Here is a 66170-nt window from a genome sequence, read left to right on the forward strand (position 1 = left end):
GTCCCTCCCCCCTGAACTTGGCTCTCAGGACCTCACTGGTCTGGAGCTGGACCATTTCCAGCTGGGATGCGCCCTCGACGATTGCAGGCAGCACAGCCTTTGCTTCTGCTGGTCAGCTCCGAGTAACAGCAACAACAAACGGGTTGCGTGCAAAGAGCAGCACTTGCCCGGGGATTTTAAAGTTGTTAACCGATGTGCTGAAGTTGTCTGTCAGGCTTTTCAGCAATGCAATCATTGGTGACAGCACAGTCTTGTTTGTAGGAGTATCACGCAGTGTAGGGAAGTGTAGTTTTCCCCCCCTTTTGGCCAGGAATAGGTCCAAGTCCACCTTTTCAAACAGCTCTCCCACATTCCCATCCCCACCTTGGAGTTGCAGGTTGAGTTGGTTCAGGTCATTGGTGATGTCACATAGAAACGCGACATGGGGGCGCTGGTTTAGCTCAGTCGGTAGAGGCGGCGCCCCATGTATAGAGGCTACAGTCCTCGTTGCACTGATCGCAGGTTCGACTCCCGGTCTGCCGATCCATTTGGTACATGTCAGCCCCCACTCTCTACTCCCCACATTTCCTGTCTCTCTTCAGCTGTCCTATAAATAAAAGCAAAAAGCCCAAAAAATAATGTTAAAAAAATAATAATAATGCGATATGGGCCATGGACTCGTGATCTTGCATGAACTTGTACAGCCCACACTTATTCGATTTATGAGTGTCAAGAAATTCTGCTACTTCTTTCTGCAGTACTTAGAATCGTTGTAGAACTCTTCCCCTACTCAACCACCGTACATCACTAGGTTTCAATAGGTCTGAGTATTGGGCCTCTTGCTCCTGTAGCAACATTTTGAAAAGCCGGTGCTGTAGGCTTGAGGTTGATCGAATGTGATTCACGATTTTGATGACTGTGTCCATTGTTGATTAAATTTCATCGGACAGTTTGGCACATAACAAAGTCAGATGAATGATGCAGTGTAGCGAGTTGACTGTCAGGTATCTCACAAATATCGATAACTGCGCAGTATCAGTTGCATCTGCTGACTCGGCGACAGTGATTGACATGTAATCCACCGGATTTCAGTTCAGAAAGTAAAGCTGAAAAACCGTCCTTGTACAAATTTCCCACCTCCGTGCTGCTGTATCACTGGTCTAGACTAAGGGCGGGTCGACAACAGCTTTGTTTAGTCCGACTGAACCGAACTCTGGAGCGTTTGTCCCCTCGGTGCGGCTCGTTTAGATGGTGTGAACGCCGGAATGAAACTCTGGTGCGGACCAAACAAACGGACCATGGGCCGCTAGAAAAGATGGGTCTCGGCCCGTTTCCAAACGAACCACGGTCCAGTTTGATTCTGGTGAGAACGTAAACGGACTTAAAGCAGGACCAAATACAGGAAACAAAATATGAAACTGTGCATAGTATGTTTACGGGTGCTGACATTTGCAGAGACACAATGAGCAATGAGGAAATAGAAATATGGGCGACCAAACACTTGTGGAAACGCAAGAGAACACGGAGGTGTTCAAACTGTTCAGTGAAAAACTAAAGGAGAATTGAACTGATCGATCTGTGGGACGGTGTCGGATAAAAGTAAAAAAAAACTCAGACAACAAAACATTGAGTCTGCGATCATGTGGAGTGTGACTGATCAGTGTGCTCTCTTGCTTTGTTTTACTTCAGGGAGTTTTCCCACGTGGAAATTCTGACCAATCAGAGAGCAGTTTCCTCGAGCATTAAAACATTTGGACTGCTGGTAAAAGCTGCCGTGTGAACGCAAACCAAACTGGGGGCAAAATGCAACTTTGTAATCTTTGATTCAGACCAAACAAGCAGACTTTAGGTGTGGACGCGCCCTAAGAGCAATTCACTAGCAATTCCCTCATGAATTGGTAGCTACATCAACTTAACACCTTAGCCTTGCCCTTGAGCCAAACTGGTGGGGCTGCTCAGAGAGAGGCTAGAATGTCTCTTATTCTAGCCTTGGTGTGGTTGACGCCTGGAAGACTTTTTTTCTAAATGGTGGAATATTAAAATAAATCCATCCTTGGAGCTTAATCTAAAAATGAATATTTTATATATTAATATTGGTTACAATAATCAGATGGACATTTGTGCTGAATTTCAGCTTCCAGCAGTCATTCGGCAGGAGAGGGAACAAATGATGGAACAGCAGGAAGTTCTGCAGGAGAGGGAACATACGATGGAACAGCAGGAAGTGCTGCAGGAGGAGGAACAAACGATGGAACAGTTGGAAGTTCTGCAGGAGGAGGAACATACGATGGAACAGCAGGAAGTACTGCAGGAGGAGGAACAAATGATGGAACAGTTGAAAGTTCTGCAGGAGGAGGAACATACGATGGAACAGCAGGAAGTACTGCAGGAGGAGGAACAAATGATGGAACAGCAGGAAGTTCTGCAGGTAAAAAAAACAAGATATGGATAATGCAGGTTTATCAACAAAAAACAACATGTAGTAAATCTGAAATAATTTTTACCTATAACACGGTATCATGCAAATTTAAGTTATCTGACGACTCTTCACAAGCAGAGCAGGTGTAGGCAGGTGTACTCTCTGTTATATTGTTTACTGAGCCAGCCATAAATATAAGATTTATCACAATAATGAATGAATGAGTAATGGATCAGATTATTGTTTATAGTTTATAGATTGTTTATTGATTTTTATTTGTGTGCGACTCAGGTAATGGACAGAAGCTGCTGAATGGAGGAGGGGGGGGGGGAGGTGGAGACGACAGTCAGACAGGTGAGCTGCAGGGGGCGGGGCTACAGGAAAAGACTCTCAGTCAGACTGGTGTGAGAGACTTTCTTTACATGTCTGTCTGTCTGTATACCTGTTTGTCTGTCTTTATCTCTCTGTTTGCTTACCTGTCTGTTTACCTGTGTCAAGGTGTGTAGTAGTATGATTGATAGTTCAATGTAATTTATTTAATTTGAAGTTGAGGTTGAAGAAGACGAGTTGATCTGGAGTAATGTTGGAGCGGGTGCAGCAGCGAGAGCAGAGAGATCCTGGCTGATGAATCACTGAGGCCAACTGAATAACCTGGCAAAGTCTGGTGTGTTGAGCCGGGGTACATATACTGCAGGAGCTTGATGAGTGGATGGGTCCCAGGTGTGCAGGTGGATTGGCAGCAGGAGGATTATTGACACACACACACACAGACACGCACACACACACACACACACACACACAAAACAAACAGGAGAAACAACAAGACACACAAGGGGATGAAAACAATTGAAACACAAGGAATGAGGGAGAGGCACAGACCATGACAACCCGTTTTTTGTTTACCCGTCTGCTTACCCTTCTGTCTGTTTACCTGTCTGTCTCTGTGTTTACCTATCTGACTGCTGATCTGTCTATCTGTTTTTATGGTTTACCTGGCTCTCTGTCTCTCTCTCAGGTGTGTTGGGTTCATTTGGGGGCAGAGTTTCCCACCTGGATTATACAGGTGAGTGTTCAGGTGAGGTCTGTCCGCCATATTTCTTCTTCTTTCTGATTATTGATTAGAATTCAGATGAATTTTACAGGAAGGAACCTTCAGCCCAAACTGAGGAGTTAAATTAACAGAGATAATGTTTCTATAACTGCTGTTTTTAAACCATTGTTTTACTGTTTTCACATTTTTTTTTATTGTTTTTGACTGTTTACAAAAACAATAATAATAATAATACATTTTATTTATATAGTGCTTTTCACGGTACTCAAAGTCACTTTACATTATTAAAAACAACTAAAGAAACAAAATAAGAACAGAAGAAACACAATAAGAGGAACTATTAAAACAATGAAAACATGAGCATCAGAGGTTAAAAGCAGTTCCAAAAAGGCGGGTCTTGAATAAAGATTTTTTTGTCTCTCTCTCTCCTTCAGGGAGTATTGATTCGTCCAGTCACGACTTCCTGCTAAGCCTGATGAGTATGTCTCCTTCAGTGTCTCCTTTCCTGTCTCCTTTATTGTTTCCTTCAGTGTCTCCTTTCCTTTCATCAGCAGGTAGACGAGACAGGACACAACAGGTTGTTTAGCTGTATCATTCTAAATATGATGTCATAAGTCTGCTAAATGTTGTGTTGGTTTCAGGTGGAGGTGACCCGTTCGAACCAGGTGTTCACATCAACATCCCAGGTGTGATTTCTTCTAAAGCACCTTTCTCACTAAATATGCAGGTAGATTAGTCCAGTCCATTGACAACTGCGAAGACACCTGTTAGTTAATTTTAAACGTGATTGACAGCTTTGTCGTCCAGTCAGATAACACCTGAGTCATGTCATGAACGTATTGTAACTCACGTAACTTATGTAACTTACATAACTTACATAACTATTGTAACTAACGTAAGTTACGTAACTTAAATAACTTACATAAGTATTGTAACTTACATAACTTATGTAACTTACATAAGTATTGTAATGACCGTAACTTATGTAACTTACATAACTTACAAAACTATTGTAACTTACGTAACTTACATAAGTATTTTAAGGACCATAACTTATGTAACTTACATAACTTACATAAGTATTGTAACTTATGTAACTTATGTAACTTACATACCTTGCATAAGTATTGTAACGACCGTAACTTACACTGAACAAAAATATAAACGCAACACTTTTGTTTTTGCTCCCATTTTTCATGAGCTGAACTCAAAGATCTAAGACTTTTTCTATGTACACAAAAGGCCTATTTCTCTCAAATATTGTTCACAAATTTGTCTAAATCTGTGTTAGTGAGCACTTCTTTATTGTGGCCAGCCTAAGGCACACCTGTGCAATTGTCATACTGTCTAATCAGCATCTTGATATGCCACACTTGTGAGGTGGATGGATTATCTCGGCAAAGGAAAAGTTTTTTTTAAAGACCGTAACTTATGTAACTTACATAACTTATGTAACTTGCATAACTTACATAAGTATTGTAACTTATGTAACTTATGTAACTTACATAACTTGTGTAACTAACATAACTTTCATAAGTATTGTAAGGACCGTAACTGAAGTAACTTCCAGAACTTACAAAAGTATTGTAATGACCATAACTTATGTGACCTACATAACTTACAAAAGTATTGTAACAACTTTAACTGAAGTAACTTACATAACTTACATAAGTATTGTAACGATCATAACTTATGTAACTTACATAACTTACACAAGTATTGTACTGACCATAACTTATGTAACTTACATAACTTACATAATTATTGTAATGACCAAAACTTATATAACTTGCATAACTTACATAACTTACGTAAGTATTGTAACGACCGTAACTTCTGTAACTTACATAACTTACATAACTTACGTAAGCATTGTAACGACCGTAACTTATGTAACTTACATAAGTATTGTAATGACCATAACTTATGTAACTTACATAACTTATCTAAGTATTGTAACTTTCGTAACTTATGTAACTTACATAAGTAATATAACGACCGTAACTTATGTAACTTACATAACTTACATAAGTATTGTAACTTATGTAACTTACATACCTTGCATAAGTATTGTAACGACCGTTACTTACACTGAACAAAAATATAAACGCAACACTTTTGTTTTTGCTCCCATTTTTCATGAGCTGAACTCAAAGATCTAAGACTTTTTCTATGTCCACAAAAGGCCTATTTCTCTCAAATATTGTTCACAAATTTGTCTAAATCTGTGTAAGTGAGGACTTCTTTATTGTGGCAAGCCTAAGGCCCAACTGTGTAATAATCATGCTGTCTAATCAGCATCTTGATATGCCACATCTGTGAGGTGGATGGATTATCTCGGCAAAGGAGAAGTATTTTAACAACCTTAACTTATGTAACTTACATAAGTATTGTAACGACCGTGACTTACGTAACTTACATAAGTATTGTAACTTACATAACTTGCATAAGTATTGTACTGACCATAACTTATGTAACTTACATAACTTATATAAGTATTGTATTGACCATAACTTATGTAACTTGCATAACTTATATAAGTATTGTAATGACCATAACTTATGTAACTTGCATAACTTCCATAACTTACAAAAGTATTGTAAGGACCGTAACTGAAGTAACTTACATAACGTACATAGGTATTGTAACGACCGTAACTTATGTAACTTACATAACTTACATTAATATTGTAATGACCGTAACTTTCGTAACTTATCTAAGTATTGTAACTTTCGTAACTTATGTAATTTACATAACTTACATAAGTATTGTAATGACCGTAACTTATGTAACTTACATAACTTACATAAGTATTGCAATGACTGTAACTTACGTAACTTACATAAGTATTGTAATGACTGTAACTTACATAACTTACATAACTTACATAAGTATTGTAATGACCGTAAGTTATGTAAATGGTAAATGGTAAATGGACTGTACTTTTATAGCGCTTTTCTAGTCTTTGCGACCACTCACAGCTGCTTTTACACTAAATACACATTCATACACTGATGGCAGAGGCTGCTACGTAAAGTGCCCAACTGTCAACCAGTTATCACATTCATGCCACCGGGAGCAATTTGGGGTTCAGTGTCTTGCCCAAGGACACTTCAACATGCAGCCTGATGGAGCTGAGGATCAAACCTCCGACCTTCCGATTGAAAGACGACCAACTCTACCACTGAGCCACAGCCGCCCCGACTTACTTAAGTATTGTAATAACCGTTAGTTACGTAACTTACATAACTGACATAAGTATTGTAACTTGCATTACTTATGTAACTTGCATAACTTACATAAGTAGTGTAACAACCGTAACTTAAGTAGCACAAACATATTTGAACAAAAATACACGTCCATGTGGCTCCAAGTTATCCCCGTCACTCACAGACATCACATTCACTAGATGCCTCTTCTCCACGCTACAGTTTCCATCTTTGTCCGTCTTCTCCTTCTTCATGTCTGTCCTGTGTGATATGACCTGATGGAGACACTGAGGAATCAACTTTTCTGTGTGAGATATATATGTCCCTCTGTTGATGCATCTGTTTTCTGTTTGTGTCCCAGTGATCAGTTCAGGTGTGACAGCTGCTTCGTCTGCTCATCAAAACAGTGGCTCCAGCCTGGACTCCCCTGCAGGTACTGGTCCTGTGACCTGCACACAGTTGTTTTTGTAAACATCTTATGTGTAAATAATAGAAATGTAAAAATCATCACATCGCAATAAGAACAACCTCTGTTATTTGGCTAAGGTCATCATGGCTAAATGCTAATATTTATAATTGAATACATGAAATAATTCATAATGATGAAAATAACAGACATGAACATTGAATATATGGACCCATTTACTGCCAACAACAAATAACATGTTCGTAAACAAATTCCACTTTTTGACCACAAAGCTTGAATTAAAGTTTTGACACTCTGTAGAGAACCTGAGGAATGACTCAACATGGATTCAATATGTCTGAACAGGAAGTGATGAACATTAAAAGATAAATTAATTCATGATGACTTTGTGTTGTGTATTAACTAACTATTTTCTCTGTTTACATTTCTGTTGTCATGGTTTCCTCTTGGGGTTGTAGATGTTGCTCATCAATCTGACATCAGCATCGACCAGTCAGGGCCAGGCCTTATACCTCTGATCTCAGAAGCTGACCAATCACTGTCCAGCTCTGTTTCTGGCTTCTCCCACTCTGTAGCCCAGGGAGGTTAGCATAAAAAAATACCTTTACTCTGAAATTAAAGAATGAATTTTACTGTGAAGCTCTCCTGCTGCATATTTCTGTATTTCTTCATCAGGTTTTGCAGCTTCATCATCTTCAACACTCAGTGACCCTCAAAGAGAACAGACAGGTAAACTTACACATCTGTATGATACGATACGATACACTTTATTGTCCCCTTAAGTAAATTTGTCTTGGACAATGCTGCGCACACCTCGCTCCCATTACAGTAGTATCATAGATTAAATTAAATAGAAACCAACACAATCCCCATGTAAACAAGAGTACTTGCCCATGAGAAGTCTACAAACATGTATTGCACGTAACCCATATTGTACAGATCCATATAAAAGACAGTCCGAAATAAGATAAAAATATAAGAATATAGGAATAAAAATATAGGAACACCATGATGCTATTGCATAATCCACAATCCATATAACCTCAGGAAGTATTTAGAATTTTGATCAACGTGGGCACAAACAAATTCTTCAAATTTTAGTTTGCACTTGGGAACTCTGTATCGTCTGCCAGTCAGACTGGGCCTGCCTGAGAACAGACTGTTCATATATTGACTGCAGGGAGGGGTTTTCAGTCCTCCCCACAACCTTCATGGCAGTCTGCACCAGGTGAGCCAGCCTAGATTTTGATTTAACCAACAGACCACCATACCATTATTTTCTGGTCCATTATCTTCTGGTCCATCCCAAACATGTACATGTGTTACATGAACCTCATTAACAGGTTTAAGAGAACTACAGTACAGTTACTACTTACTACAGTACAACAACTACAGCTACTACTGTTACTACAGTTACTACAGAGACTACATTTACTATTGTTACTAGAGTTGCTACAGAGACTACAGTTGTTACAGTGACTACAGAGACTACAGTTACTACAGAGACTACAGTTGCTACAGTTACTACTGTTACTACTGTTACTACAGTTACTATAGAGACTACAGTTACTACAGAGACTACATTTACTATTGTTACTACAGTTGCTACAGTTACTACTGTTACTACAGTTACTACAGAGACTACAGTTGCTACAGTTACTACTGTTACTACAGTTACTATAGAGACTGCAGTTACTACAGAGACTACATTTACTATTGTTACTACAGTTGCTACAGTTACTGCAGAGACTACAGTTGCTACAGTTACTACTGTTACTACAGTTACTAAATAGACTACAGTTACTACAGAGACTACATTTACTATTGTTGCTACAGTTACTACTGTTACTACAGTTACTACAGAGACTACATTTACTATTGTTACTAGAGTTGCTAAAGAGACTACAGTTACTACAGTTACTACAGAGACTACAGTTGTTACAGTGACTACAGAGACTACATTTACTACAGTAACTACAGAGACTACAGTTGTTACAGTGACTACAGTTACTACAGAGACTACATTTACTATTGTTACTACAGAGACTACAGTTGTTACAGTGACTACAGTTACTACTGTTACTACAGTTACTACAGAGACTACAGTTGCTACAGTTACTACTGTTACTACAGCTACTATAGAGACTACAGTTACTACAGAGACTACATTTACTATTGTTACTACAGTTGCTACAGTTACTGCAGAGACTACAGTTGCTACAGTTACTACTGTTCCTACAGTTACTAAATAGACTACAGTTACTACAGAGACTACATTTACTATTGTTACTACAGTTGCTACAGTTACTACTGTTACTACAGTTACTACAGAGACTACATTTACTATTGTTACTAGAGTTGCTACAGAGACTACAGTTAATACAGTTACTACAGAGACTACAGTTGTTACAGTGACTACAGAGACTACATTTACTACAGTAACTACAGTTGCTACAGTTACTAATACCACTACTACAGTTACTACAGTTGCTACTGTTACTACTGTTACTACAGTTACTACAGAGACTACAGTTACTACAGAGACTACAGTTGCTACAGTTACTAATACCACTACTACAGTTACTACAGTTACTACTGTTACCACATTTGCTACAGAGACTACAGTTACTTCACTGTGAAATATGTAGATTATTTTTATGTTACCTGGTTTAGAAATGTGTTCATTCATGAACTCAGTATTTAAGTGAACCTGATCTCCTGCGCTCTTTAATTTAAATAATTCACTTTCTACTCTGTTTCATAGACAGAGCCGACTCGTCTGATACTAACGGTGAGTCTGCTCTAAAGTTTAGTCTGTTATTGATCAGGTCATTGATCAGGTTGTTGATCGGATTATTGATCAGGATAGTGATCAGGTCATTTATAAGGTTATTGATCAGGTTAGTGATCAGCTTAGTGATCAAGTTAGTGATCAGATTATTAATCAAGTTAGTGATCAGATTATTTATGAGATTATTGACAAGGTGTTCTTGTGTTTTATGTTTCATTTACAAAAATAGTTTTGATCAATCACAAAGTAATGAAACAGAGACTATTGATTGTTGATTGGCTGACACTCTCAATTTATTTTCAGGAAATGATCGACAGACGCTGATGACAGACGCAAACAACGGTGAACTGTGATGTATTGATCGTCAGTGTGATGTATTGTTCAGTCTGATGTATTGATCATCATTCTAATGTGTTGATCATCAGTCTCATGTGTTGATCATCTGTCTGATTTGTGTTGATCATCTGTCTGATTTGTGTTGATCATCAGTCTCATGTATTGATCATCAGTCTGATGTGTTGATCATCAGTCTCATGTATTGATCATCAGTCTGATGTGTTGATCATCAGTCTGATGTGTTGATCAACAGTGTCATGTATTGATCATCAGTCTGATGTGTTGATCATCAGTCTCATGTATTGATCATCAGTCTGATGTGTTGATCATCAGTCTGATGTGTTGATCATCAGTCTCATGTATTGATCATCAGTCTCATGTATTGATCATCAGTCTGATGTGTTGATCATCAGTCTCATGTATTGATCATCAGTCTCATGTATTGATCATCAGTCTGATGTGTTGATCAACAGTGTCATGTATTGATCATCAGTCTGATGTGTTGATCATCAGTCTCATGTATTGATCATCAGTCTCATGTATTGATCATCAGTCTCATGTATTGATCATCAGTCTGATGTGTTGATCATCATTCTAATGTGTTGATCATCATTCTAATGTGTTGATCATCAGTCTCATGTATTGATCATCAGTCTGATGTATTGATCATCAGTCTGATGTGTTGATCAACAGTGTCATGTATTGATCATCAGTCTGATGTGTTGATCATCAGTCTCATGTATTGATCATCAGTCTGATGTGTTGATCATCAGTCTCATGTATTGATCATCAGTCTCATGTATTGATCATCAGTCTGATGTGTTGATCATCAGTCTCATGTATTGATCATCAGTCTGATGTGTTGATCATCAGTCTCATGTATTGATCATCAGTCTCACGTATTAATCATCAGTCTCATGTATTGATCATCAGTCTGATGTGTTGATCATCAGTCTCATGTATTGATCATCAGTCTCACGTATTAATCATCAGTCTCATGTGTTGATCATCAGTCTGATGTGTTGATCCTCAGTCTCATGTATTGATCATCAGTCTGATGTGTTGATCATCAGTCTCATGTATTGATCATCTGTCTGATTTGTGTTGATCATCAGTCTCATGTATTGATCATCAGTCTGATGTGTTGATCATCAGTCTCATGTGTTGATCATCAGTCTCATGTATTGATCATCAGTCTGATGTGTGGATCATCATTCTAATGTGTTGATCATCATTCTAATGTATTGATCATCAGTCTAATGTGTTGATCATCAGTCTCATGTATTGATCATCAGTCTGATGTGTTGATCATCAGTCTCATGTATTGATCATCAGTCTCATGTATTGATCATCAGTCTGATGTGTTGATCATCAGTCTCATGTATTGATCATCAGTCTGATGTGTTGATCATCAGTCTCATGTATTGATCGTCAGTCTCATGTATTGATCATCAGTCTCATGTATTGATCATCAGTCTCATGTGTTGATCATCAGTCTCGTGTTGATCATCAGTCTCATGTGTTGATCATCAGTCTCATGTGTTGATCATCAGTCTCATGTATTGATCATCTGTCTGATGTGTTGTGACATTAGTTTTAAATTATTTAACTATTAACAGTTTATTTGGTCATTAATGATTATTAAAATAACGATAACGCTGATGTCATCAGGTATGATGATGTCAGGTGCAGGTGCAGCACAGTCAGTGATTGGCCTCCACATCAACCTAACAGGTAAGAGAGAGGGGCTGTCTCTCTGTCTTTTGACCTGTCTGTCTGTTCACCTGTCAGTCTTCTGACCTGTCTGTCTGTTCACCTGTCTGTCTTTCACATGTGTTCTGTCGAGGTTCAGGGGTTGGACTCAGCCATGACGTCACAGGTAAGTGTTGTTGCCATGATGACCACAATTCAATCACCATATAATGAGTTTGTTAATTTTACCTGTTGGCCCTCATTTCCTGTCGCATGATCACCTACAGAGTCATCACCTGTCGCCAGCTTCACACACACAATGCAGCCAGGTACACCTGTCTGTCTGTCACCTGTCTGTCTGCCAGTTATGTGTCTATCTAACACCTGTCTCTGTTCACCTGTTTGTTCGCTTGTCTGTGGCTGCTTCCCAAGTCTCTTAAATTTCATCCATGCTTCTCTCACTTGCGTCTTAGTCCCTCCCACCAGAGATGCGGAGAGATGACTCGAAATAACAAAAACTTAATTGTCATAAACATTTTCATTAGCTGAAATAAAAATAAAAACGAGGCTTTACAAAAAAAAACGATAACTAACTCAAACTGTATTGTGAGTTTACAAAACGAACTAAAATGAAATAAAATTACAGCGAAACTGTCCTTAGTTTTCATCTTTGTCAATTAATTTTATACACATGCCCGTGATAGGCAATGGATCCCCCCCATGGTTCGGCACGCAGGTGATCCGCGGACCGACGTCAAGTTTAACATCATGGTGTAAAATACAGTTTGACTTCCTCTAAATCCCTGTGCAGAGTTACAGTGAAAGAGACAACACAACGTGATGTGTTTTACTCTGATGTACAGGTATTAGAGGTGTGGACTTCATGTAGCGGGATGTTGGAGGGGGGCGTTACCTTAACAACAGCTGCAGCGCTAGCTTCACCGCAGTGCTTCACATAGCGTGACAGCAGCGAGGAGAGGGGCTGCTAGTCAGACCACAGAGATCAGCTCTGTGACTGTAAAACTCGCCAGTCTTCTCTTAATAGTCCTACGTGAGGTGTGCATGTTTCACTGCACATCGGCTCCTTCACATCAAACAGAGCTTCCACGTTCCTCCTTTCAGTCTGACCGTGTTGGCCTTTATTTTGAGAGTAGCAGCTGTTGGATGCCTGTGATAACGATGGGTTGCTTTACGTTATAACAGACGTTGCAGTCTATGAATGTTAACTTACCGGTATTACACAAACTCCGTTTCATAGCGCAGTGCTGGGTCCAAAAACTGAAGAAATAATCCCAAAACAAAAGCTCACCGTTTGTTGTTTTGCTGTGACTCACACACACCTGTGCTGCAGGTGAAGCAGTGAAGCAAAGATACACACACATCCCCTCAATGACCGGTGCATGTGTGATGTGTTCACTGTAGACGTACTGCTGTGTGAAAAACCTTTTATAGATTACGATTTGATTTGATGACCTGCCTGTTTTATGTTTCTGCCTTTATGAAGCACTTTGTAGCTTTTATTTTGAAAAGTGCTCTATAAATACATTTGATTATTATTGTTATTATTGTTATGTAGCCTACTCTTGTAGTGCACTACAGAAGGATTCATGTTTAGTGTCTGTAATGTTTGTGTTCTGAGATGGTCAAAGATATAGGTGAATGAATGAACATCTTTTGTACTACAGGGGGCTGTACTCGTGATACTTTTAAAAAGCTCTTTAATAATATGGGAGTTCAACTCTACTTGATTATTGAAAAAGTAGCAATGTGAAGTGATAAGATTATTGAGGATCGATACATTGAGATGTTTGGAGATACATCCTGATTTGTTGTGTAGTTCAGATTTACAGTCATGGCAGGCTGAAGAGGGAAAAAGTTAATGTAAATGTTAACAATGATTTATGACTTCTTTTTTCACAACCCTTTTTGGGTCTCGCCCCTGACAAATATTCCATATTACAAAAAAAACTAAAACGAATAAAAACTAAACTAAACTAACAAACCAGCGTTCAAAACTTATTAAAACTAAATTGAACTTAATAACAAAAATTCAAAACTATTATAACCTTGGCTCTGAACCATATGGACATTTTTTATTGGCACATGCTTTTATAAAAGGGTATTATTTATTCATTATTTGAATTTATAGCCTACTGATAATCTGATTACAAGATAATTATTTAGTAAATACTTTTATGGAGTCATATAAACTATGGAAGTTATTTTAGACTAAAAGCTTCAGGACAAATACAAATTACGTTATGCTGATCAAAGGTATACTTTATTAATCCCCAGGGGGAAATTCAATCTTTTCACTCTGTTTTTACAAATACACACAAAGGCCCGAAATGCACACATGCAAAAACAGGATCTCATGGACATGCACTAATGGAGAGATGTCAGAGTGAGGGGGCTGCACATGGACATGCGTCCTGAGCAGTTGGAGATTCGGGGCCTTGCTCAAGGACACCTCAACGGAGCCCAGGAAAGGAACTGGCACCTCTCCAGCTACGCTACCAGCCCGACAGCCTCACATGTGACTGAATGGATAAAAAGTGTTAAAAGTGGAAATAACTGATCATGACCAGAGATATTTTTTTATGAAAATTAATTTCAAAATTAACTTATTTTCAGTTAGATGGCAAATCTGCAGTTATTCACTCAACTGCGTTTATTTTATGACTCAATATTTTGTTCGAAATACGATCTCAGGTAGTCAAATACCGACTCTTTATACGAACGTTGTTTATAGTCGGTTTCAAGGCGCCCTGTAAAGTCTGTTTTAAGGTCCGCTTCTTGGTGATGTTGTGAAGTTTCACATGAGTCTGATCAGCTGCAGCGTCCAATCAATAACTGATATGTAATAGGGGGCGTGTCAGCCAGTAAAAGTCTCCTGTGGAGGCTGCTCTCGTGTATCCTCGCTTATCACTCCTCAGAATTCCCTCCTCTCTCCTCGCTCCTCCGAGCAGCAATAAGAGCTTTCAGGTGGTCCTCAATATGGCGGTTCCGGAACTACTTCTGGTTCGAGCGAGGAGCTACCTGAGAAGCAGGGTGTCTGTCCCTTGTCTGTCTGTGACCTGTGTCTCTGTTCATCTGTCTGTCATTCAGTGTCAGGTGGTTACTCCCACACAGACCTTGTAACCGTGGTAACAGACTCGACAGGAACAGACACAGGTATGACTCTCCAACATGGTAGACAGGCAGGTCAGAGGTTAAAGGTCAAACATAAAAATAAACTGTGTGTGTTTCAAGTTTCAGCAGATCCAACAGGGACTCCACTTGACTTCAGTAAGTTACATTTTTAAATACAGAGAAGAAGAGTTTTCTTCTTCTATTGCAGAAATGTTTACATGTTTTTGTTTGTTTTTCAGGTCATCCAGCAGTGACGGATCAAACACAGACGGCTGGTGAGTTTTACATATGTTCAAAGTTTATCTCGAGTTAAAATGAGACACAAACCAGACTAGCTAACTAAACCAGTCTGATCTAATCTAAACCAGTCTGATCTGATCTAAACCAGACTGATCTAATATTAACCAGACTGCTCTAATCTAAACCAGTCTGATCTAATCTAAACCAGACTGATCTAATCTAAACCAGTTCAACTAATCTAAACCAGACTGAACTAATCTAAACAAGTCTGGACCAATCTAAACCAGACTGATCTAATCTTAACCAGACTGATCTAATCTAAACCAGACTGATCTTATCTAAACCAGTTAAACTAATCTAAACCAGACTGATCTAATCTAAACCAGTCTGAACTAATCTAAACCAGACTGCTCTAATCTAAACCAGTCTGATCTAATCTAAACCAGACTGATCTAATCTAAACCAGTCTGAACTAATCTAAACCAGACTGCTCTAATCTAAACCAGTCTGAACTAATCTAAACCAGACTGCTCTAATCTAAACCAGTCTGATCTAATCTAAACCAGACTGATCTAATCTAAACCAGTCTGAACTAATCTAAACCAGACTGCTCTAATCTAAACCAGTCTGATCTAATCTAAACCAGACTGATCTAATCTAAACCAGTTCAACTAATCTAAACCAGACTGATCTAATCTAAACCAGTTCAACTAATCTAAACCAGACTGATCTAATCTAAACCAGTCTGAACTAATCTAAATCAGTTCAACTCATCTAAACCAGTTCAACTAATCTAAACCAGACTGCTCTAATCTAAACCAGACTGCTCTAAACTAAATCAGTTCAACTCATCTAAACCAGTTCAACTAATCTAAACCAGACTGAACTAATCTAAACAAGACTGCTCTAATCTAAACCAGACTGAACTAATCTAAACCAGACTGCTCTAATCTAAATCAGTTCAACTCATCTAAACCAGACTGAACTAATCTAAACCAGACTGATCTCATCTAAACCAGTTATACTCATCTAAACCAGACTGCTCTAATCTAAACCAGACTGCTCTAATCTAAATCAGTTCAACTCACCTAAACCAGTTCAACTAATCTAAACCAGTTATACTCATCTAAACCAGACTGCTCTAATCTAAACCAGACTGCTCTAATCTAAATCAGTTCAACTCATCCAAACCAGTTCAACTCATCTAAACCAGACTGAACTAATCTAAACCAGACTGATCTCATCTAAACCAGTCTGAACTAATCTAAACAAGTCTGGACCAATCTAAACCAGTCTGATCTCATCTAAACCAGTTCAACTAATCTAAACCAGACTGAACTAATCTAAACCAGACTGCTCTAATCTAAACCAGACTGAACTAATCTAAACCAGTCTGAACTAATCTAAACCAGACTGCTCTAATCTAAACCAGTCTGATCTAATCTAAACCAGTCTGTCATCAGTGTGTACTGTGAGTAGGAGAATAACCTGAGTTAGGATAATATGGGTCAAACCAGTTCAGAAAGGCTATGTAACTAGTCAGGTGGATCTGGTTAAGGTTCTGGAGATGCACCAGCTAGGCATTGCCTGGGTGTAATGTTGTGTCCAACCTAGAGAGAGAGTTCAGAACATTTTTACGTCCTGCAAACAACTCAACAAACAATGATTTTTTTATTTCACTATTTGTATAATATTTTTTTCTTTTCTTTTCTTTTGTGTTATCAATATCTTTAAGTTAGAGAGTGGAGAAGTGTGTTGCTTGGCAACAGTTACCACTTGACACTGTGAGTGTTGACGTGGATGGCCATCATAAGACCGGGCGCAGCTCAACCGGTGTCAGTCAGACTTGGTGCACTCTAAATTTAAAGTCGGTCGTAGCTAAGTCAGGCATTTTCTTTTACAGCCAGCTGGTGAACTCGGCTCCAGGTGTTCTTGTTAACTCGTCTGGTTAAGGTTAAGCATTAACTAGTCCTGTTTGTTTGTATCTTACCTGAGATCAGATGCTGAAGTCATGTTCTTTCTCTTCTCCTGGTTCTGCTTGTTCTCTTCAGGTTCAGTCACTGAACAGTACAACCCATCTGGTCAGGGTCCTGAAGGTTCGTACAACACACTCGTGACCTCTGTATGAACTCTGACCTCTGTATGACCTCTGAGTTATCACATGACTGCTGGCTGCTGGTTTCATATTTATGTATTATGACTTCTTCTGTGTTCTGAACCAAACATCCGAAAACAGTATAATGAGAAATACAACTAATAAGAAGAAAATAATAATAATAATTATTATTATTACTATAACAAGTATCAATAATTAAAGTATTAATGACAAATTCACCTTGTAGATTTTAAATGTTCTGTACTGTTCTCTCAATCAATAAACAAAAGCGATAGAACATTTGTATTTTACTTCTTGAACATATATATACATTTATTTATCTCAGGATAAACCCCTTGAGATGTATCATTTTGTTTTCAAGGGGGTCCCCAACAAAAGTACAGGACATAATAATATATAACACAACAATGACAATGACAACAAACAAACCAGCAGACAATAACAGGACAAAAAAAGAAAAGTTACAACCTTAGATTAGACATAATCAACGAGAAAAAGAAAAATTATCAACCTATTAATAAATCAGTAGAGGAAGGAACAGTGATGGCACTTCTGAAAACAGGCAATTTGTTTTAAGAAGAGAAAACAAAACATTTTTAAGTAGGTGAAATTATGACTAAGAACAGATATTTCCAGGTAACTTATTCCAGTCAGAAGGAGCCCGAAACATAAAGCTTTACTGCTGCAAGAACTGTTCAGATCTTTACTTCAAAGTGAAAATACGACAATGTTAAGAATACTGAGGTACTCCAAAGAAAGTGCACTGCAAATATCAAAACTGAATCAGATTATTTTTATTTATGTGTTAAAATGTGAGCAGAGTTTAGAACACATCACTGTTCACATTAATCTGGAACGTGTTTAATCTGGTTTGTAGGTTCTGCAGACAGATCAGTCGATTAAGACAGACGAGGTCAAACATGTTCTTCACAACGTTCCTCATTCTCTATGATGTTCTTTATATTGTTACGACGTTCTTCATGTTATGATGTTCTTATGTTGTTATGACATCATCTATGATGTTTCCTTGTTGTTACGATGTCCTTTATGGCGTTCTTCATGTTATGACGTTCTTCATGGCGTTCTCTATGATGTTCTTTATATTATGTTCTTCATTACATTCTTTTTGTTATGATGATCTCTATGATGTTCGTTGTAATTATGACAATCTATGATGTTCTTTGTGTTTTTATGACGTTCTTCAAGATGTTTTTAAAGATGTTCTTTATGACGTTCCACATGACCTTTGTTTTTTAAGATGTTCTTCATGACATAATTTGACATTTGATGTTCTCTATGACGTTCTTTATGTTACGGGTCTCTTTATGACGTTATTTATGGCCTTTTCTATAATCTTTATATTCTTATGTTCTTCATGGTCTTCATTATGATGTTCTCTATGATGATTTTTTTTATGTTGTTTTGATGATCTCTATTATGTCCTTTATGTTGTTTTGATGTTCTCTATGTTTGTTATGTTGTTTTGACGTTCTCTATGATGTCCTTTATGTTGTTTGATGTTCTCCATGATGTTTGTTATGTTGTTTTAATTTTCTCTATGATGTCCTTCATGTTGTTTTAATGTTCTCTGTGATGTTTGTTTTGTTGTTTTAATTTTCTCCATGATGTTCGTTATGTTGTTTTAATTTTCTCCATGATGTGCGTTATGTTGTTTTGATGTTCTCCATGATGTCCTTTATGTTGTTTTGATGTTCTCTATGATGTCCTTTATGTTGTTTTGATGTTCTCCATGATGTCCTTCATGTTGTTTTAATGTTCTCTGTGATGTTTGTTTTGTTGTTTTAATTTTCTCCATGATGTTCGTTATGTTGTTTTAATTTTCTCCATGATGTGCGTTATGTTGTTTTGATGTTCTCCATGATGTCCTTTATGTTGTTTTGATGTTCTCTATGATGTTTGTTATGTTGTTTTGATGTTCTCCATGATGTCCTTCATGTTGTTTTAATGTTCTCTGTGATGTTTGTTTTGTTGTTTTAATTTTCTCCATGATGTGCGTTATGTTGTTTTAATTTTCTCCATGATGTGCGTTATGTTGTTTTGATGTTCTCTATGATGTCCTTTATGTTGTTTTGATGTTCTCCATGATGTCCTTTATGTTGTTTTGATGTTCTGTATGATGTCCTTTATGTTGTTTTGATGTTCTCCATGATGTCCTTTATGTTGTTTTGATTTTCTCATGATGTCCTTTATGTTGTTTTGATGTTCTCCATGATGTCCTTTATGTTGTTTTGATGTTCTCTATGATGTTTGTTATGTTGTTTTGATATTCTCCATGATGTCCTTTATGTTGTTTTGAGGTTCTCCATGATGTCCTTCATGTTGTTTTGATGTTCTCTATGTTCATTATGTTGTTTTGACGTTCTCCATGATGCCCTTTATGTTGCTTTGATGTTCTCTATGATGTTTGTTATGTTGTTTTGATGTTCTCTATGATGTCCTTTATGTTGTTTTGATATTCTCCATGATGTCCTTTATGTTGTTTTGATGTTCTCTATGATGTTTGTTATGTTGTTTTGATATTCTCCATGATGTCCTTCATGTTGTTTTAATGTTCTCTGTGATGTTTGCTATGTTGTTTTGATGTTCTCCATGATGTCCTTCATGTTGTTTTAATGTTCTCTGTGATGTTTGCTATGTTGTTTTGATGTTCTCTATGATGTTTGTTATGTTGTTTTGATGTTGTCTATGATGTCCTTTATGTTGTTTTGATGTTCTCTATGATGTCCTTTATGTTGTTTTGATGTTCTCCATGATGTCCTTTATGTTGATTTGATGTTCTCTATGATGTTTGTTATATTGTTTTGATGTTCTCTATGATGTCCTTTATGTTGTTTTGATGTTCTCTATGATGTTTGTTATATTGTTTTGATGTTCTCTATGATGTCCTTTATGTTGTTTTGATGTTCTCTATGATGTCCTTTATGTTGTTTTAATGTTCTCTATGATGTCCTTTATGTTGTTTTGATGTTCTCTATGATGTTTGTTATGTTGTTTTGATGTTCTCTATGATGTCCTTTATGTTGTTTTGATGTTCTCCATGATGTTTGTTATGTTGTTTTGATGTTCTCTATGATGTTTGTTATGTTGTTTTGATGTTCTCCATGATGTCCTTCATGTTGTTTTGATGTTCTCCATGATGTTTGTTATGTTGTTTTGATGTTCTCCACGATGTCCTTTATGTTGTTTTGACGTTCTCCACGATGTCCTTTATGTTGTTTTGATGTTCTCTTTGATGTTTGTTATGTTGTTTTGATGTTCTCCACGATGTCCTTTATGTTGTTTTGATGTTCTCCATTATGTCCTTTATGTTGTTTTGATGTTCTCAATGATGTTTATGTTGTTTTGATGTTCTCCATGATGTTTGTTATGTTGTTTTGATGTTCTCCACGCTGTCCTTTATGTTTTTTTGATGTTCTCCATTATGTCCTTTATGTTGTTTTGATGTTCTCTATGATGTTTGTTATGTTGTTTTGATGTTCTCCACGATGTCCTTTATGTTGTTTTGATGTTCTCCATTATGTCCTTTATGTTGTTTTGATGTTCTCAATGATGTTTATGTTGTTTTGATGTTCTCCATGATGTTTGTTATGTTGTTTTGATGTTCTCCACGCTGTCCTTTATGTTTTTTTGATGTTCTCCATTATGTCCTTTATGTTGTTTTGATGTTCTCTATGATGTTTGTTATGTTGTTTTGATGTTGTCTATGATGTCCTTTATGTTGTTTTGATGTTCTCTATGATGTCCTTTATGTTGTTTTGATGTTCTCCATGATGTCCTTTATGTTGATTTGATGTTCTCTATGATGTTTGTTATATTGTTTTGATGTTCTCTATGATGTCCTTTATGTTGTTTTGATGTTCTCTATGATGTTTGTTATATTGTTTTGATGTTCTCTATGATGTCCTTTATGTTGTTTTGATGTTCTCTATGATGTCCTTTATGTTGTTTTAATGTTCTCTATGATGTCCTTTATGTTGACTTGATGTTCTCTATGATGTCCTTTATGTTGATTTGATGTTCTCTATGATGTTTGTTATGTTGTTTTGATGTTCTCTATGATGTCCTTTATGTTGATTTGATGTTCTCTATGATGTCCTTCATGTTGTTTTGATGTTCTCTATGATGTCCTTTATGTTGTTTTAATGTTCTCTATGATGTCCTTTATGTTGATTTGATGTTCTCTCGTTATGTTATGACATTCTGTCTAATATTTGATATGTTATCTACTGTATGACATTCTTTATGTAATGACGTTCTTCAAGAAGTTCTTTATGTTATGACATTCTCTATGACTCTGTGTAGTTATGATGTTCTCTATGACGTTATTTATGTTTTGACGTTTTCTATGATGTCTTTTATGTTGCTTTGATGTTCTCTATGTTGTTCATTCCCTATGATGTTCTTTATGTCGTTTTGACGTTCTCTGTGATGTTCTTTATGTTATTCTGACATTCTCTGACGTCCTTTGTAACGTTCTTTATGATGTTCTTTTTGGTATGATGTTTTTTATGATTTTCTTTGTTGGTTTCAAGTTCTCTAGGACTTTCATGTTATGACTTTCTACATGATCTTTGTTTTTTAAGTTGTTCTTCATAACGTTCTAGATGATCTTTGTTATTTAAGTTGTTCTTCATAACGTTCTAGATGATCTTTGTTATTTATGATGTTCTAACATGGATGACATTTCTCATGACATTCTGATGTTTCTATGTTCTTTGTTATTGTCAATGTTTTATTTTTCAAGATGTTCCTCATGACGTTCTCTATGATGTTCTTAATGTTTTTCATGACGTTCTATTTGATATTCTTTGGGACGTTCTCTATGACCTACCTCATGTTGTTCTCTGATGTTCTTTATGCTCCTCATGATGTTCTTTGTTTTTTAAGATGTTCATCACGTTCTCAGAGAGTAAAAGTGGAACAGGTTTAAAAGGTTCTCTTTCCATTTCAGGTGCAGAAAATGTGGAACTGGAGGATACCTGCTGACTTCCACATCAAGCCGCGAGTTCGATTCCTGCGCTACAGATTCCAGTGTACCGACCAATCAGCTTGGCCCAGGAAGTCAGACCCCTCCCACTAGCTGTACGCTCTGCCCACTTACGTTGTTTTCTGAATATTTAAAGAGTTTTGTTTATAGATGTTCATTGTTTTTGAATAGTTTCAACAATTGGTGTTCTGACTCGATGACATCATACAGGAAGTGACATCATCTCTTTCAGGATTGTACAATGGGATTTTTAACTTCTACAATAAATGTTTTTTCTATTTTGAACATCAAAATGAGAACTTGTCTTTTGTCCAAACATGAAGTCTCCATGACAACACACTCATAAACAAACTGTTTTTAATGTTGATCGTCTTCATGGTAACATAAACTCTTTAAAAAATATTTATATTTTCTTCTTCAGATGTTTAAAACTTGAAAACAACATGCAGAACAGAGGACAGCTGGGTCACATGTTCAGGACTATGACATCATCTACGTTGACCTCACTGCTTTTTGTTACAGATGTGACCCAGATTAGAGAACAATTGAATAAAAGAGTAGAAGAAGAAAAAAAGCCTAAAATAAAAGAGTAGAAGATAGATACTTTACTGATCCCGAGGGAAATTTAGAAGAAGAACCAAAGCCTGAAACAAAAGAGTAGAAGAAGAACCAAAGCCTGAAACAAGAGTAGAAGAAGAACCAAAGCCTAAAACAAAAGAGTAGAAGAAGAACCAAAGCCTGAAACAAAAGAGTAGAAGAAGAACCAAAGCCTAAAACAAAAGAGTAGAAGAAGAACCAAAGCCTGAAACGAAAGAGTAGAAGAAGAACTAAAGGCTGAAACAAAAGAGTAGAAGAAGAACCAAAGGCTGAAACAAAAGAGTAGAAGAAGAACCAAAGGCTGAAACAAAAGAGTAGAAGAAGAACCAAAGGCTGAAACTAAAGAGTAGAAGTAGAACCAAAGGCTGAAATAAACGAAGAAAGTACATAAACTGGTTAATATTATGAATAACATGACCTTTGACCCCCTGATTGATCTACAGCTGATTGCTTATATCATCATCTAATGCTGCTGCTGTCCCGTTGCTTTGGTGACGGAGAATTATACGGCATGTCCCTCGCCCTCCTTGTGATGTCAGAGATCAGAGTCCAGGTGGGCATGGTGAAGCAGGGCAGCTGACGGGTCATCAGTGGGCGGGTCAATGTTGAAGAAAGGCTCCGCCTCCAGCTCCAGCAGGGAGGGCAGGTCTCCGCCCTCCCCCAAGCTGATTGATTCAGACATCAGGACAGGTGGGGCTGTGTACTGCACCAGCTGCTTCCCTGGATCAATCAGAGAGCAACAGATGGTTACCATGACAACAGGTATATAGAGGTCCTCAACAGTATAGGTGAGACTGTTACCTGTGTTACCTGTGTGGTTGGTGTTGCTGCTTTCTTCACTTCCTTTAGGGGCCTCCTCGGACAGCAGCTGACAGGAAGCAGTGATATCGCATTCACTTATGACATCATCAACTAAAGACAGGTTGTTTTCAAAAACACGTTTAATTTAACTCAAAATGGCTGTACCTTTAAACAACTGACTGTACCCAAACACATCTGACTTTACCTGAACACACCTGACTGTACCCGTAAACACCTGACTGTACCTGTTAAACACCTGACTGTACCTGAACACACCTGACTGTACCCGTAAACACCTGACTGTACCTGAACACACCTGATTGTACCCGGTGGAATGAGCTACCAAACTCCATTCGGTCCGCAGAGTCCCTTTCACCTTTAAGAAGAAGCTAAAGACCCAGCTCTTTATGACCTCTGACCTTAATGATGTTGATGATATTGATGATGATGACATGGAGGATGTAGTTTATGCTGACTAGGATTTTCATGGTGATGATGATGATGAATATACTGATCTTGTTGATATTGCTGATGATGATGATTATTATCTAAAAAAAACAAACGCCATGTGCTCTTCCTGTCAGCACCTGTGTCCAATCACACCTGAAGCTGTTTGTTGGCTCTTACTGACTTCATTCCCGCCTGCCTCGATCCTGGCTGTACCTGAACACACCTGACTGTACCTGTAAACACCTGACTGTACCTGAACACACCTGACTGTACCTGAACACACCTGACTTTACATGTGAACATACTGCTGTATGTATCTATGAGGAAGCATTAGTTAGTGTGTTGTTGAACTTACAGAATCCAAACTGTCAAGATCGAAGTCTCCTGAGGGACACGAGCTGAAAAACTAAACACACAGCTGCTGTGATTATACACATACACTGTTAACACTAGAGCCCGACCGATACTCGATTTTTGGGGCCGATTCCGATTCCGATATTAGGTAATAAAAGAATTCCGATATCGAAATATCAGCCGATGTATTCACAGATGTTCAAAATGTATCAGAAATTAAAAGAATAAAATTCCAAATCTGAAAAGTTATTTATAAAATTAAAATAAAATAGTGTTTCTGTAGCAACTTAAACAGCACTAAAATGAATAAGTTGGAAGAAGGAGGAACAAAAATGATGTTTGTGTTTTTCCCACCTGCACACAGTGCTGCTGAAGATACAAGTCACTAAACAGACCAGCTCATCTGACAGACTGATGCTGTTAATAATAGTAATAAAGGCTTCATGATTTTCCATATTAAATATTCCCTCTTCATCAACATCATGATCCAGGAGAAGTGTGAGCTGGTGTCTGTGTCTGCAGAGGATCTGCCCTCCGTCTGTGTTTCTATTCTTATTATTCTGCTCTGTTTGGGGCATTTGGGACGATCTATGGACTGTCTATCGCGGGGCAGAGGTCTGGAGCTCAGCCAACAGTCCGCAGGTCGGGACTCAATCAACACGTAGCATCACGGTGACATGGCTGTCTCTGTGCTCTGCTCTCTGTCTGTCTGTAGCACCGTAACATCGTAACTTTAACATCTTTATGAGACGTGAAAGGGACTTCCTTTGCCACTCTGTGAATGAGAACAGTCCGGCCGTGTGTCTCACTGCTGTAAGGAGCTGCAGGTGTGCTGAGGGCGGAGTAGACAGACGCACACACCTGGCAGCAGTGCGACGATGGCTTATTAAAACAAAACCCTGTATCTTCCTGCGGGGTTGTACGGAGGTGTAGACGTGTAAGCTTGTTGTTTAGAGCGTAACCGCTGTGAAACTAGCAGACAATAAAGCTTAAAGCTCCTGTACCTTCGTTATTATCGAACTTCAAACTAACTGAGAGGCAGACTGTACACACGGGATCTCGTCTGCGCAGTTTAGATGCTCAGAGGGTAGAAACAGCGGTGCTCTGAAAGCAAGCTTTGGCTGATTACTGTGATTTCAACATGAGTTTGTTGTTCACAATGTTTCGCTCTGTATGGGAAAGATAATGCTTCCTGATGCTTCCCTTCACTGTGTGTGCTGCTCTGCTCAGCTGTGACGCGCACTCTGGCAGCGACAGGGACGTCCTCATTTCCCATCATGCCTGCCGCCTCGTGCTGACTGAGTAGTTTAAGTTGTTAAGTTTGTTATTTATGTTCCAAAATGCAAACAAATATTTTTCTTTATATTCTTTAGTGTTTTTAATGCGTCTGTTTAGAACATAAGTTCTGCATATGTTGGTAATTGTTATTTTTGTGCTGGTTTATAGTCGTAACCACGAGTGAGGAGGCCGTTACATTTCTTGACTTCAGCTGTATATTGGTGAAAACACTGAGAGCCTGGCTCTCACATCATCAAATTTGTCACTGCGCCCTCTGCTTGTCATTAATATCGGAGCATACTTGAGGACATATACGCCAATACCTATATGCCTGGAAAATGTTAATATCAGCCAATAAAATCAGCTGACCGATAGATCGGTAGGGCTCTAGTTAACACACCTGACAGGTGTATATGTAAGGTGTAACATACAGTGTAGCTGTAAGGAGTAACATACAGTGTATATGTAAGGTGTTAGCACACAGTGTAGCTGTAAGGTGTAACATACAGTGTAGATGTAAGGTGTTAGCACACAGTGTAGATGTAAGGTGTTAACACACAGTGTAGCTGTAAGGTGTAACATACAGTGTATATGTAAAGTGTTAGCATACAGTGTAGCTGTAAGGTGTTAGCACACAGTGTAGCTGTAAGGTGTAACATACAGTGTATATGTAAGGTGTTAGCACACAGTGTAGCTGTAAGGTGTTAGCACACAGTGTAGCTGTAAGGTGTAACATACAGTGTAGATGTAAGGTGTTAGCACACAGTGTAGATGTAAGGTGTAACATACAGTGTATATGTAAGGTGTTAGCACACAGTGTAGCTGTAAGGTGTTAGCACACAGTGTAGCTGTAAGGTGTAACATACAGTGTAGATGTAAGGTGTTAGCACACAGTGTAGCTGTAAGGTGTAACATACAGTGTAGATGTAAGTTGTAACATACAGTGTAGCTGTAAGGTGTAACATACAGTGTATATGTAAGGTGTTAGCACACAGTGTAGCTGTAAGGTGTAACATACAGTGTAGATGTAAGGTGTTAGCACACAGTGTAGATGTAAGGTGTTAGCACACAGTGTAGCTGTAAGTTGTAACATACAGTGTAGCTGTAAGGTGTTAGCACACAGTGTAGCTGTAAGGTGTTAGCACACAGTGTAGCTGTCAGGTGTAACATACAGTGTAGCTGTAAGGTGTAACATACAGTGTAGCTGTAAGGTGTTAGCACACAGTGTAGCTGTAAGGTGTTAGCACACAGTGTAGCTGTAAGGTGTAACATACAGTGTAGATGTAAGGTGTTAGCACACAGTGTAGATGTAAGGTGTAACATACAGTGTATATGTAAGGTGTTAGCACACAGTGTAGCTGTAAGGTGTTAGCACACAGTGTAGCTGTAAGGTGTAACATACAGTGTAGATGTAAGGTGTTAGCACACAGTGTAGCTGTAAGGTGTAACATACAGTGTAGATGTAAGTTGTAACATACAGTGTAGCTGTAAGGTGTAACATACAGTGTATATGTAAGGTGTTAGCACACAGTGTAGCTGTAAGGTGTAACATACAGTGTAGATGTAAGGTGTTAGCACACAGTGTAGATGTAAGGTGTTAGCACACAGTGTAGCTGTAAGTTGTAACATACAGTGTAGCTGTAAGGTGTTAGCACACAGTGTAGCTGTAAGGTGTTAGCACACAGTGTAGCTGTCAGGTGTAACATACAGTGTAGCTGTAAGGTGTAACATACAGTGTAGCTGTAAGGTGTTAGCACACAGTGTAGCTGTAAGGTGTTAGCACACAGTGTAGCTGTAAGGTGTAACATACAGTGTAGCTGTAAGGTGTTAACACACAGTGTAGATGTAAGGTGTTAGCACACAGTGTAGCTGTAAGGTGTAACATACAGTGTAGCTGTAAGGTGTTAGCACACAGTGTAGCTGTAAGGTGTAACATACAGTGTAGATGTAAGGTGTTAGCACACAGTGTAGCTGTAAGGTGTAACATACAGTGTAGCTGTAAGGTGTAACATACAGTGTATATGTAAGGTGTTAGCACACAGTGTAGCTGTAAGGTGTAACATACAGTGTAGCTGTAAGGTGTTAGCACACAGTGTAGCTGTAAGGTGTTAGCACACAGTGTAGCTGTAAGGTGTAACATACAGTGTAGCTGTAAGGTGTAACATACAGTGTAGATGTAAGGTGTTAGCACACAGTGTAGCTGTAAGGTGTAACATACAGTGTAGCTGTAAGGTGTTAGCACACAGTGTAGCTGTAAGGTGTAACATACAGTGTAGATGTAAGGTGTTAGCACACAGTGTAGCTGTAAGGTGTAACATACAGTGTAGCTGTAAGGTGTAACATACAGTGTATATGTAAGGTGTTAGCACACAGTGTAGCTGTAAGGTGTAACATACAGTGTAGATGTAAGGTGTTAGCACACAGTGTAGCTGTAAGGTGTAACATACAGTGTAGCTGTAAGGTGTTAGCACACAGTGTAGCTGTAAGGTGTAACATACAGTGTAGCTGTAAGGTGTTAGCACACAGTGTAGCTGTAAGGTGTAACATACAGTGTAGATGTAAGGTGTTAGCACACAGTGTAGCTGTAAGGTGTAACATACAGTGTAGCTGTAAGGTGTTAGCACACAGTGTAGCTGTAAGGTGTAACATACAGTGTATATGTAAGGTGTTAGCACACAGTGTAGCTGTAAGGTGTAACATACAGTGTAGCTGTAAGGTGTAACATACAGTGTAGCTGTAAGGTGTTAGCACACAGTGTAGCTGTAAGGTGTAACATACAGTGTAGCTGTAAGGTGTAACATACAGTGTAGCTGTAAGGTGTTAGCACACAGTGTAGCTGTAAGGTGTAACATACAGTGTAGCTGTAAGGTGTTAGCACACAGTGTAGCTGTAAGGTGTAACATACAGTGTAGCTGTAAGGTGTAACATACAGTGTAGCTGTAAGGTGTAACATACAGTGTAGCTGTAAGGTGTTAGCACACAGTGTAGCTGTAAGGTGTAACATACAGTGTAGATGTAAGGTGTTAGCACACAGTGTAGATGTAACCTGCTGCCTGTCAGACTGACCTCCATGAGCGGGGACGTGTCGAAGGTGAAGCTTTGCGTGTTCAGGAGGCTCTGCAGGTTTTCCAGGCTGCTGTCAATACTGTCGACATGATCAGACAGTTCACACCTAAAACAGGAGACAGGAGAGAGACAGACAGGTGATCAAAGCTGACATCAACAGTCTGGTGTTTTCCATTAATCTCATGTTCAGACTTAAGCCAACATGTCACTATGAGTCAAAATTCTCTCTCACTTCCTGTCTGTGTTTCTGCTGCAGGCTGAGCAGCTCTCTGTATGTGATCATGTCTGACCTCACTGATGTTTTATATTCTTGGACAGCAATGGAGCCGTATGTCACAGAGGAAGAAGAAGAGGGAGAAGAAAAAGAAAAAGAAGAAGAAAAAAAAGAGGAAGAGGAGGAGGAGGAAAAGAAGAAGAAGAGAAGAGAAGAGGAAGAGGAGAAAGTCTGTCAGAAGAAACTGAACTGAATTATTTTTATTTGAATTTGAATCACGACAGCACGGTGGTGCAGTGGTTAGAGCATTATTATGTAATTACTGAACTGCCCTCTTATCTTTATACAGAATTGTTCTTTATGTAATCATAACACCACTATGTTACTACCATGTGACTTTATTATCATTATCATATCCATAAATTAGTAAAATATTACTGTGTGAGTGATACATCTGTAGGTGTGTGTGTATGTTTTTCTTTCCTCTCCTCTACCCTCCTACTATTCGCACACACCTGTCTTACTATTTTTACATCAGCCATTTATTACTGCAAACCTTTTTTTAATCCTGTCAACTATCTCACTGTTGTGTAATTGTTTGTTTTTTTCTGTTTGTTTGTTTGTCTTTAATGTCACCTTGCTCAATAGTAAAAAAATGAATTGAAGACTTCTGGAGAATTGGTTGTGTGCAATGGGTCCACACCGCGGGGAGGCTCCCAGAACAAAGCTACCATAGCGCAAACAGCTAAGAACATAACTATTACTAACAATGTAACTAACTATCATTAGCTCTGGTAGCTAACAGAAGCTCCACGTAGCAAAGGAAACAGTCAAAAAAACAGAGGTGCTGATTGGCCAAAAAGGAGTGCTGTGAATCTGCACTCGATTGCTCTTCCTCGCAGTAAACTGAAATTGAACTCAAGAATTGAATCTGAATATTACATTCAGTTTCAGAGTTTGTGATTCAAATTCAAAAATAAATAATTCAAATTCAGTTTCCACTGACGTGGACGTTCGTACTTCTGCCCATACATTAACATCAAAGAGGCGTCACATGTTGGAGTCTGAACGTGAAGATTCATTCAACTTTAAACAGACGAATATTTCAAATGTTCAAGGTCATTTAGAGTCATGGATTCACTTGTCAGATCGTGTTGATACGAAGCGCCAAACATCAGGTGAAAGTCCACCTGCAGAGGGAGGGGGGCGGGGTCTGAGGGAAGCACAGGGGTTTTAATAAAACACCTGACCTTCAAAAGACCAAAACCTGAGAAGAAGTTATTTTGATACAAACTGAAACTTTAATGTTCTGATAAACATTACAGAAAGAAGTGCATTTTGGGTAAGATGTTCCCTCTGGAGGGATGCTTTAAAGGATGACTTCGGGATTTTTCAACCTAGACCCTATTTCCCATGTGTTTGTGTGTAAGTGACGAGTGGAGACAACAATCATTGAAATGGATCCAGTGTTCAGAGAGGGAGCACCGGCCGGCAGCCGCCACATGAGATACAATGTAACTAAACAGGGCAGCGCGCAGACGCCAATATACAGCCACCAAAAGCGCTTGTTTTTGCTCCTGACAGGCTCAGATCGTTATAATAAGTGTCTGACAACACTGTGGCAGCCATGCTACTTTACCTTATGCTCTCTGTTGTTGTCTGTAACCAAGTCTCGCTCACGGAGAAGTCTCGTGCTGAAATCTCACACGAGACCGTAGTTGTTGCAGGAAGAAGGAGAGAGGAGTGAGAGAAGACGAAGACGAAGAGGGAGAGAGGATGTTCAGCCATGACAATCCTTTAGAAAGCACTGAGCAACGCTTTCTGTACTCCAACACAACAAACGGCACTCCTCCCTCTTCGTCTTCACCTTCTCTCACTCCTCTCTCCTTCTAGTAGCAAAAACAAGCGCTTGTAGTGGCTGTATATTGGCGTATACCCGCTGCCCCGTTCATGTGGCGGCTGCCGGCCGGTGCTCCCTCCCTGAACACTGAATCCATTTCAATAATTGTTGTCTCCACTCGTCACTTGTACACAAACTCATGGGAAAATAGGGTCTAGGTTGAGGCAAGATACACAGTCTTTTGGGCAGTAATAACAGTATGTGGGTAAGTTCACCTGCAGACAGGTGTAAACCAGGTCTTAAAGACTTACCTGTCGATACAGGCGATGGTCTGACATTTCTGCTGAAGTTTGGTGGCGCTGGGGGTGGAGTTGCAGGTGGGGACGGAAGACGGTGATTGGCCAGCAGGTATTGGTGGGAGGGGCCCAGTGGAGGCAGGGCTTATCAAAACCATGTGAGCGTCTGAGGACCGAAAAGAGTTGAAGATAAACAAAGAACACACCTCACACTTTTACCTGTGTTCCCTGCTGTAGGTGTGAAGGTGTTACCTGTTGTAGGTGTGGAGGTGGGGGTGTTCGGTGTCGTCTCGTTCTCCTGTAGGATGGAGTTTATGAAGGTGGTGGGGGAAAGAGGCGTGTCTACATGTGTAGCCCCGCCCTCTAGAACAGGAACCACCTCCACGTCAGGGCTGGACGGCTCCTCTTTGACATCGACTGATTGGCTCTCTCTGCAGGTGAAACAGGATTGGCTGTCAATGACCAATCAGAGGAGAAGAATGCAGGCTGCCAATTGGCTGTGGGAGGTCACCTGATAGCACACCTTAAAGGAGCAGCTCACCTGTGTCTGAACACATGAAGCTGCAAACATTAAGTGTTATGTGTTTTATTCAGCTGAAGGTTTTTAATGCGAGTCCGAGGGTTGGCTCCTGAGGCCTGAGGGTGGGCTCAGGTTGTTTGTGTGAACGCTCCTTGTTCTGCTGCTGATTACAGACAAGATTCGGTTCTCACCCTGCGTCTGTCCATTCACTAATTTCATCCAGTGCAGCGGGCGTGGCTACGTCTGTGATGTCAGAGATGATTGGTCCGGAAGTCACCGGGGTGTCGGCTGAGAACAGACTGGCTGCGGCCTGAGAACACACACAGACTCACTCTGAGCTCTGATCAGTGTATACACAGTGTTGGGCAAGCTACTCATGAAAAGTACTGAGCTACGCTAACAGTTACATCGCTAACAGTTACATCGCTAACAGTCTACAGCTGTGTGATCATCTTGAACATTTTCATGTAAATAAATCTGTTAAGTCACTTTCTCTGAAGGAGGTAACACGAAGGTGATTGAGCCTATGGCCCACTGATGAAAGCCTTTGTATTTCCAGTATAGTGGTGAGTCATACAGGTGAGTCAGAGAAGTGAGTCAGACAGGTGAGTCAGAGAAGTGAGAGGTTACCTGCATGTGCTCCAATGAGAACGACCGGCTGTACTTAGGCAGGGAGTGGGCGGAGCTAGAGTCATTCAGCATCAGAGGCCTGCAGACACATTAAATATACACACACTACAGAGTAAATATACACACACTCCAGAAGGAAAGAAGAGAGTAGTAAATAAAGCAGTATTTGTAGTAAACATCAACAAGATCAGTACAGTCATCATCATCATGAAAATCCTAGTCAGCATAAACTACATCCTCTATGTCATCATCATCATTATCAATCTCATTAAGGTCAGAGGTCATAAAGAGTTGGGTCCTTAGCTTCTTAAAGGTCAAAGGGACTCTGCGGACCAAATGGAGTTTGGTAGCTCATTCCACCACCGGGGGGCGACAGAGGAGAAGAGTCTAGTTAAAGACTTAGGGCCCTGTTGTGATGGGAGCACCAGGCGCCTTTCATTGGCAGAGCTTCTCCTTCTCCTTTCCAAGATACTCTAACAGATCTCCCTGAGAGGTCGGACATGAACCAGAGGAGGGCAGATACTGAGACACCAAGTTCAGAGAGAGCAGAGAGGAGGGTTTGGTGGTTCACTGTTTCAAAGACAGCTGACCGATCTAGCAGCAATAGAGCTGAGGACCGTCCAGCAGCTTTAGCCAGACGCAGTGATTCTGTTACCGACAGTAGTGCCGTTTCTGTAGAGTGGCCCCGCTTAAAGCCAGACTGATTTGGGTCCAACAGATAGTTCTTGGACAGGAAGTCAGTGACTTGATTAGAGGCTGTGCGTTCAAGTATTTGTAGTAAATAATGTAGTGTATGTAGTAATCTCTGTTTTTAAGTTTGAAGTATATTGAGCAGTATTTATAGTATATTGTGTATTGTTTGTAGTAAACTCTGTAGTACTTGTACTAAGATGTGGTATATAATGCAGTATAAGCAGATAACTTGCATCTTCCTCTTTACTCCCAGGATCCTGTTGGACTGGACGAGAGATACCAGGAAGTGGATCAGCTGCAGAGAGAGGGAGAGTTCATTCTCAGTTCAAACAGAAGCTACGGTCATGTGCTAACATGCTAACATGCTGCTCACATCATTGTGCTGACTATGTGCTAACATGATAAGGTTGATGCTGTCATGTATAAACAGTGTGTTTACCTTGTTGACCACCTTCTGCTGCTGAGTGTGTTTCTGTCTCAGAGTGGCCACTTCCCTCCACAGAGCCTCGTTCTCACTGACACACAAACACAGCAGCTGCATTATACACCAGCAGAACCAGCAATCACCAGCACAACCAGCAATCAACAGCACAACCAGCAATCACCAGCAGAACCAGCAATCGCCAGCACAACCAGCAATCACCAGCAGAACCAGCAATCACCAGCACAACCAGTAATCGCCAGCACAACCAGCAATCACCAGCAGAACCAGTAATCGCCAGCAGAACCAGCAATCGCCAGCACAACCAGCAATCGCCAGCACAACCAGTAATCGCCAGCACAACCAGCAATCACCAGCAGAACCAGCAATCGCCAGCACAACCAGCAATCGCCAGCACAACCAGTAATCGCCAGCACAACCAGCAATCACCAGCAGAACCAGCAATCGCCAGCACAACCAGCAATCACCAGCAGAACCAGTAATCGCCAGCACAACCAGTAATCGCCAGCACAACCAGCAATCACCAGCAATCGCCAGCACAATCAGCAATCGCCAGCACAACCAGTAATCACCAGCAGAACCAGCAATCGCCAGCAGAACCAGCAATCGCCAGCACAACCAGCAATCGCCAGCACAACCAGTAATCGCCAGCACAACCAGCAATCACCAGCAGAACCAGCAATCACCAGCAGAACCAGCAATCGCCAGCACAACCAGCGATCGCCAGCAGAACCAGCAATCACCAGCAGAACCAGCAATCACCAGCACAACCAGCAATCGCCAGCACCACCAGCAATCGCCAGCAGAACCAGCAATCGCCAGCAGAACCAGCAATCACCAGCACCACCAGCAATCACCAGCACCACCAGCAATCACCAGCAGAACCAGCAATCGCCAGCACAACCAGCAATCGCCAGCAGAACCAGCAATCACCAGCACAACCAGCAATCACCAGCAGAACCAGCAATCACCAGCACAACCAGCAATCACCCGCAGAACTAGAACCAGAACCAGCTCAGTCTGGATCTCGGTCTGGTTTTGGTTCTGTGATTCTGGTTCAATTTATGGTTCTTGATCCGTTTGTGGTCGAGGTTCTGGTTGTGTTTGTGGTTCTGATTCTGTTTGTCGTTGTGTTTGTGGTTCTGTTTGTAGTTGTGTTTTTGGTTCTGTTTGTGGTTCTGTTTGTATTTGTGTGTGTGGTTCTCTGTTTTTGGTTGTGGTTCTGGTTTTAGTTCTGTTTGTAGTTGTGTGTGTGGTTCTGGTTGTAGTTCTGTTTGTGGTCGTGTTTGTGGGTGTGTTTGGGGTTCTGGTTGTAGTTCTGTTTGTGGTCGTGTTTGTGGGTGTGTTTGGGGTTCTGGTTGTAGTTCTGTTTGTGGTCGTGTTTGGGGTTCTGGTTGTAGTTCTGTTTGTGGTCGTGTTTGTGGGTGTGTTTGGGGTTCTGGTTGTAGTTCTGTTTGTGGTCGTGTTTGGGGTTCTGGTTGTAGTTCTGGTTGTGGTCGTGTTTGTGGGTGTGTTTGGGGTTCTGGTTGTAGTTCTGGTTGTGGTCGTGTTTGTGGGTGTGTTTGGGGTTCTGGTTGTAGTTCTGTTTGTGGTCGTGTTTGGGGTTCTGGTTGTAGTTCTGGTTGTGATCGTGTTTGTGGGTGTGTTTGGGGTTCTGGTTGTGGCTCTGGTTGTGGTCGTGTTTGTGGGTGTGTTTGGGGTTCTGGTTGTGGCTCTGGTTGTGGTCGTGTTTGTGGGTGTGTTTGGGGTTCTGGTTGTAGTTCTGGTTGTGGTCGTGTTTGTGGGTGTGTCTGGGGTTCTGGTTGTGGTTCTGTTTGTGGTCGTGTTTGGGGTTCTGGTTGTAGTTCTGTTTGTGGTCGTGTTTGTGGGTGTGTTTGGGGTTCTGGTTGTAGTTCTGGTTGTGGTCGTGTTTGTGGGTGTGTTTGGGGTTCTGGTCGTATTTCTGTTTGTGGTCGTGTTTGGGGTTCTGGTTGTAGTTCTGTTTGTGGTCGTGTTTGGGGTTCTGGTTGTAGTTCTGTTTGTGGTCGTGTTTGTGGGTGTGTTTGGGGTTCTGGTTGTGGCTCTGGTTGTGGTCGTGTTTGTGGGTGTGTTTGGGGTTCTGGTTGTAGTTCTGGTTGTGGTCGTGTTTGTGGTCGTGTTTGTGGGTGTGTTTGGGGTTCTGGTTGTAGTTCTGGTTGTGGTCGTGTTTGTGGTCGTGTTTGTGGGTGTGTTTGGGGTTCTGGTTGTGGCTCTGGTTGTGGTCGTGTTTGTGGGTGTGTTTGGGGTTCTGGTTGTGGCTCTGGTTGTGGTCTTGTTTGTGGGTGTGTTTGGGGTTCTGGTTGTGGCTCTGGTTGTAGTCGTGTTTGTGGGTGTGTTTGGGGTTCTGGTTGTGGCTCTGCTTGTCTTACTGTCTCATGGCGATGATCCTGGAGTCGATGGTCTCTTGTTTGCCTTTCATCAGCTGCACATCGTTCAGGATCTTGTTTACTTCGTCTGCAGACACCTTTACTTCCTCCTGTCGCACGGATGATACCTTAACCAATCACAGCAGAGACACTGTTACCATGTCGTCCTCTGTCCTTCTAATAATAATGATACATTTTATTTATATAGCGCTTTTCATGATACTCAAAGGCACTTTACATTTTAAAACAACTAATGAAAGAGGAACCAATCAGCATTAGAGGTTAAAGCAGTTCTAAAAAGGTGGGTCTTGATCAGTGATTTGAAGGAGGTCAGGTCGGTACAGTGCACAGGTGTGCTAAGGTGTGTACAGGGGTGTACAGGGGTACACAGGGGTGTACAGGGGTACACAGGGTAACGGGTCGATTTGTCATCGCTTCACTTTGTGGCACTCCCTGGATCCTGTGGTCGGCTCGGATGAGGGGCAGACGACCCGGCGTCTCTCCTTTCCCTACCTCCGCGGGCGCGGGGTGAACTTACACAACCTGCGGCCACTTGCTCGGGCTCCACAGACGGCTACTGCCCCGGCTCCAGCTCCTGTTAGGATTGCCCTGGTGAATGCTAGATCACAAGCTAACAAAACTTTTATTCTAAAGGATTTCTTTACGTCCCGCGGATTGGACTTTCTGTGCGTAACGGAAACATGGACTAACTCCCGAGGATGTGAGGTCGCGGAGGCTTGTGTCTGGTCCTACTTTCCAGATGTTGAAGGACAGCTGGCGTACTTATCAGAGAACTGCGAGAGCTGCATTTTTCTGATATTATTGCCTCTAACTGTCACAATCTTTGTGTTCTGTTTAAAATCGTAACCTCTGTTATTAACGCCCCACAATCAGCCTACCTGGAGAACTCGACTGAAGTGTGTGAGAACTTCTTGAGCTTTTTGACTGATAAGGTTTGGAGTATTAGGGCCCTCATTAGTCCTCCTCCTTATGACTCCTCCATCTTTGTCACATGCTCTGCTGTTTTTGACCAGTTTGAGCTTGTCACTTTGCCCTCTTTTAGCGATACAGTTGGTCATATGAAGCCTGCTGGGTCTCCTAACGATCCAATCCCACCTCGTCTTTTTAACGAGGTTTTCCCCACCTTGACACCATATGTGCTCAATATTATAAACAGCAGCTTAGCTAATGGGACTTTACCTGTGAGTTTTAAGCATGCAGTGATGACACCATTGATAAAAAAGCCTGGCTTAGACTCTTCTGTAATGTCAAATTTTAGGATTTAAGATTTTGGAGAAAATTGTTTATTGCCAGCTGAAGTCATTCTTAGATGAGCACAACATTGTTGAGGTGTTCTAGTCTGGGTTTAAGACCCGACACAGTACTGAGTCGGCACTGTTGAGGGTTTTTAATGATATTTTTTTAGCCACAGACTCTGGTCACTATGTTGTTTTGGTTCTGTTGGACCTAACAGCTGCCTTCGACACAGTGGACCATCAGATCCTCCTGTCGCGCCTGGAGAACTGGGTGGGTATTCAGGGTGGTGCTTTGGATTGGTTCAGGTCCAATTTAAAAGAGAGAAGTTTTTACGTTCGTGTTGGAGCCGCTGAGTCTTCTGCAGCGCCTCTCACATGTGGAGTGCCTCAAGGCTCTATTCTTGGCCCTCTTCTCTTCTCACTGTACTTATTTCCTCTAGGATCAATTCTCCGTAAACACGGCATCGCATTTAGAGATAAACCGATATGGTTTTTTCAGGGCCGATACCGATTATTAGTAGTCAAGGAGGCCGATAACCGATATTTGGAGCCGATATTCATTTGCAGTAAAAGTGACAATATTGGCGTCACTCCAACACTTAACTTTGTTTAAATGCCTTTAAGCATATGTTTATTAAACAAACAAACAAAAAGCGCAGGGAGTTCCCAGGGTCAGCAGCATCTCTTATAAAGTTAACTGAAAATTTAAATAAATAAATAAATAACTTCCTGAAGTTTTATCAAGTAAATAAGACAAAGTTAAATACAATTTGCAAAGAAATGAACTTTTTCTCCTCTCCGCCGTGTGTGTGAGCACTCTGCACTCTTATCGGCCGTCGAAAAAAAGTATTTAAAATTAAGAAGAAAAAAAAAAGGCCAAATATAGGCCCAGCCGATAATCGGTGGATTGCTAATCGCATTCCATTTTTATGCCGATGATAGCCAAATTAATGTGCCACTAAAGCATGGGAATGCCAACCGTCTATTAGAGTGCTTTGCAGAAATAAAGACATGGATGTCAATTAATTTTCTGCATTTAAATGACAAAAAGACGGAGGTCATGTTGTTTGGCCTAGTGATGCTAGCATAGTCCATGCTGAGCTAGGCCCTTTAAGTCATTATTTGACACCAACAGCAACAAACCTGGGTGTAAGACTGGACAGTGATCTTAAACTTGACGCACAGATCAATTCAGTGGTCAAGTCCAGCTTTTTTCAGCTGAGACAACTGTCCAAAGTTAAGCCTTTTCTGTCCCGGCATCACTTCAAGATTTTAATCCATGCTTTTATCACAGCTCGTTTAGATTACTGCAATGCTCTTTATGTTGGTCTTAGCCAGAAGACACTCACTCGACTACAGCTGGTTCAAAATGCTGCTGCTCGACTTTCAACTGGTGCCAAAAACGAGAGCGCGCTCCCTCAGGTCAGCAGATCAGTCATTGTTAGTCGTCCCAAAGACGAAGAGGAAGTCGAGAGGGGACTGAGCTTTTTCAGTGCTGCCCCAAAACTCTGGAATGAGTTGCCTTTGCACATTAGGCAGGTCGACTCTGTTTGTAAATCGTCTCTTAAAACACATTTTTTCTCTTTGGCTTTTAACTCGTTTGAGATGCTGGCTTTTATTGTCTTCTGTTGTTTTAACTGTTTTTGTGTTTTTATGTGTGTGCAGCACTTTGGCCAACTCTGTTGTTTTAAAGTGCTTTATAAATAAAGTTGATTTGAGTATAGTCGTGTACAGGGGTACACAGCGGTGTATAGGGGTGTACAGGGGTACACAGCGGTGTATAGGGGTGTACAGGTGTGCACAGGGATACACAGGGGTGTACAGGTGTGCACAGGGGTGTATAGGGGTGTGCAGGAGTATGCAGGGGTGTACAGATGTGTACAGATGTGCACAGGTGTGCACAGGAGTATGCAGGGGTTTACAGATGTGCACAGGGGTGTGCAGGTGTGCACAGGGTTGTATAGGGGTGTACAGGTGTGCGCAGGGGTGTATAGGGGTGTACAGGGGTGTGCAGGGGTGTACAGGTGTGCGCAGGGGTGACGTACGGTGGTGACTTTGCGTTTGATGTTCTCCAGCAGATGTTCTTGTCCTCTGATGAAGAACGGATGTTGGAACTCGGTGTCGTCTCTCTCAGGTTTCACCAAACCGCCCTGCTCGATGTGAACCACCTTACGGAACCCGTCTGCGATACACACACACACACACACACACACACACGTCAGCAATGATGTCAGCCGTGATGTCAGACATGATGTCACAGGGTGTACACTCACACATGTTGAGCTGCCGGATGAAGCTGGCCATGTTGTTGTGTTTGAAGAACTTTGGTAGAACTTCTTTGGAAAACCGGCCCTGATCAAACACATGGAAACTGGTTCCACTCTGACACACACACACACACACACACACACACACACAGCATCACTTTTGTGTCTTATACTGTTTATTCACTGCTTATACTGGTGTCACTGTGTTTGATGACTGGTTATACTGGTGTCACTGTGTTCGATGACTGGTTATACTGGTGTCACTGTGTTCAATAACTGGTTATACTGGTGTCACTGTGTTCAATAACTGGTTATACTGGTGTCACTGTGTTCGATGACTGGTTATACTGGTGTCACTGTGTTCGATGACTGGTTATACTGGTGTCACTGTGTTCAATAACTGGTTATACTGGTGTCACTGTGTTCGATGACTGGTTATACTGGTGTCACTGTGTTCAATAACTGGTTATACTGGTGTCACTGTGTTCGATGACTGGTTATACTGGTGTCACTGTGTTCGATGACTGGTTATACTGGTGTCACTGTGTTCGATGACTGGTTATACTGGTGTCACTGTGTTCAATAACTGGTTATACTGGTGTCACTGTGTTCGATGACTGGTTATACTGGTGTCACTGTGTTCGATGACTGGTTATACTGGTGTCACTGTGTTCAATAACTGGTTATACTGGTGTCACTGTGTTCGATGACTGGTTATACTGGTGTCACTGTGTTCGATGACTGGTTATACTGGTGTCACTGTGTTTAATAACTGGTTATACTGGTGTCACTGTGTTTAATAACTGGTTATACTGGTGTCACTGTGTTCAATAACTGGTTATACTGGTGTCACTGTGTTTAATAACTGGTTATACTGGTGTCACTGTGTTGGTTTGACAGTCATTGATCTCTGATCAGCTGTTAGCCTGTTAGCTCACTTTTTGTACGTTTCCTCAGACATTAAACCTCTTGAAGCTAACCGCTAACAGCATTTGCCCGGTTATTCTTTGCTAACTCGGAACTGTCTAACCGTAGGACTCCGATTGCTGTTAGCCGCCAGCTCTCTGTTACGCTAAGCTAAGCTAAGCTAAGCTAAGTGATCGTGCGTACCGGGCTCCAGCAGATGAGCGGGTCGGTGTCCGGGTCCTCCACCAGGGTCCACAGTTTGGTGAGGAAGGCTGGGACGTTCCCGCCGCTCAGCACCGCCCCTCCTCCTCCGGGATACTCCATCACAGACACGAACACACTCCGGATTATTCCACTGGAAACACCGCAGCTAATCTGAGCTAATTATGCTAACAGTCAGCCTGCTGCTCTAACCACACGATCCACAGAGAGCTCCTAACAAAGTAACTTCGACCTGCGGCCGGACTTGGGGCTTCTCCGGATCACAGAGAGCTCGGTTCTGGTCCTGGACTCCGCCGGACTCAGCTGGTCCTTAGCTGTTCGACAAAACTTTCTGTCAAACTCCGCAGTGGAAAATTCCAACAAGTCCGATAAAACAAACAACTGCGTAAATAGCTAGCTGTCGCGCCCTGATGACGTATTCTTCTTCTTCTCTCAGTTTACTGGTGGATCGCAAACAACTTTAAGGTGCATACCGCCACTGTACAAGAGTGTGTAAAATCATGTCAATTGTCTCACTCCTGATGTTCTCCCTATCAAACGTGAGCTGCTGGCGGCTCTTATCCCCTCTTGTTCTGTTCCCAGTGTTGCCTTCAGACTTCAATGCTGCTCCGTCTCTCTGTCTTTATCATACAACATTTCTCTTTCCACTTCACACATGGTGCATTGCAGTAATCCATGTTCCACAGTTTGTAAACTTGTCACTGTTTGTTTTCCCGAACATATACACGGTGCCATTTGATCCTGTGTGATCTAATCTGAGTCTTGTTCTGATGATTTCCTCCCTTCTGTTCCTTTTTTTAAAGATCTTTGTTCTGACTGACTTTTGTATTTTATAATACCTCTTTCCTTTCTGGTCTTCTTCCCACCTTTTCTGCCATATCTCCATTCCTTTCTTCTTAGTCACTGACTTTCCTTCTCCTTTTCCAAGTGGAAGTGGAACTGTTTCTTTTTGCAATGCCCCTTTTGCTAGATTATCTGCACACTCATTCCCTTTCAATCCCTCATGTGCTGGCACCAAACAGAACTGTAAGTGTATACAACCTCTGTGAAGTCGCAGTAAGCTATGGGAAAGTTCAATGAGTAAATCTTCTCTGACAGATGTTGTTGACTGTATGCTTTCTGTACATATCACCACTCTATCAGGTCTGACCTCTTCAACCCACTGCAGACCGATCATGGCAGCCACTATTTCTGCTGTATATACAGACAACTGATCAGACAGTCTTTTGGAAATGGAGATCTTAAACTCAGGGATAAACACACCAACTCCCACACACTGTTGTTCATTCTTGGAGTCGTCTGTGTAGATTTAAGATAACGGTAGTAACTATTTCTCAAATATACACTTGTTTAAACTCCCACTTCATTCATAAGCCGCTCTCTTTTCTTTTCCAGGATACTCATGTCGATCTTTACTTCTGGGAAAAGCCTCAGGGGTATATTACTCACTGGGGTCGCTCTGATGAACTCTAATGCCTCCATTTCGTGTCCTCACTCTTTCTTCCCTTTTCCACACAAATCCACACCCCTGGAATATTCCCAGCAGTCCTGCAATGTCTTCTTTGCAGGGTTCTCTTCCCCGCTTCCTGTTAACCTGACCCAGCCTTCTTAAGTCCAGCGGTGTCTCTCCTGCTTCTATTAGTGCTGCATTCGTGGGGGTTGACTTAACAGCTCCTATACATAACTGTAATGGTCTATGCTGTAGTCTGCCCACTTTTTGTAGTGATGTCTTTGCTGCTGCTCCACATATGATACAACCATAATCTATTGTTGACCTCATAATGGCCCTATAGTCACATCCAGCCACAGCACGCAACAGATTCATGGCTGTTTTTATTTTGTTTCTGTGTTAATGTTTGATGTGTGTTTTCCATGTCTGCCATCTAACACAAACCCAGGTACTTAAACTCGGACACCCTCTCCCTCGGCTCACCATATATGTGACTTTCTCAGCATCAATCTTTCGTTTGTTTGTAAAAATCATTGAACAGGACTTGCTTGTTGACATTTTGAACCCCCACTGATACGACCACTCTACTTCCTTTATTGCTTTTCCTATATTCTCGAATACATATGATGTATTTCTGCCCCTCATCCATACTGCCCCATCATCAGCATACAGCGCCGGTTTGATGCCTCCACATAAGTTTGTAAAGATGTCATTCATCATTGTAGTGACCGCGATATCTTTTGTTTGTGCCATCGATGTAGGTCACCGTGGGGCTGACTGATTCTATTAAACACTTGAGTAACTTGCTTGAGAAAAAGGGAAATGTCCAGGGGTCCGTTTCACAAAGAAGGTTCAGCAAACTCTGAGTCTAACCCTGAACTCTGAGTCGATCTACTCTGAGATAGGAAACTCTGAGTTTTCGGTTCCAGAACAGCTGATCAGAGTTAGTTCAATCAACTCTGAGTAGGTTCAGCCGGAGTTAAGTGCGTGCACGCTGACTGTAAAAAGCCAGCATTAATGGAGCCCCGACACCACGATTCACCATGGCAACGGTACACAAAAAAAGGTCCTCCTACGTCACACCAGCGGAGCTCGAAATCCTCACGCGGACGTTCAGCGAATACGAGCATGTTTTTAGAAACATAAAGTAACACGGCTGCAGCTGCAAAAGAGAGAGAAGCGGCTCGAGTGAACGCGTCAGTTTGAACTGGTCTGTTTATTTAATACTTAATCACGGCCGGAAGCTAAAATTTATATTAATTTAGGAGCAATCCAGCGTGAGGAAAAAACATACATGGAAGCACTTCAATCATATTTTAAATATGAAACAGATTAAATATCATTCAGTGGCTGTTTTAATGAGCATCAGCTTTATCCCTAACATGATGCTGACTTCACATACATTATAATTCATGTTGATTAAACTGAATGTGTTAGTTTAAAAAAAAGAAATCCAATAACTTACAGCGTCTTATCTGAGCGCTCTCAGCAGTGGTGGTGGAAAATCTACAAATGATGACTTTGACACAGATTTGTCTTTTGATTTTTTTATCATAATTATAAAAGACGTTTGCAAAGCGGTCAGAGCAGCACAGAGACGCAACGTTTCTTCTTTTAGTTTGTAACCGCTCAAACACACGCGTGAGACGGGCTGAATGAATGAGGAAGTGAATGAGGGTTTTATATTCTAGAGGGAGGAGACAGAGCGAAACTCAGTGTCCTGAAGAAAACCTGCTCGCGACCAGGTGAGGTTCATAGAGTCTGTTACTATGGTAACTGACCGAGAGCTTAAGTTACCTCTCTCTGTGAAACAGGCTATTTCTCTGGTTTGAGTTACCTCCCTTTGTGAAACGGAAAACTCAGAGTTTCCCTCATTTCGGGGTCAACAGACTCAGAGTTTTCAATAAACCTGCTTTGTGAAACGGACCCCAGGAGTCAGGAGTTGTTGACTTTTCCAAGGAGAGATTACAGCGGACTGCAGTGATGAGAAGATCGGTTATTTTAAGTTTCCCGTTACGTGTCTGCTCACTGCTCTCTCACCGGGCGAGCGAGCAGCGAGTCCGCTACTTCTTTAGTCTGATAACTAAACACCTGCAGTCAGTCACCGACAGGATGTCCTCCTGGCAAAGTCAAACCAGCTCATTCATTATTTATACAGTCTATGGCTAATAACCGCTAGCTACGCTGAGGAGCATATAGCCTAGCTTCATAGCCGTAGCTGGCTGATTCATGCGGCCCGCCCATTGAGCTCAGCCATAGGCTGTAGCTCGGCCGCGCTCCGCCTCTTTGCCCGTCTCTGGCATTTCCAATATCACTCACTGAGACTACGTCCATACAGTCTATAGGCTTGTTGACTGCCGGCTCGCCTCGACAACAGGCGAGAGTAGCCGATTGCAGTCAGGGGAGGAGTCATAAAGTCGGACACTTCTTTGTTGACAAGTTTGCTGCTCGCCTCGTCAAGCATCTATAATACCAACACGAATGGTACGACCCCCAGATTCTGTACAAACCGTGGAATCAGACAGGGCTGTCCATTAAGTCCGTTTTTATTTCTGTTGGTTACACAGGTCATGGCTGTGCACATAAAAAAGAAAACATTTAAAGGTATAAACGCTTTAGACAGAGAATTTAAATCGGCTCAATTAGCAGATGATACAATAATATTTTTAAGGGATAAATATGAAGTAAATAAAGCAATTAGCTGTATTGATGAATTCTCAGCTGTATCGGGTCTAAGGATGAATTTAAATAAATCTGTTCTATTGCCAATCAGAGGAAGTGATTTGTTGGACCTGGATGGTATTCCTGTAAAGAACACTGTCACTTACTTAGGTGTGGTTGTTGATCAAAATGAAAATGATCGCTGCAGTTTAAATTTTGACCCAATAACACAACAAATAGCCAAGAGGTTCAATATGTGGTTGATGAGAGACCTGTCACTGAGTGGTAGAGTTCTTCTGTCTAAAGCTGAAGGTGTATCCAGATCTGTATATGCGTCCCTGTCTCTTTTAATGCCCCCAGCAATTTACAAAACATTAGATAAGACTGTATTTAACTTCATCTGGAGGAATAGATGTCACTATGTAAAGAAACAAATTGTATGTAACCCTAAACGTAAAGGAGGCATGGAGGTTTTAAGTTTAGAAATGCTGAACAATGCTTTCAAAGTGCAGTGGTGAGCAGATCTAATGAAGCAGAGCGATAGCATCTGGAACACTTCTCCTACGTTTGTATTTAATGCTGTCGCTGGAATCCATTTTTTACTGAAGTGTAACTACAAAATAGAAAACTGTCAAACTTTTAGAAACAAGCATTACTTGCCTGGAAACTGATTTCTAAGCATCATTTCTCACCAACTAATGTCTCCATCTGGAACAATGAGAATATTCTCTATAAAAACAAACCGTTATTTTACAGGAAGTGGTTTGGTCATGGAATTATATATGTTAAACAACTTGTTAATGCTGGAGGACAACTGCTCTCTTACCAAGAATTCATGAACACGTTTCAGTCTCCAGTCCACCCACAGAGTTTGCAGTAGTGTTTGACGCTCTACCAAGGGCTGCACTGCAGCTGCTCAGAAGCTCAGGAGCTCATGAGCTTTTCCTACAGCTGGTTCTTTTGATAGAAATCGACATAACAAAGAAAAGATGCTCAAATAAATATATTAGAAGCTGCATGCAAACCATATCTTTACCCTCAGGACAATCAGAATTCATTCTATGGAGAAATGAAGTGGCAGAGAGCGTGGACGGTTGGTGAGAAGTTTGGTTTAAACAATAAAGTTAAAGAGGTTTCAGATACTACATCAGATTTATCCAACACAAACAAAACTAGCAAGATTTAATATTGATATTGATTTGATGTGTACATTTTGTGGGAAGGAAGAGGAAACACTTCATCATCTGTTTTGTCATCGTGTATTTTCCAGAACATTCTGGACTGATGTACAGCATTATCTAAGAACAATAACAGGACAAGTCAGTCTTTTACAGGAAAAGGACATTTTCATGTATTTAGAAGAAAATGTGGATGATCATATAGTTTTCTTTGTACAACTAATCCTATTGCTCGGGAAATTCCATATTCACAAGAACAAAGGGACTTGGGGGGGGCTTTATGTCTGTCTCCTTCTACGGTTGTGGGTATTTATTTTCTGTATTTCGTGTCTTCATGGCTGTAATGCAGAACTTGAGTAAATAAAAAATTAAAAAATTAAAAAATCTATAATACCAACACCTCACTGTCAATTGAAGTGAATAAAGTCTACATTTGTTGTTGTTGTTGTTGTTGTTGTTGTTATTATTATTATTACTATCATTATTATTTTAATTGGATTTAATATTAAGTTCTCATTATACTTTATTCAGGGCTTTTGATAGTTATTTCGATATAAACGTCATTGTATTAACGTTTATGAAGACAGCGTTCATGAGGAATGAGTAAAGCATTACAATGTGAATGACAGCACTTTGATAAACCCGTTTGGTGTCTGTCTGACACTTCATTAAGTTTAATGAATAATGATGAATAAGACAGACGTCTCATCACTTCCTTGTGGGGGTGACAAGGCAGCCAATAGTTGCTTCATTCAAATCAGAGCAAGTCGTTTCCCAACATGCATGGAGTCGTGCAGTCGGGTTTTCAGAGCGAGTCGGACACCAATCTAACCGTCATGCAATATGCTTGGCAAGGCGGCGATCGATTCTGCTCAGGCCTCGCTCATCTCGAACAAGCCTTTCGTCTGTTCCACGCATGCATCGCTCGGCTCGAGAGAGTTGTGTTCGTGTGCTGGCGGTCGAATTGGCGTGTAACATTAGATAACAGAGTTGTGTCTTTGGGTTGGCTGTCAAATTAGCTAGTTTTACTAAATTAGGTAATTAGTATGTATGACACAGAGTTCTTTTAACAATCAATGTTAATAAAACAAGCAGTTGTGCATCCTTTCTGTGCTTTTATTTTGGCTAATAACGGCCAAGTACTGTTATTTGTATTGCAGTGTAGTGTATTTGTCTAATATTGTGTTGTTAATAAAGTTCTTACAGGTACAAATCGGGCAGGAAATGAATAAGTATGAGCATGAAGCAGTAGAGCAAATGTTAGCTGGAGGAACGTCTCACTCTCAGTCACGGACCGGTGGATCTGCATGGTCTTAATTATACTGCAGTGGAATGCTCGGAGTCTTCTCTCTAACGGACAGGAATTTAAAAAGTTTATATCAAACTTATCAGATAAACCTCATGTAATATGTGTTCAAGAGACATGGTTAGAACCACAATGGGACTTTGTTATATATGGGTACACAGCAATACGAAATGAGAGGGACACTGGGAAAGGTGGAGGAGTGGCAAAGAACAAGAATCCATTGTGATCAAAGTCTGGACAGGAAAAAGTAATATAACAATAGTCAATTACTATAACCCATGTAATAGACTGAGCATTGATATACTGAGTAATGTGGGCTGATAGAAGGGAGAGTAGTATGGTGTGGGGACTTTAATGCTCACAGCACATTATGGGGGAGCAAGAGTTCAGATGTTAATCAGTAATAGAGGAGTTTATAGATGATATGAGTTTGGTGTGTGTCAATGATGGAAAGGGCACAAGGTATAATAGCTCACAGAACACAGAAAGTGTAATTGATCTGACACTCACATCCGCTTTAATTGCAGGTGTAAGTACTTGGGAAGTGTTAAACCGGTCAGCGATAGGCAGTGATCTTTATCCAATAATGACCAAAATTGGAATTGAGATATATCAAGAGGAGGGACTAAGAACACCAAGGTGGAAGCTGGATGAAGCAGACCGGATGGCGTTCCAATCATTAAGTGAAATTAGGTGTGTAAAACATATGGAAGCGAATGTGACAAACGTAGAAGGAACGAACAGGAAAGTGAAAGCAGTGTTGATACAGACAGCAGGAGAAAGCTTTCCAGAGAGCAGAGGAAACAAACGGAGAGAGAGTGTGCCATGGTGGGAGGATAACTGTAGCAAAGACATAAAGATGAGAAACAGAACATTCAGACAGCTGAAAGCTCAGCATACATTAGAAACAGTGATTCAGTACCAGAGAAAATAATAAGATCAGTAAAACGAACATACTGGAGGAAATACTGCAATAGAATCGGGAGAGAAACGCAATTAGCAGATGTATGGGGAATGACAAGGACAATGAATGGCATTAAGAGGAACTTTGAGATGCCAGTGATGCATAGTAATAACGTTACAGCAGTAAGTTCTGTAGAAAAGGCAGAGCTCTTAGCAAAGACGTTTGTGAACGTTCACAGCTCAGAAAATGTATCAGGAAAAGTCAAGCAGTGTAGAGACAATACCCTCGCACAAGATGAAGGGTTACAGAAAGAAGGACTTCATCAGGTGAAGACCGAGATCTGCCATTCACTCGATTCGAACTGAGGAGAGCAATTTTAAAGGCACGACAAACGTCACCAGGGAAAGATGGTGTACGCTACAGTATGTTGGCTCGCTTGACAGACAATGCACTTGAAGCAGTATTAAGACTATTTAATAAGATATGGGACACAGGTAAACTCCCGTCAACATGGAAGGAATCAATCATAATACCAATATTGAACCAGGTAAAGATTCATCCAATCCCTCTAGCTATAGACCCATTGCACTTACGTCACAGTTAGGAAAAACGATGGAGCGGACGGTAACAGAGAGATTAATGCACTTTGTAGAGAGCAAAAAACCTTTTACAATTTGTCAAAGTGGATTTCGTAAGGGAAGAGGGACGAGGGATCGTGTGTGATGTCTAGAAACAGAAATAAGGAAAGCACAGACCAACAGAGAAATGGTGAGAGCTGTATTTCTTGACGTTGAAAAAGCATACGATATGTTGTGGAAAGAGGGACTCCTTATCAAACTTCATAAGTTAGGGGTAAGTGGGAAATTATTCAATTGGGTATCAGATTATCAGACTTGTATGGGAGAACAATAGAAGTCAAAGTGGGTACCGAGTGTTCAAAAAGTTATCAGGTGGAGAATGGAGCACCTCAGGGAAGTGTCTGCAGTCCGGTTCTGTTTCACATTATGATCAGTGATATTTTTGAGAATGTTGAGAGAGGCATAGGGAAGTCATTGTATGCTGACGATGGAGCGTTATGGATAAGAGGGAGGAATAAGGAATATATACAGAAGAAACTGCAGGCAGAAACTGTGAAGGTGGAGCAGTGGGCAAATGGATGGGGCTTTAAGCTATCAGTTACAAAGACACAAGGCATGTTTCTCTAGACGACACAAAGATATTTCCCTGAAATTATACGGGCAAACTATTGAGCAGGTCAGGGTCATAAGGTCGTTAGGAATGTGGATGGATGAAAAGCTGACGTGGAGGCATCATGTAGAAACAGTAAGGGATAAGTGCAAAAAGGTCAACAATCTCTTAAGATGCCTGTCAGGCAGAGACTGGGGAGCAACCAGAACATCACTGCTGAACATATATCAGGCCATTCTGAGAGCAACATTAGATTATGGATGTATAGGGTATTTATCAGCAGCAGAAAGCCATCATAGGAACCTGGATGTGCAGCAGGCACAGGGACTAAGGATATGCAGTGGAGCTTTTAAATCCTCTCCAGTAGCAGCCATACAAGTAGAAATGGGTGAACAACCGTTAAGGATCAGAAGAATGAAACTTCTGTTAGCATATTGGGTAAATCTTCAAGGGCATGATACATCACATCCAGCTACAGCCATCCTGGAGGAATGCTGGGAGCATAATGACTCTAATGTTACAAGCTTTGGCTGGATAGGAAATATAAAAGCAGAGCAAGCAGGTTCGGCTCAAATACAATTCAGTCCGACAGTCCCATACTCACATACCCCCCCCCCCCCTGGTTATTTATAGAACCATCAGTACATTTTGAAATAAAACAGCTGAACAAGAAGAAGCAAGTCTCTCCCGGGAGGGCAGCTGAAAGTTATCTGGAAAAACATTTCTCAGACAACACAATGATTTTCACCGATGGGTCAAAAGACCCGATACTGGACGAACAGGAGCTGCAGTCTACATTCCACAATACAAAATACACATTAAGAAAAGGACCACAGATCAGTTATCAGTGTATGCAGTTGAGCTTTTAGCCATCAAATTAGGTTTGGAGTGGATAGAAGGAAATAACTACAGGAATACAGTAATAGCATCAGACAGTTGGGCAGCACTCACAAGCATCAAAACCATGAAATCATGCAGACAAGATCTTATAATCGAATTACATAATACACTAAACAGAATAACAAGAGGGGTTTGACTGTCTGCTTTATTTGGGTTCCTGCCCATGTAGGAATAGAGGGAAATGAAGCGGTAGATATTCTGGCCAAACAAACACTTAAATGACACACTGTAGACATAGAAACTCCGTTAGGTAGGGCAGAGGGTAAATCAATAATTAGGAAACATGTGGGAAAAGTATGGCAAGAATACTGGGACTTTCAAGATACAGGAAGACACCTTTATAATATACAAAAACAAGTTGGGGTGGTCCGAAGGAAGGGCAGGAGCCGGAGGGAAGAGGCAGTCATCACACGACTCAGGATAGGGCACACAGGACTGAACAACACACTACAGAAAATAGGTAAACACCCTAATGGCAATCGTGACCACTGTGGTCAGTCTGAATCGGTCAAACATGTGTTGTTGGAGTGTCGAGCGTACGAGGAGGAAAGGAGGGCACTGATAACGGCAGCAGAGAAAGCCAAGGTATGCTTTAATATAGAGAGAATATGAACAGAATAACCGTCAGTTAAGGATTTAAAAGAAACAAAGCTGATGGAGAGGATTTAGTTTCCTCGTTTCTGTTCTGTTTTGTTTATATTCTATTTTTGGTTAATAATTAATTATTTTTTTTATTATTATGTTTTATTTTTCTGCCAATCTACTGCTCCACACTCCAGTCCAGTAGGTGGCGGTAATTCACCTTAAGTCGGTTGCCAACCGCCAATAAAAACCAAAGAAGAAGAAGTATGAGCATGCGCAGAAAGGTTCGGGTTGCCGGGACGGATGGGGTACAAGAGGGATATTCTCCGAATCAGAACGACATGCGGGTATTATTTGTCATACTGCACATTTAGCTTTTGTTTGCATGCTACATACTACATATGGTAAATCTGTACGTACTGCTAGTGTAGTAGGGCATTTCGAACATGCCCTACTACACTAGCAGTCGAACACAACAAGCGTCAGCAGCAAACCCTCAGGTTGTGACGACTGAACTTTGACCCCGTAGGTACCCACGTGCTGTGTGATGGAGGGCAGCAGCAGCAGCGGAAGCACGCGGAGCGAAAAGAGAGAAGAGATGATGAAAATCCGAGAGAAACCTGTGAAGAAGAGGAGTAAAGAAGAGACAGAAGAAGAGCCGAACGAGGTGACACACACATACAGAGAGGAGCACGACACATTTCACTAGCAGAACTGGGACAGGCTGCTGACTAGCTGTTAGCATGCTAACAGGACGAAGGTGCTGCTAACACCGTGCCAGAGTCTTAGGAGATTAAAGAGCCAGTTATGTGAATAGAGAGAGCCCATTAATTGACGAGTCGACTATCCTCGAAATAGTATTGGTGTTGTTATCATCAGTGTAATTACTTGTAAACACACAAAAGCTAACTCTGTAAGGTTAGTTTATCGCGACTGGGTTGCGACACAGATTGAACTCCATTCAGAATCTGTTAGTTTTAAGTTGTCGCTCTCGTCCTTTGGTCTTAATTGAGCTGTACAGGCTCCTCCATGGACCGCTCTCAATCAATGAAGTCTGATGATCATTTCGGCTCAAAGGACGTCCGTTAAACACTTTGTATGTAGCACTTTGTATGTAGCATGTTAGCTAACTGTTAGAGAACAGCAATACTGACAGACTCTCACCAAACTCCAGCTAGAATCTTCTGTCTTTTTTTTACAGGGCGGCACGATATTGGAAAAAACTGACATTGTTTTTTTCTGTGATATAAAAACACTGAAACAGCCAAAGTGGGGGTCGAATGATATGTGTTTTTTTGGGCTGATACCGATTATTAGTAATCAAGGAGACCTGATATATAATTTCATAGAATAATAGACACGCCAACCAAAGCTTTGTTGAAATGCCTTTAAGCATTCTTAATTAAAAAATAACTTTAACATTCATTTAAAACAAATTACTTTTGAGAGCCCTTGTCAGCGTTCTAGAAACAGCAGAGGGGTTTTATTTTTAAACCTGCCTTTGTGAATGTTGCTGCACAGCGATAATTCAGGTATTTGTTCGTTCCAGAGATGAAGAGGGGGGTTCAGTCCATTGCTGACCCAGGTCAACGTCTGCTCATCTATCCTGCTGTAAATTGTCTCATCGGTCAGACGATCTCTCTCTCTTCTTCAGATCTTCAGCTTCAACAAACCTGCGGACGAGGATGAGGATGAAGATCTGTCTGACAGCGAGGACAGCGTCTACTCAGGACTGGAGGATTCTGGGAGTGACAGCGAGGAAGACGAGGACGCAGAGGAGGAAGAAGATGAGGAAGATCTGAAGGCGGCGCAGAAGCAGACTCAGCAGGTAGAGTTCAACCTGAGAGTCAGTGTGACGGTGTTGTAGAATCATTTATAATATCAGCCAGAGAAAAAGACAAAGAAGTGCAGATCTGAGTTTAATGCAAAAAACCTGTAACATAGAGTGTGCTTGCTTTTATATCCTCTTAGTGACAGAACATCATGCTTCGTTGTCTAGTTACCTGGTACACATTGTCAGAATCTCACCATACACACACACACACACACACACACACACACACACACACACACACACACACACACATCTGCCATATAAGAGTTACCCAGAAGAGATCCGATGCTTTCTCTTAATCGGCACATTGATCTCATTCCTCGGATTAACTCCAATACATCAGTTCAAACGGTCTCTCACACAAGTTCTTAATATGTTATCAAATCTATCAGGCTTCCCACACCAACTTTAAGAGCAGAATTCTCCTGGCACAGTAAGCTCGTTAAACTGTGCTGTGCGGATAAGAATCAGGAAGAGTTCTTCTGTTCACTTTTCTCAACTAAGAGCGATCACGCTTAGTTACATTATCTTCAGGATTCACTTGATACAAAGCTTTAGAACATGTTTTAAATGTAACGTAAGCACGGCAGGAGAACCCAAAGCTCGCGCCCTGTGGCATATCAAGAACATTCGTTTAAAATACGAATTACATAAACTTCACATGTAGCGAATAAGAAGTCAAATATATACTTTAGGATTACAAAGTTATAGAACATGGAAACCTTCACCTGTTCTTAGTGTTCTCCTCCAGATCGCTGTCTGTTCTGTTCTACCTGCAGGAGGAGGTGGAGGAGCAGCAGGAGAAGAAGGAGGAGGAGGAGGAGCAGGGGGGAGGAGAAAAGAAAGAAGACGAGTACGAACACGACTCTTCAGATGAGGAGGTGAGACGAGTTCCCTGATGGTTCTCTGATGGTTCTGTACAGTTCTCTGATGTTCTGTTGGGATCTGTAATCTTTGTCATGTCTACTGACGCTCTCTCTGGGTTCTAAATTCTCCTATTTGACGTTCTATCCAGTTCTATTCAGTTTTTGTTGGATTCTTCAGGCTCTTTGTGATGTTCTGTTAAGGTTCCAAATGTTCTTTCAGGCTCTTTGTGGGTTTCAGATGTTCTAGTGGTTCTTAAATGGTCTCTGCTACATGACTGGTTGCCTCTGTTAGATATCAGTGGTTCTCAGATGTTCTGTGTGTTCTACAGGACATCAGGAACACGGTGGGGAACATCCCCATGGACTGGTACAAAGATTTCCCTCACATCGGCTACAACCTTGACGGGAAGAAGATCTACAAACCAATCAGAAACAAGGACGAGCTTGACGACTTCCTGGACAAAATGGAGAACCCGGACTTCTGGTGAGCCTGCTAGCATAAAACTAGCTGCAGCAGGGGATGCTAATAATGCTAAGCTAACAGCACTGTGTTTATCTGCAGGAGAACAATCAGCGACAAGCAGACAGGAAGTGACATGGTCCTGTCGGACGAGCAGGTGGAGCTTGTGAAGCGGCTGCAGAGGGGACAGTTTGGAGACGTCAACTTCAATGAGTACCAGGTGAGCTCAGGTGACCCGGGTGATGCTCTGCCCCCCTCCCCCCCTGTTAGTCTATAAAACCTGCTCCTGTGCCCCCCCCCCCCCCCCAGCCTCAGGTGGAGTTCTTCAGCCAGGATGTGATGCTTCACCCGGTTACCAACCGGCCAGCAGACAAACGCAGCTTCGTCCCGTCTCTGATCGAGAAGGAAAAAGTGTCCAAACTCGTCCACGCCATCAAGATGGGCTGGATCACACCGCGCCGTCGCCATGACGACAGCAGGGGACGCTTCTACGACCTGTGGGCCGGAGAGGACGCCTCCATCCTTGCCAAGCACAGAATGCACCTGCCTGCCCCCAAGATCCCTCTACCTGGACACCACGAGTCCTACAACCCCCCACCTGAGTACCTGTTCACAGATGAGGAGGTGAGACACCAGCTTACCACAACAGCTGGTGACAGGACCTGTCTGTCTGCCTGTCTCTCTGTCTCACTCTATCCCCCTGTCTGTCTGCCTGCTTGTCAGTTTAACTTTGTCACACCCCTCCTGTCTGTCTGCAGCGGGCTCTGTGGGAGCAACAGGATCCTGCAGACAGAAAGTTCCCCTTCATTCCATGCTCGTTCTCCAGCCTACGGCGGGTTCCTGCGTTCCCTCGCTTCATCCACGAGCGGTTTGATCGCTGCCTCGACCTCTACCTGTGCCCCCGCCAGAGGAAGATGAGGGTACCTGAAACACCTAGCCGTCTGTAGCCAATCAGGACACAGGACTGTTTGCTCAATAACATGTCTACCTGTCTGTCTGCAGGTCAACGTCAATCCAGAGGATCTGATCCCAAAACTGCCCAAACCCAAAGACCTGCAGCCGTTTCCAACAACACAGTCCCTGGTACGCACGCACGCGCGCACACACACACACACACACACACACACACACACACACACACACACACACACGCACACACACACACAAGGTTAGTGAGGAATTACAGTTTGTTTCTGCTTTAACTGTGTGTGTGTGTGTGTGTGTGTGTGTGTGTGTGTGTGTGTGTGTGTGTGTGTATTCAGGTGTATCGGGGTCACAGTGGTCTGGTTCGGTCCATCAGTGTGTCTCCATCAGGACAGTGGCTCGCCTCAGGTATCAAACACAGTGATGGTGTCATGTGATGATGTCATGTGATGGTGTCATGTGATTAAACAGTTTAGTGAGCTGTCTTATAAATGAGACGAGAGGTCAGACTCTGTGTACTCTTTACTGTCCTGTAGTGTCGTACTTTATCTGCACTGTTGTCCAGCTGTACTCTGAGTGAGACGAGAGGTCAGTCTGTCTGTGGAGTTTTAATGAAGCTGGCTCTCTTTTAACCTGGCTGATCACCACGGTAACCAGGTGATGTTCAGAGTTCAGCTTTGCTCCATCCTGTCACTGATTCTTTCTGTTCAAACAACAACTACACACACTGACAGAACACACAACTACACACTTTACCTGTGTACTGTGTGTTTACCTGTGCAGGTAGTGACGATGGTTCTGTGAGGTTCTGGGAGGTGTGTTCGTCTCGCTGTATGAAGACAGTCCAGGTTGGCGGAGCTGTGAAGTGTGTCACCTGGAACCCAAACCCGTCTGTCTGTCTGCTGGCAGTCGCCCTGTAAGGACCCGTCTGTCTGTCTCTCTCTGCCTGTCTGTCTCTCTCTGCCTGTCTGTCTCCCTGTGCGTTATCATTGGCATCAAATTACAAACGGTTTAGAGATTTAACGAAACATAAAAATGACTGTCTGTCTTTCTTTCAGAGACTCGGTGGTTCTGATCCTGTCTCCCTCCCTGGCAGACAGACAGGTCGTCTCATCGTCAGAACGTCTCTTGTCGAGCCAACTGGAGGTGGAGCCTGCCGAGGTGGCGGGGTCAGTCACCTGGAGCGACACGGAGGGGGAGGAGCTAAACCAGGGGATCCGCCTTAAAATACAGCACCCCAAAGTGAGAGAACACATAAGTTGGACTATACCTATCTATTACCTGATCGTCCCTGATCGTACCTGAGCTGCACTCGCTAATCAGTATTGATTTCTGCAGGCCGTCCAGCAGGTGGCGTGGCACGCTAAAGGAGACTACCTGGCCTCTGTGATGCCAGATCACTCAAGCCACCTGCAGGTGTTAATCCACCAGGTGAGCCGGAGGAGAAGCCAGAACCCCTTCAGGAAGAACAAAGGTCTGGTTCAGAGCGTATCCTTCCACCCCGTCAGGCCCTACTTCTTTGTGGCGACGCAGCGCTCCGTCCGGGTCTACAACCTCGTCAAACAGGAAATGACCAAAAAACTACTCGCCAACTCCAAGTGGATCTCCAGCATGGCCGTGCACCCCGGAGGTAAACCAGACCCACTACAGAACCAGACCCACTACAGAACCAGACCATTACAGAACCAAACCCGCTGTAGAACCAGACCCACTACAGAACCAGACCCGCTGTAGAACCAGACCCGCTGTAGAACCAGACCCACTACAGAACCAGACCATTACAGAACCAAACCCGCTGTAGAACCAGACCCACTACAGAACCAGACCCGCTGTAGAACCAGACCCGCTGTAGAACCAGACCCACTACAGAACCAGGCCCACTGTAGAACCAAACCCACTACAGAACCAGAACCAGACCATTACAGAACCAGACCCGCTGTAGAACCAGACCCACTACAGAACCAGACCCACTGTAGAACCAGAACCAGACCCACTACAGAACCAGACCCGCTGTAGAACCAGACCCGCTGTAGAACCAGACCCACTACAGAACCAGACCCACTGTAGAACCAAACCCACTACAGAACCAGAACCAGACCATTACAGAACCAGACCATTACAGAACCAGACCCGCTGTAGAACCAGACCCGCTGTAGAACCAGACCCACTACAGAACCAGACCCACTGTAGAACCAGACCCACTGTAGAACCAGACCCACTACAGAACCAGACCCACTACAGAACCAAACCCACTACAGAACCAGACCCACTACAGAACCAGACCCACTACAGAACCAGACCAAAAGTGACTTAAACAGACTTCATATTAAAGACGTGACATCACTGCTGAGTGGCGGGGCCTCTTCTCACCTGTGTCTTTGTCTGCAGGTGATCATGTGATCTGTGGGAGCTATGACTGCAGGCTGAGCTGGTTTGACCTTGACCTTTCAACCAAACCTTACAGGATGTTAAGGTACGGACCTGTCAATCACCTGACACCTGTCGATCAATCGCCCGACACCTGTCAGTCAATTCTCAAAGCACCCTCTCCCTCCGCAACAATCCAGGGGCTGCAGCCTTCGAAGGAGGCGGTCCGTCGAGGATGCTCCATTCGTAGCTGTTCCCACCCTTACCCGTGCGTCACGAAACGCCCCTCCTGTCGCCTAGCAACAGGTAGCTAGCGGCCTAACTAGCTAGCATAACTAACGCCGAGTAAGTTAAAGGGTTAATAAGTCAGATTTTTCTTGCATTTCGTCAACAACTAGGAGGCCCCTCCTCCTGGGCTCTTCGTCACCAGAAGCTCACTCTCACTCTCTCGTGCGAGAACACGTCCACCCTGCTGAGCTAACACCCGACAGCATCACGTTTACCTTTGTGCTAGCATGCTAATTGCCAGTTACCGTTGCATTAGCATGCTAACTGCCGGTTAGCTTGTTCTAACCGATTTGAGATTTGCCAACTGTGCGTTGCTCCAAGTTGCTAATTTGAACCACTCCAACACTCACCTGTACGCTGTGATTGGCTCAGGGAACCACAACAGCGCCCCTCCTGAAAACGTCCCGTGCAAAACCAAACAACAGAATAGATGCAGAGGGAAGGGTCTCACAAGGGTCTGCTCACACACTCACATGTATAGAGGCCCAGAAGTGATGATTTATATTATATTTGTAAAAGTCTGTCTTTTATTTTTCTATGAAAATCCTCCTCATTTCACCTTTAACCTCTTATTTTAAAGATAGTTTGTTTCAAGGGCCCTTTGGTTTTCTTCAACATGGGAACACATCGGACGAGGAAGCGTCGCGAATAGCCGAGAAGCGGAGCCCGTTTCCTTTTGGCGCCCCTGTTAACGGATTGTGTCGTTCACACCAGACGCGCCACGGCGTGCACCTCCGCGGCCGGCTCGCGCCCTGCAGCGATCGTTTCGGCGTCTGGTCCATTTTTTGCATGAGCCGCGAGCGATCGAGAGAGACGAAGATACACACAGACACAGTTTTTTTAGCTCGAGGCGCTCAGAGCGTTTCCTCGAAAACACGAGGCGCTCTGCGAACAGGTTCTGTCTGATCGGGCCCTAATGCAGCTATTCGACTGAGTTGAATCTTTTACATCTAAAAGTTTTTAATTTCTTAATTAATACATTGTTTCTGTGACACAATCGGCCTTGAAGTAGGGCTGAAGGCTGCAGCCCCTGGATTGGGACACAGCTACACTCTGCCTGTTCGCTCGTGTGGAGGCTCCGACACGTTGAGTCCCTCCCAAACGCTCCGTAAACTAGTTCCGTGTTAGTACGAGAGCTGCTTTAATTAAGATAAACATGAAATAATACACTGACGTCAGCTTCTTTAAAGTGAACGGTATATTCAGGATCTAATGAGTAAAGTGTTTAATAGTTTAAAGTGTTTCTATTAACAGGCTGTAAAAACTCAGCAGGTCAGTAACGTCACATTAAAAATATATTTGCAGATCAGAAAGGAAGCTCCAAGTTTATGTTCCTCCTACCACCATTTAATGACTCTGCCTCGCTACACAGCTGTTATTCTCTGTCTGACATGTAACCATGGTTACACACGCTTCCTGTCTCTGCTGGAGTGAGGGGAGTTCGTCTCAAAGCTCTGTCCGTCTTTAAGCCCTTCACCTAAACGAAGGGTTCAGCTGTGAGAGTGACGGAGCGGGGAGCGCCCGCTTTGAGAAGGACCCACCGTGTTTATAACTTCTGCAGCTTGTGCGCCCTCGTGTGGTGATCAGAGGTACTGCAGGACTACACTCAGTGTTTAAATGATGTATCACTTCCTGTCTGCAGACACCATAAGAAGGCGGTGAGGGGCGTGGCCTATCACAGACTGTACCCGCTGTTCGCTTCAGCATCAGACGACGGATCTGTGATCGTCTGCCACGGGACCGTCTACAAGTAATACACACACACACACACACACACACACACACACACACACACACACACACACACACACACACACACACACTCTGACACCCCCATGAAAAAGTAGAGCGATAAAAATAGGTTACCTACCTAACCCTAACCCTACCGTTGCGTTACCTACAAGTTACGTCATGTACCGTTTCTAACGATGTTCAAATATAAGTTTAGTCAGCGGGATCAGCTCGGTGACGAAATCTCACAGTATCCCACTTCCTGTCAGCACACATAACCTCACGTTGTGTGTGCGCTGCAGCTCGGGTAAAGTACCAGCTGGTACCAGCCCGTATCTGTGGCCACAGCATTAACGAGCACCGGGACGTAAACCACACACACAGTGATACACAGTTATATACACTAACACCCTGTCTCTCCCCCCCCCAGTGATCTGCTGCAGAACCCGCTGGTCGTCCCGGTGAAGGTCCTCAGAGGTCATGTGATCACGCATGACCTCGGGGTTCTTGATGTGACCTTTCACCCTTCTCAGCCCTGGATCTTCTCCTCCGGAGCCGACGCCACCATCCGCCTCTTCACCTAGACAATCTGAGTTTAACCTTTGACCTCTGACCTCCTTACTGCTTTTAATTAAATTGAATCTTTCTAAGTATGTGTGTTTGTTTCATCAGCTGCTCTGTGTTGTTACCATGGTTATATGCTCTGGGAGGCGGGACATAAAAGCTGACGGTCCTGAAGTGATCAAAGTCGGGGTCTACCTGAGTCGGGGTCTACCTGAGTCGGCTTTAAGTCGGCTTACTTAAAGGGAGCCTGGGTATGTTGAACTTGCTTTGTAGAACAGCCCTCAGCTGTGCAGCATCAGTTACCATGGTAATCTAACCAGGTTAAAAGAGGGCCTGAGAACACACCTGGTTTAACGTTGAATCTGTGCTCTTAGTTCAGCGCTTTCAATCAACAGCTCGCGTTAGTTTATTCTGTGCTGTTTGCAGCAGTGATACCTGCTGCTGCCACACGCAGAGATTAATCCACTGATGATTAAAAACATTTACATATCAAGTGTCTGTCAGCCGACTCAGGTGATCGGTACCTCTTCGGGGAGCAGAAGGAGAGAAACGTGATGTTACGCTGTGTACAAATGGTCAATCAATATGATGCATCAAAATAATACATAAAAAATAACATGAAGTCATAAATATGATAAATACAATGAACATGAACGATAAACAGGATATTGTGACTCCTGGAAAAGTGCTCTCTATAACACACTTATCTCTACACACTTTTTCTCACCAGTCTTTTGTCCTGCAGCAGATCAGAAACAGCACTTTTTCCACCTTCTCAGACAGCTTAACAAGCGTTGGATCAGATCACTGCTCTGCCGCCCGGTCGTTAGGAGAGAGTCAGGTATCGCCACAGAGGAGGCCCCACTCCTGTGCTCTGTCCTGCTCAGGTTCTTGCCTTGACTCAACACCCTGTCATGGAACGGATGGAGAATAAGTTATAACTGGAGATGGAGGGCCATCGACCCACACGTGATCGCCAGCCAGCTCGCTCCCCAGAACTATATGCACGCCCTGGATTGGCAGTGCGGGACGCACAGCCATAACCACCTCACCTTGAGCTGAACATTTAAACTCATTCCACGCATCATCAGAGTATAAATTCCAGTATCAGTCATTTGAGAAAATGGCAGCACAGAACTCACAATGTATGAATCCAGAGCCCCAGTATGCCTCAACATTTTCACAGGCACCCTAACCGAGGCTTGACCAAGTCTAATGAGTGCATCCTGCTTAATCCGCTGCACATGCCCCAAGCCAGGATGAGGAGGAGCGACTATGTCAAGCCAGGTGTAAGTCATTTGGACAGATGCTCGTTCGCGGCCTTCTCAAATAGACCACAAAGTAGCGAGGAAATATCTAATACGAGACATAGGAAGCAGCCCCAGACTTTGGCTGCTTCCCAAGTCTCTCATTTGATATCTCCTCGCTCCTCGCTCCTCGCTCGAACCAGAAGTAGTTCCGGAGCCGCCATATTGAGGACCGTCTCAAAGCTCTTATCGCTTCTTGGAGGAGCGAGGAGAGAGGAGGGAGTTCTAAGGAGCGATAAGCGAGGATACACGAGAGCAGCCTCCACGGGAGTCTTTTACTGGCCGACACGCCCCCTTATTACAGATCAGTTAGTGATTGGACGCTGCAGCAGATCGGACTGATGTGAAACTTCACAACATCACCGGAGTTTCATATCGCAGAGAGGAAGAAGCGGACCTTAAAACAGACTTTACAGGGCGCCTTGAAACCGACTATAAACACAGTCGGTATAATGAGTTGGTATGAGGTGTGATTGTTTCGAACGAAATATTGATCATAACTTCTATATATTATAATATATATATATAAAATGCAGTGAATAACTGCAGATTTGATTTGTTCTCTGGGTCAACATCTGAGTAAAAATCATCTAAAAATCAAAAGCAACAAAAACAGATTAATTTCTATTAAATGTAATCTAAAGAAATACCTCTCGTCATGATCAGTTATTTCCCTGCTAACTTTTATTACAGATGAATGAATGAATTCAGAGGGAGCAGGAGAGTCTCTCTGTCAGCAGGTAACACTACGTGTGAGCGTGATCATCAGTGAGGTCGGGTTTGATCAGCGTGACGTGATTTCTATTTATCCTGAAACTTTGAGCCTAATCAATAATGTTCATAGTTCATGAGCAGACAGTATTTGGGCTGATTAAATAATTAATTCAGATCAGATGATCTGTGATCACAAATGTAAATAATGAACAAGTAATATAAAGACACAGTGCTGTAGGAAATGTCCGTCTGGCTCTGCAGCAGGAACACAGACTGCAGCCTGTTCTTCGTGTGCAGGTGTTTGTTACACAGGTAACAGGTTACAGAGAGGAAACACTGTTACTGTGTGTTTCATTAGAATGAATACAGAGCACATGTGTGCAGACACAAACAGCTGTTAAAGCAGACTGACAGCTGATCCAGCGGTGATCAGCTGACGCGATCATCACAAACGGACGTCGCAGCACGTTACGCTTCATCGGAAAGGACGTCTCATGTCTCTTAAAAAACATTCCCTCGTTTCCTCTCTCCTCTCTTGGTTTCCTTTCTCCTCTCTTGGTTTCCTCGCGTCTCTCCATGCATCTCTGGTGGGAGGGACTAAGACGCAAGTGAAAGACGCAAGTGAAGGAAGCATGGATGCAATTTAAGAGACATGAGAAGCAGCCTTTTACTGTGAAAGTTTAACTGCACGTGAGGTCATGTAATTTCCGGCGGAGCGATTTAAGTGCGACACCAAAATGAAGGGAGAAGATAGAATCACACCGAGCCGCGAAAACTGCGTTTATACCAGCTGTTACTGGTAAGTACTGCAAAAAATATGCTCTCTGATACTACAACATTTACTCTGTGATACTAATGCAGGCTGTGTACTCTGTTGTACTGTGTCAGAATATGACTCTGTTTCACTTAAATGAACAAATGCTGTGAAACTAAATAAATCTTTATCGATAAGAATAGATCAAAACGAAACTATGCATGCAGAAATATAAAGAACTTTAATTACGGTGAAGGAACGTTGTTTGGTGTTGACGGTCAAACACAGTAAATGTTTCCGTGTAAACTACTTTTTACAGACCATGAACGTTTACACTTTGAGAACAAAGAAACAAGTGAGTAGCCTAAATGTTCTTGATGATATTGAGTTTTATCTGTTAACAGCTAGAACCCTGTCCCAACCTCTGATTTGCTACTGAGCAGTTAAGTTTACATCTGATTACATCCTGCTTCCACTGGTTCTGATTTAGAACCTGTTAGTAATAGCTGACCAGTAATAGGTTCTTCTAGCTTGTTTTGCTGGTGTCTGACTATTTGTGGTTCTGTTGTTCTTGTTCTGCAGTGAAGAAAATGTTTGGAAACTCTGTGAGTTTGTCAGGCTGGAGAAAACCGCCCCACTGGAAGAACTGTTTGTGGTTTTTATCTCTAATGAAAACCGAATGGTGAGAATAATCAGAACATGACCACACGAAACTACTAGAAAATCTGTGTTCTACAAAATACCTTCCATCAGACTAAATTCCTATCAGCTGTTAAATACTGAAACCACTGTCAGGTTTAAAAGGGTTCTCTGTCCCATACTTCAAAAAAATATGTCAGAACATCTTTTATGTTTCTGAAGAACATCAGTTAGGTCTGGCTCTTAAAAAAATCAGTCTGGTTCTTCAGAACATGAATGTGGTTCTTTAAAACATCAGTCTGGTTCTTCAGAACATGAGTCTGGTTCTTTAAAACATGAGTCTGTTTTTTTAAAACATGAGTCTGGTTCTTTAAAACATCATTCAGGTTCTTACAAACATCAGTCTGGTTCTTTAAAACATCAGTCTGGTTGTTCAGAACATGAGTCTGGTTCTTTAAAACATGAGTCAGGTTCTTTAAAAGATCAGTCTGGTTCTTTAAAACATGAGTCTGGTTGTTCAGAACATGAGTCTGGTTCTTTAAAACATGAGTCAGGTTCTTTAAAAGATCAGTCTGGTTCTTTAAAACATGAGTCGGGTTCTTTAAAACATGAGTCAGGTTCTTTAAAACACGAGTCTGGTTCTTTAAAGGATCAGTCTGGTTTTTTATAACATGAGTCTGGTTGTTCAGAACATGAGTCTGGTTCTTTAAAACACGAGTCTGGTTCTTTAAAGGATCAGTCTGGTTTTTTATAACATGAGTCTGGTTGTTCAGAACATGAGTCTGGTTCTTTAAAACATGAGTCTGGTTCTTTAAAGGATCAGTCTGGTTCTTTAAAACATGAGTCGGGTTCTTTAAAACATCAGTCTGGTTGTTCAGAACATGAGTCTGGTTTTTTGAAAGATCAGTCTGGTTGTTCAGAACATGAGTCTGGTTTTTTGAAAGATCAGTCTGGTTGTTCAGAACATCAGTCTGGTTTTTTGAAAGATCAGTCTGGTTGTTCAGAACATGAGTCTGGTTTTTTGAAAGATCAGTCTGGTTGTTCAGAACATGAGTCTGGTTCTTTAAAACATCATTCTGGTTCTTTAAAGGATCAGTGTGGTTGTTCAGAACATGAGTCTGGTTCTTTAAAACATAAGTCTGGTTCTTAAGAACATCAATCTGGTTCTTTAAAACATCAGTCGGGTTCTTTAAAAGATCAGTCTGGTTCTTTAAAACATCAGTCTGGTTCTTTAAAACATGAGTCTGGTTCTTTAAAACATCAATCTGGTTCTTTAAAACATGAGTCTGTTTTTTTAAAACATGAGTCTGGTTCTTTAAAACATCATTCAGGTTCTTACAAACATCAGTCTGGTTCTTTAAAGGATCAGTCTGGTTGTTCAGAACATGAGTCTGGTTCTTTAAAACATGAGTCAGGTTCTTTAAAAGATCAGTCTGGTTCTTTAAAACATGAATCGGGTTCTTTAAAACATCAGTCGGGTTCTTTAAAAGATCAGTCTGGTTCTTTAAAACATGAGTCTGGTTCTTTAAAACATGAGTCAGGTTCTTTAAAAGATCAGTCTGGTTCTTTAAAACATGAGTCGGGTTCTTTAAAAGATCAGTCTGGTTCTTTAAAACATGAGTCGGGTTCTTTAAAACATCAGTCTGGTTCTTCAGAACATGAGTCTGGTTCTTTAAAACATCATTCAGGTTCTTACAAACATCAGTCTGGTTCTTTAAAAGATCAGTCTGGTTCTTTAAAACATGAGTCTGGTTGTTCAGAACATGAGTCTTGTTCTTTAAAACATGAGTCAGGTTCTTTAAAAGATCAGTCTGGTTCTTTAAAACATGAGTCGGGTTCTTTAAAAGATCAGTCTGGTTCTTCAGAACATGAATGTGGTTCTTTAAAACATGAGTCTGGTTCTTTAAAACACAAGTCTGGTTCTTTAAAACACAAGTCTGGTTCTTTAAAGGATCAGTCTGGTTCTTTAAAGGATCAGTCTGGTTTTTTATAACATGAGTCTGGTTGTTCAGAACATGAGTCTGGTTCTTTAAAACATGAGTCTGGTTCTTTAAAGGATCAGTCTGGTTCTTTAAAACATGAGTCGGGTTCTTTAAAACATCAGTCTGGTTGTTCAGAACATGAGTCTGGTTTTTTGAAAGATCAGTCTGGTTGTTCAGAACATGAGTCTGGTTTTTTGAAAGATCAGTCTGGTTGTTCAGAACATCAGTCTGGTTCTTTAAAACATCGGTCTGGTTTTAGAGAACATCATCCTGGTTCTAGAGAACATCTTTCTTGTTCCTGAGTTGAGGTTCACATTTGTTCTCTGTTTGTTCTCCATCAGGTTCCTCTTTGGAAGCAGAAGTCTGGACGGGGGGACCAGCCAGTGATCTGGGTCTGTGATATCCCTGCACGTTTAACCATTCTGATGTCACAAACAGTTCTTAATAATCATCATGATGTCATCATGAGGTCATGTGTGTTTCAGGATTACCACGTGGTCCTGCTGCAGGTTGGCCTTCAGTCCGACACTCTGCTTTATGATCTGGACTCTGAGCTGTCTTTTCCATGCAGCCTGAAACTGTACGCCAACCAGGCCCTCCGCTCAGACCACCACATTAACCCCACCTATCACAGGTAACACACCTAAAAGGCAAAAAACAGATCTGAGCACAACAGGTAACAGATCTGAGCACTACAGGTAACACTCACCTAAACCCCACAGCACATACACGCACACACACACACGCACCTGAACACCACAACACACACACACACACACACCTGAACACCACAGCACACACGCACACACCTGAACACCACAGCACACACACACACACGCACACACCTGAACACCACAACACACACACACACACCTGAACACCACAGCACACACACACACACACACACGCACACAACAGCACACAAACACGCACACAACAGCACACACACACGCAC

At 41.9% G+C, this 66170-nt stretch overlaps 3 protein-coding genes across 6 annotated transcripts in view; 2 read left to right on the forward strand and 1 right to left on the reverse strand.

Annotated features, from left to right (window-relative positions):
- Positions 1-22740: 22740 nt before the first annotated feature.
- On the reverse strand, positions 22741-40989 carry hsf1 (heat shock transcription factor 1). Of its 2 annotated transcripts, XM_069681533.1 has the most exons (15): positions 40599-40989; positions 39495-39603; positions 39267-39403; positions 35969-36093; positions 33579-33654; positions 33373-33434; positions 32447-32525; positions 32008-32126; positions 31549-31727; positions 31312-31462; positions 30302-30373; positions 28947-29052; positions 24604-24654; positions 23808-23865; positions 22741-23717 (listed from the first exon to the last, which is right to left on the reverse strand). In XM_069681533.1, exons 1-15 carry the CDS (start codon positions 40716-40718, stop codon positions 23533-23535), a joined length of 1629 nt encoding a protein of 542 aa, XP_069537634.1. In that variant the 5' UTR covers positions 40719-40989; the 3' UTR covers positions 22741-23532. The 2 variants fall into 2 exon arrangements, with proteins under 2 accessions (XP_069537634.1, XP_069537635.1); XM_069681534.1 differs by lacking the exon at positions 30302-30373.
- Positions 40990-51075: 10086 nt separating this feature from the next.
- bop1 (BOP1 ribosomal biogenesis factor) lies at positions 51076-59905 on the forward strand. Its single transcript, XM_069682170.1, has 16 exons — positions 51076-51132; positions 51315-51452; positions 52440-52613; positions 53399-53500; positions 53815-53969; positions 54048-54165; positions 54255-54569; positions 54704-54865; positions 54948-55028; positions 55208-55277; positions 55653-55785; positions 55928-56111; positions 56208-56499; positions 57258-57342; positions 59167-59274; positions 59686-59905. The coding sequence occupies exons 1-16, from the start codon at positions 51127-51129 to the stop codon at positions 59837-59839; spliced, it is 2277 nt and encodes a 758-aa protein (XP_069538271.1). The 5' UTR covers positions 51076-51126; the 3' UTR covers positions 59840-59905.
- A 2536-nt stretch (positions 59906-62441) lies between these two features.
- ntaq1 (N-terminal glutamine amidase 1) overlaps positions 62442-66170 on the forward strand; it is a 6076-nt gene continuing 2347 nt past the window's right edge. Inside the window, exons 1-4 of one of the 3 annotated variants that reach the window (XM_069681727.1) lie at positions 62443-62639; positions 63177-63276; positions 65557-65607; positions 65701-65849. In XM_069681727.1, the coding sequence (XP_069537828.1) occupies positions 62578-62639; positions 63177-63276; positions 65557-65607; positions 65701-65849 (362 nt within the window). In that variant the 5' untranslated portion in view covers positions 62443-62577. Of the gene's footprint in view, positions 62640-62913; positions 62950-63176; positions 63277-65556; positions 65850-66170 lie in introns of all 3 variants that reach the window. The other 2 variants (XM_069681728.1, XM_069681726.1) reach the window with 2 other exon arrangements.

Source organism: Semicossyphus pulcher, unplaced genomic scaffold, assembly GCF_022749685.1.
Source record: "Semicossyphus pulcher isolate SPU_LCO1_2020_fin unplaced genomic scaffold, fSemPul1.0.p SCAF_5, whole genome shotgun sequence".
NCBI lineage: Eukaryota > Metazoa > Chordata > Actinopteri > Labriformes > Labridae > Semicossyphus > Semicossyphus pulcher.

Bases quoted from the DNA above. Each gene is read 5' to 3' on its own strand.
- hsf1 (XM_069681533.1), bottom strand. From the start codon at position 40,718: ATGGAGTATCCCGGAGGAGGAGGGGCGGTGCTGAGCGGCGGGAACGTC. The intron at 31,728-32,007 runs GTGAGAACCGAA...TTTCACCTGCAG, and splicing joins AGTGAATGGACAGACGCAGG to AGAGAGCCAATCAGTCGATG. The intron at 31,463-31,548 runs GTAACACCTTCA...TTCGGTCCTCAG, and splicing joins CACCTCCACACCTACAACAG to ACGCTCACATGGTTTTGATA.
- bop1 (XM_069682170.1), top strand. The intron at 55,029-55,207 runs GTACGCACGCAC...GTGTGTATTCAG, and splicing joins TTCCAACAACACAGTCCCTG to GTGTATCGGGGTCACAGTGG. The intron at 56,112-56,207 runs GTGAGAGAACAC...TGATTTCTGCAG, and splicing joins TTAAAATACAGCACCCCAAA to GCCGTCCAGCAGGTGGCGTG.